This window comes from Armigeres subalbatus, chromosome 3, assembly GCF_024139115.2.
Source record: "Armigeres subalbatus isolate Guangzhou_Male chromosome 3, GZ_Asu_2, whole genome shotgun sequence".
NCBI classification, from domain to species: Eukaryota; Metazoa; Arthropoda; class Insecta; order Diptera; family Culicidae; genus Armigeres; species Armigeres subalbatus.
This window is the reverse complement of record NC_085141.1, coordinates 229,961,057-230,033,145: the sequence shown is the minus strand read 5'-3', so window position 1 is coordinate 230,033,145 and position 72,089 is coordinate 229,961,057. Positions and strand designations below refer to the sequence as shown.

Sequence of the window (72,089 nt, the reverse complement as noted above, 5' to 3'; positions counted from 1 at the left end):
ATACCAAGTTGAATCATTGATATTAAAATATGAAATGCCCAAAATACTGATTCTGAGGTTAGGTTAACAAATTGAATTGATTTTTCCTTGAAATGTGGGTCCAATGTATCAGCTGTATTCAGAAAATGTTCAGAATAATATACTCTACAAATTTGCTAAAGACTCTGAAAAAATCCTAGAATTTCTTTTTACTCTCGTAAAAATATGAGAGAATATGAGATCACCCTAGGACGACACATTGGCGAAAAAATGCCAACTAAGGGGGTCAAATGATTTTCGATCGTCTATTTTCAGGATGATCCCATTCATTGTGTGTCCGTTTCTCCCCACCATGATCCAATTTGTTAAAAGATTTTTAAAAAATCGAGTTTCGAGAGATTTCATCAATTCAACCCGTACACAATCTGAGGACAGACTAAGTTTGAGATCCTCGAGGATTATGCGGATTAGTTTTGCCGATTTCCGCTTTAAAAGCTAAAATACTGCACATCAAAAATTACATCATCATGGTATTCCAGCCATAGCATTCACATTTAATCATTAATAAACAGAATAGTTTTCATTATTTAAGTGTAATAAAACATGTTGTTCTTATAATTTGAAACAAGCAAGAAGATCCACTGGATAAAGTGCCACATTTGTAACGATTCACGATTCAAAAAATACAATAGAGTTGCAATAAAATATCATAAAAATACAATACATTTTATTTATGAACATTAAATTCTATTGTTTTTATATCATACCAATCAAAGTGACATATTGTTGTTCCAATAGACGAACAATACATTCTATTGCCAGTAAAATATTGGCAATAGATTTACAATAAATTCAATTGTAATGGCAAAAATTTGTTCAAGAAAAAATCGATTTGTTTATTGTAAAGATACATAACAACCCCCATTTTCTATTGTAAAACTGCCATTTACAATAGGCTTTATGGTGGAAAACAATAGTCTTTAATGTTATTTTATTGTGAGCCACAATAAAGTTTACCGTAATTACTATTAATTCCATCGAACTGTTACAATAATTTCTATTGTAATTCTTTTGGGATTTTTTATAAGGGCCAACCTGTCCGCTTTACCCCCACCTCGCTTACATATTGTATGGTTGACATAACCGTTATCCTACTTCATTTGCGGTGATATTTTTTTCTTCAACTGAAGTGATTTCAAGCTAGTTAATAATTCCGAAATTTAGTCGACATTCGGAGAATGGCGCAATAACATCACCTAAATGGTCAATTTCCAAATTGTCCGCATTACACTTCGGAACATTTTCATTCACGATATGAAGAAGAACGGTTAACGTTTTCTACAAGCCAGAACATTTAATGGATTCCAGCCCGTACTGAGGTGTAATCGACAGGCACGCCAAATTAGGCTTTCCATGGGCGTAGCCAAGGGGGGCAGGAGGGTGCCGTCGCCCCCCCTAAATTGTGGAAAGATTGAACGGGTACTGAAATGAATTCCCTCAAACATGTGCACTTTACAATCCAATCATATACAGAAATAGGTGGTTGAAATTCAAAAAATTCCCAAAACTTATTAGGACATTCAGTATCTATAATATATGAAAGTTCAAAACAACTCGAAACATTTCGGGCTCAAAAATTCTCCTTTAAATCCTTCTAGAAGCTTCCATGGGAACTTCTAAATTCCGCCGGAAAGTTATCCACAAATACCTCTGAAAATCGTTCGAAAATTCTTCTCATGTAATTGTAATTCCTCCTTATCCAGAAACCCCCCACTAATTGTTTTTAGGAAATTCACGAGGAAATTCCGTGAAGATATCTTTTCTTCTCCCCAAGATTTACTTCTAGATATTTCTTCGGCTATTCTATCTTCAGGAAGAATCCGGCATTTGATTCAGGCATGCATCCGCAGAGATTTTCTTCAGCAATTAATCTGGGAATACTTTCAGGATTTCATTTGGGAATTTCTGCATTAATTCCTCCTGGTATTTTTCTGGGAATTCCTTCAGATATTTTTTCGGAAATTCCTTTAGGAACTTCTCTAAGAATTATTTCAGGACTTCCATGTGGGAATTCCTCCGGAAGTGCTTATGGGAGTTCCTCCGGGAGTTCTTTCAGGAGTTTTTCCAAGAAATTCTCCGGTAATACATCCAGGAACTTTACAGGGAATTCCTGGACGATATTTGGCAGGAATTGCACGGGAAATGGAATTTTGGAAGTTCCTTCAGAAATATTTTTTCTCTTCCTCTAGGGTATTCCACCGGATGTTCCTCTGAAGTTCCACCAGTAGTTCCTTCCGGAATTTAATCAGGCTTTCTTCCCGGAATTCATTTAGCATTTCTTTAGGCATTTATCTACCAATTCCTCCAGAAGTTTTTCGGCGAATTTCTTTGGGAGTTTTTACGGGAATTCCTCCGGGAGATTCTTTTAAGAATTCTTAAGGAAGTTCCTTTGGGAATTCATCCTAGAATTCTTACGAGAGTTCCTCCAGGATTTCCTCCGGAAATTCTTCCTGTAGTTCTTCAATGAATTCCTCAAAAAGTTCCACCGGCAGTTCCTCCGAGAATTCCTCTGATAATTTCTCCGGAAATTCCTATAGAAAATCCCCCGGGAGTTCCTCCGGAAATTACTCTGGGAGTTCCTCCGGGAGTTCCTTTTCAGAGAAACACCCGGAGAAACTGTAGGTGAAACTCCCGGAGGGATTCTCGTAGAAACTGCTGGTGGATCCCCGGAGGAATTCCCGAAGGAACTGCCGGAGGAGCTCCCGTAAGATCTCCTGTAAGAGCTCCCGGAGGAATTTCAGGAGGAACTCCTAGAATAATTCCTAGAGGACCTCCCGGATGAGCTCCCAAAGAAACTATCGGAAGAACTTCGGGAGGAATTTCCAGCTTAATTTCTGAAGAAAGTCTAAATGATTTCCTGAAAAAAGCCTGAATAATTTCCTGGAGTAGCTTCTGGTGGAACTCCCGGAGAAATTTCCGGAGAAACTCCCGGATGAATTGCTGGTGGAATTCCGGAGGAACTCTCGAAGAAATTTTCTGGAAGAATTTCTGAAGAATCTCCCGGGAGAATTTTCAAACGAACCCCGGGAAACTACCAGAAGCATTCTCGGAAACAAGAGAATTCATCTTATAGACAAATCTAGTCTAGCTGAAACCTTTGTTGGGGTTTGTAGCTGGACCATCATCATCATCAGAGGACCTCCCGGAGAATTCCCTGAGGAGCTCGCAGAGAAATTGTCGGAGGAGCTTCTGGTGGAAAATCTATATAAATTCCTGAAGAAGCCTAAATAAATTCCCATTCCGCCGAAATTCCCGGAAGAATTTTCAGAGGAACTGCCGATAGAACTACCGGAATAATTCTCGAAAGAAATCCTAGAGAAATTCTTGGTGGAAATGGCGGTGGAACTCCTGGAAGAATTCCAGGAGGAATTTTTGGAGAAACTCCTGGAGGATCTCCCAGTGGAAATCTTGAAGTTTCCACCGGAATTCTTTCAGGATTTCCTTGCGAATTAATCTAGGAACTCCTCCGAAGATTCCATTTTTGATTTGATTTTCGGTATAATTTCTGTATAAATTTCCGGTGGAATTCCTGGAGAAATTCTTTGAAATTTTCACAAGAAATTATTCGAAACAATTCGCGGAAAATTTTATGGAATTTACACAAGAAATTCGAAGATTTTTCGTGAATTTCTTAGGAATGGTTTCTGCGGAATTTCCACGCAATAATCTTATTCTTAAAAATTATGGGAAACAGCACTAAATTATTTGAATTATTGCAGGGAATTCTGCAGAACTTATAAAGAAGCTTGGGAAGATTTTCTTAAAGTAAATAATGGTGGAATGTTCGGATCAATTCCCGGCAAAATTTATGGTGGAATTCCTGAAGACACTGCCGAAGAAGTTGCTGGAGGCATTCCTAAAGAATCCCTGATAGAATTTCGGATAGAATGCCAGGAGCAATTGTCGAAGGAATTCCTGAATAAAGCTAGCATATTGATTTTTCTGCCTATTTTATAATAAATATTATTTCAGAGAGGATTTCTCGCTTAACTTTTCAAAAGGACCTAAGTAACATTTTTTTCATGAATTATTTTGAATAGCGCAATCAACAGAACAAAATGAAAGCTATTGATTGCGCTATTCAAATTAATTCATGAAAAAAATGTTACTTAAGTCCTTTTGAAAAGTTAAGCGAGATTTGTTTAGAAATTCAGATGTATGGTTCTAGTTTTCTTAAGCTTATGGAAGAATGCAGGATTTTTATAATAATTGTTATAGCCAATTTAATATTCTTTCTGAATACTAAGTTCGTTAATATTTTTCTCACTTTATTTTAAAATATCTTATGAGCAATAAATCACGCATTTTCAAATCCATTATTGTTTCAATCATTATTGTTTCGATTTGGTTTGGATTTGGTTTCATGTGTTAATATTCATGTGTTTTTATAAAACTACTATAAAATTACGATTTGGAAGACCAAAAAAGTTGGCCCCCCCCTTCTCGAAATCCTGGCTACGCCCATGAGGCTTTCAATATCATCTTTTCCGTTTTGATGACCGATCATGTTGCTTCTCTGTGGAAGACTCGAAAGCAGAATCTGCGCCCATCCGTGATGGTGTAGGTTTGCGAACAATAAAATTGCCAATCAACACGAGCCAAACAGTAACATCAGCGCAAACCGTTGTACCCAGCCCGTTGAAATGTGCGCGGGTTCAATTCGGCTCCAAAACAGGAACACAGATCCAGCAGATATCAAACGATAGACAGCTCCATAAATGACTTAATCAAGATCATCTCTCGCGCACAGGAAGTTGCTTTTAATGATGTTTTTGAACGAGCAACAATGGCAGCACAAGCAGTATCTCGTGGTTGGCAGCATAATCTCTCTCAGGAGGTGCGGAATCATCACGTTGGGTATGGTTTCATCATTTCCAGCGGCAGAACTCTTGCTGCTGATGGCAGATTTAATATTTCAAGTACCTAGCGGAAGGGCAAGTTTATCATTGCTGGTTTAGATTGAGCATAAGTGATTTTTTTGTTTCATAACCTGAGAGAACTTCAGTTTCCATAGCAAGCAAGGATAGAAAACTTACGCATATTAGATTATGTTCGATTGATCATTCGGCAAAATATATATTTGAATACCTCAATATTATCTTTGTACTTGCTAACTAGACTGTAAATCCATGCAATTCATAACTAGTTTACAGTTAACCATAAACTAATATGGGAGAACTTCGCAGTATGATGTCGTTGAAATAAATAAAAGAAATGCTATGATTCAACGCAGCACAACATCGGTTGCCATAATAACTCTCAACAAGTTCAAAAACAAACAAACTTCTTTGATTGCACTAAATTAAAATTCATCACACGTAAACCCAAAACTGGAGCTCCAAACCTCTCGGTATTTAACTCGGCAGCTCGGAGGATATCAACGCTCAGTCTTCCACTAATTGAGTAATTGTTGCCTTCTTGACCACGCAGTCTTTAGCAAACCGTACCGCGATTTCGCTGGGTATGGTTTTACGACCAATTGCAGCTGTTGATAGCGCGCGAACCGAATGCAGTCTCAAGTCCCCCGTTCCGACCAACAACGACGAAAATTAACTCACGCGAGAAAAGTCTGCGCTGTCGTCATAATAGGCGAGTTTTCCGGGGTTTTACGGGAGCCGGATTCAACACCGGGGAACAGCGCGAGCGGAAACTTCTCAAAACACGTAATAACAATAAACTGCTTAATCGCCGTTCTCCGACGGATAATTAGCCAGGTTCCCTTTGAATGTTCGCTCGTGAATGGATTTACTGCCACATAATCTGTCATTTTACGGGTGGCAAAGTTGTCATTTCCTCGAGCCGAATGAGCCACGATGCGACAACCACTTGATTTAGTGTGCTCATGTATCCATCTGACGGCATCTTGTTGCAGACACCCGCGCACTTGACAGAAGAGTTGAGCAGCTGTCGAATTTTCCTCAAACTTTAATTAAATTCGAGTGTCTAAGCCATGGGTCTTGCCACCTTTCCGTCGCCTGGTTTCATTTGGATTGAATGCCGGGGGATATGGTTCAAAGTGCTTTGAATTCAAGAATGATTAAAAAGGAAACTTGAAAAATGGAATAGACCCGACTTGTGCTAACATTTTCGAATAAAAAATGTTAATTTCGAATAAAAAAAGGAGTCAAAGAAGTCAAAGGAATCAAAGAAATTTAGAAGTCGTGAGACGTGGGAGAAATACTTCGATGGCGCATTTGGCACCGTTTCCACCAACAGTAGCAATTTCGTTCTCGCTCTCCTCTTCCTATACTAAAAAGACAACTACGACGACGACGACTGCTCGATGTGTGATCTATCAGCTGCAAGCCCTGGAAGGTGTTGGATTTATTGACACGATAACAGGTGCATCAAACTGGCATATTGAGCTAGATATTGCTACTGGAATGCTTTTCGAAGCAAGCTGTAGATACTTTTGGAGATTTATTTGAAACATGAACTTAGATATTGGAATTTTGAGGCTACATTCATCCAAATATACATAAACTTCAACCATACGTTATCCAGTCCTAAATTTCAAATTATTTGAGATTTTTTCATGAAAATAATTTCAATATCACCTGGAATATGAACACATCCTTTTTTCTCAATATCATGCAGTCGCCATTCGTTGGACAACATCATCCAAATATAGGTATTTTTACGGGTTAGTTGGGCTCGCGTGATGGCCCAACACAAAATGGGGCTGCCTGATGATTTCAAATTCTACATAGGGTAAAATGACCAATAGTGGACCTCCTAGTAGCAGAATTTTGCACTTCCAGTCATAAGAAGTAGCTATTTTCAATATATTAATTCTGTTTGGTATTAAATAACAAGTTCTGCATCTCCTCTTCACGATACATGCATAAAACACTCAAATACACGACGTTATTCGTTGAAATTAACATTTTAATGTCATACTGAATTCGCCCTATAGTAGACCCTCTGGGGGTCCATAATAGGAATTTGCTGCCCTATAGTCGACACTTGATTTGATTTTCATGTTTCGTTTCGGGACGTTCTTCTTCCCTATTATGGACCCCCCAAAATATTCCTTTAATGGGCCCTCTCGTGTTTATTTTTTTTTAGAATTGTAAAAAATCATCTTATTGTAATTTCCATAGCATTTACAATGCATGTGATCAAATCATAGGACTGTAAGGTAGGTTCTCCCGATGGAATTTCATAGCAAAATGTTTACATTGTACTGTAATAATGCAAAAATGGCTGGAGGCTGGGGGTCCACTATTGGACACTTTACCCTACCACGTCTAGAGTTGCCGCAAATCTTAGAACTCACTTGGAAATATTTTTTTAATATTACAATTACAACCCTGATGAAATAAGAGAAAGCTGTTTACTTCGAGTACGAGACTTATACTGCCGTTCTACGCATAATTGTCCCATCTTATCTTTGATGAAAAATCCCAAACTCGAGTTAAATTGTCGCACTAGTTTCAGAACCGATTTGATCTTAAAATTTAACAAATATTTTTGGGGTGTAATGAGCATAGGCAACACTTTGCCACGACATAAAACGAATCAATACTTATTTAAACAGTTTACAGTCTCTATTATCATCAAACAACAACTTCATTTTTCCAGTGGGACAAATTGATTCGAGTTTGAGATTTTTCATCAAAAGTAACATGGGACAATTATGCGTAGAACGGCAGTATAGAACATGGAAAGCCCCTGATGGCAGCTTTCCATGTTCTATACTGCCGATATGAGGCCTTCCCATCTTTGAGGAAGGAGATGAGGGCTTTAAAACTGATGCCGGCCTCCGCGACGCTCGTAGGAATCCTGTGAGCTTCCCTTGGGTAGAGGTGTACGCCGATGCGAGAACGACCTGCGGTGGCGTTTATAATAATTTCGATAGACGGCGGCATTTTTGGCGCCACGCTAAAAGTAATTTCAGCCGGTGGCGGCGTAAATCGGCATCTCAATGTCTCAATGCGCAGTTTCTTTAAGATTTTTTAAGGAAAAAAAAAAGAAATCCGGAAAGCACCTCCACCTTAGTTATTCGTTGTTCGGGGAACAAACTGCTGGTCCGTCAAATTTAGAGGGTCCATCAATGAAGCGGATCAGTCGCGCGGTCGCGCTGCAGCAAGGTACCCGGCAGAACGTGGAACGTTATAGACGGAAGCGGAGACAGCAGACCCGCCTTTTTCAGGAGAAGAAACGCCGCCTGGAAGAAGCGGAGTGCGAGGAGATGGAACAGCTGTGCCGTTCTCAAGATACACGCAAGTTCTATCAGAAGCTCAACGCATCCCGCAATGGCTTCGTGCCGCGAGCCGAAATATGCCGGGATAAGGATGGGAGCATCTTGACGGACCAACGTGTGGTGATCGAAAGGTGGAAGCAGCACTACGAGGAACATCTGAATGGCGCTGAGAGTACAGGCAGTGAAAGTCAAGGCAGCGGAGGAGATAACCACGTCAGTTAAGCAGACGATGGAAGCCAACCAGCCCCCACCTTGAGGGAAGTTAAGGATGCTATCTAACAGCTAAAGACCAATAAAGCAGCTGGTAAGGATGGTATCGGAGCTAAGCTTATCAAGATGGGCCCGGAAAAGCTACCCACTTTGCTGCACAAACTGATAGTAAGAATCTGGGAAACTGGACAGCTACCGGAGGAGTGGAAGGAACGGGTCCCATCTACAAGAAAGGCGACAAGCTGGAGTGTGAGAACTTTCAAGCGATCACCATCCTTAATGCCGCCTACAAAGTGATATCCCAGATCATTTTCCGTCGTCCATCACCATTAGTGATTGAGTTATCAAGCCGGCTTCGTTGACGACCGCTCGACAAAAGACCAGATCTTTACTGTACGGCAAATCCTTCAAAATGCCGCGCATACCAGGTCCCAACGCACCATCTGTTCATTGATTTCAAGGCGGCATACGAGAGTATAGACCGCGTAGAGCTATGAAAAATTATGGACGAGAACAGTTTCCCTGGGAAGCTTACCAGACTGATCAAAGCAACGGTGGATGGTGTGCAAAACTTTCTCCAGTTCGGTTGAATTGCGCCGGGAACTAAGACAAGGTGATGGACTTTCGTGCCTGTTGTTCATCATTGCGCTAGAAGGTGTCTTGCGAAGAGCCGGGTGTAACAGCCGGGGTACGATTTTCAACAGATCCAGTCAATTTATTTGCTTCGCGGATGACATGGACATCGTCGTCCGAACATTTGCAAAGGTGGTAAAACTGTACACCCGCCTGAAACGTGAAGCAACAAAAGTTGGATTGTTGGTGAATGCGTCAAAGACAAAGTGCATGCTTGTGGGCGGAACCGAGCACGACAGGGCTGGCCTGGGAAGCAGTGTTACGATAGACGGGGATACCTTCGAGGTGGTCGAGGAATTCATCTACCTCGGATCCTTGCTAACGGCTGACAACAACGTTAGTCGTGAAATACGAAGGCGCATCATCTGTGGAAGTCGGGCCTACTACGGGCTCCAGAAGAAACTGCGGTCGAAAAAGATTCGCCACCGCACCAAATGTGTCATGTACAAGACGATTATAAGACCGGTTGTCCTCTACGGACATGAAACATGGACAATGCTCGAAGAGGACTTGCAAGCACTCGGAGTATTCGAGAGAAGAGTGCTTAGGACCATCTTAGGCGGTGTGCAAGAAGACGGTGTGTGGCGGCGAAGAATGAACCATGAGCTCACCCAACTCTGCGGCGAACCCAGTATCCAGAAGGTAGCGAAAGCCGGAAGGGTACGATGGGCAGGGCATGTTGCAAGAATGCCGGACAGCAACCCTGCAAAAATGGTGTTCGCTTCCGATCCGGCAGGTACGAGACGGCGTGGAGCGCAGCGAGCGAGATGGGCAGACCAGGTGCAAAACGACTTGGCGAGCGTGGGGCGTATCCGAGGATGGAGAGATGCGGCCTCGAACCGTGTATTGTGGCGTCAAATTTGTTGATTCAGTGTTATCTGTTTAGATGTAAACTAAATAAATGAATGAATCAATTATGCGGTAGTCCCCATTATTCTTCCAAAACTGGGTGGAGTTGGATGCTCTTCACTTTTTGTTCCAATCCCCTTCTGTTGTTTCCTAATCCAGATCTTGATATCGGCAAACGAGAGACGGATTATGCAAAACGCCGGCCTTGGTAGCCGACTCCTGTAAGGAGATCGGCAGTGACGTTACTCTGCAGTACACCGGGATCCAAACGAAAGACGCGTTCTGATCCTTTTTCGATTTTGAAAAAAAAAATCCAAGGCACATGTCAAGAAAACAATGTTTTTTTTTGAAAAAAATAATTCCAAGGCACTTGTCAAGAAAACAATGTTTTTTGGAATTACTCTGGAACACAATAGACGATCGAATCAATTTTCAATAGGAAACAACTAGACCGCAATCCACAATTGCAACTTATTGCGAGCGAATTGGATAATGCTAAGTACCAAAAAGTGTACATACATACACACATACAGACATCACCTCAATTCGTCGAACTGAGTCGATTGGTATACAGCACTATGGGTCTCCGAGCCTTTCATCAAAAGTTCGGTTTTGAAGTGATCCTATAGCCTTCACGTATACTTTGTATACGAAAAAGCCAAAAAAAAGAGGTCCGAAACCGTCAATCTTTGGCCAGTGACACCGACCTTAACTCCTCTGTTTGAAACAGACCCAATCGTAAGCCTGTGTTCATAGTCCCCGTTTCCAGCATTTAATAAGTCTGCTACCGATCGTCTGAGTGCATCCAAATTATCGCTCCTATAATGTAGAGCTAGGAATTTGTTGGTAGTGGCTGTAGAAGATTACCAGCTCCTCGCTCTGTTTCAGTGAACTATGGTCCAGGATGCATATTTATGCGGAAAGATGCATTTTACGCCAAAACTATATTTTTAAGAAAAACAATGTTTTTCTACAAAGTTTTTCGGTCATCATTACGGTACACTTGAAAAAATTGGGTTGTATAAAATTTTTATTTTTTATTTTACGATGTACTGACATGTTTTTAAAAGTTGTAGTGCAGTTTATTCTAATAATTTTAGCAAAAAAAAACCTTTTTCTGTAGCTCTTAACCTTCCATTTAAAAAAAGTTACACATTGTTACAAAAATGACTTCAACTAGAATTCGCTCCCAAAAGTTCATTGTCGAACGGATTCTCAATCTTTTGGAACCAAATTGAAGGTATGGATTCCGCAGATGTCGTTACGGACAGATGATGAAGAAGGAAAATAGATTCTTAGACTAATTTTTGGCGTGATTTCTTGTCTTTCGAAAGGTGATTTTGGAAATGCTCATAAATTTGCGTAGCAATAATTCTAATAGAATGTCGCCATTGTCCATTTCCATGGATCAACATAATTCCTGGTTATTTCACGGTCCGGTGTCTTTCCTGAAGACCCGGAACATTCGTAGAAGTGGTACATTCATGGAACTCATCCTAGAAGAGTGCAGTTTTCACAAAGCTTTTGATTATCGTAATTTGAGTAACAAATGATTGTAGTGACCCATTTTGGTGAAACTGGGTGGCCTCCGGAGATCCTCCAGAAGATCCGGAACGTCCTAAAAAATTGTCAATTCATGAAACTTATCACAGGAGAGGGCGGTTTTTTCCAAAGCTTTTCATTATCGTACTACGAATAACAATTGATTGTGGTGACCCATTTTGATGGACCTGGGTGACCACCGAATGTCCTCCAGAAGATCCGGAACGTCCTAAAAAATTGTCCGGATCTTCTGGAGGACCTTCGGTGGTCACCCAGGTCCATCAAAATGGGTCACCACAATCAATTGTTATTCGAAGTACGATAATGAAAAGCTTTGGGGAAAAAAACCGCGCTCTTCTAGAATGATTTCAATGAATTGACCACTTCTACGGATGTGCCGGGTCTTCTGGAGGGACACCGGACCGTGAAATAACCAGGAATTGTGTTGGACAATGACGAAATTCTATTGGGATTATTGCTACGCAAATTTATGAGCATTTCCAAAATCACCCTTCGAAAGGCAAGAAATCATGCCAAAATTGGCATCAGAATCTATGTTCCTTCAAAATCGTTTCCTGGGAACCAGAATGGCCAAATTGCAAAAATCTATCGGTAACGCCATCCGCGTATTCCATACCTTCAATTTGGTTTCAAAAGATTGAGAATCGGTTCGAAAATAAACTTTTGGGAGCGAATTCAAGTTGGGGTCATTTTTGAGCCGCTAATGCACAATGTGTAACGTGTAACGTGTTGTGGCGTTCCTAGAGGTCGCTGAAAGCTGTGATAACCAGCCAAACCCAAAATTTTCGTTCCCAAAAGTTAGGAAAAGTCAGAAAATGTTAACACCCTATCTCATTTGATTCCAAAGCTACAACGTTTTTAAATCGTCTTTGGGCTAAAATAGGCCCTAATGCACTAGGAAGGTTAAGTTAGCTGATGCATAGAAATTATGGGTGTCCCTTAAAAACAGTATTTTTGATCGAAAAAAAAAATGTTCTTCAAATCTTTTCTGGAGACTTGGGCCTTTGTTATAGAGTTATCGAAAAACATGATGACCCATCTTATAAAAACGTGATGTTTTTTTACTTTTTGGAGAATAATGACATAAAATGTTCTTCAAAAATGTAGTACAGCTTATTCTAAAAATATTTGCCATATGAACTTCTTCTGTAGCTCTTAAGCTCACTGATTAAGAGTAATTTCACTTACTAAGATTAGGGTGTCCCTCAAAAAACAATATTTTTATGGCCTTATTTTTTTATATTTTTTTCAAATGTCACCTTCTAAAGATTTTTGTGGATTTTCAAGACGAGTGTTTTCTATAAGAACATCGTCTACATTTGTACATCGCCTTTATTTGAAAAAAAAAAAAAATGATATTTTGACTAATTGGTAATTGGTAAAACTTGAGATAAAAAATAACACATATCCAATTTCCAAGATATGTAAAATTGCTCTGACTCTGACTTTTGTCCCACAGAAAAAGTTTTCTTAGCAGAATTTATTGAAATAAGCTGCGTTACAACTTTGTAGAACATAACATGTCAGTATATCGTTATTTTTTTCATATTGTGGGTCACGCTATGTTTAAAGGCAACTATTATGCTAAGTGAATGCACCTCGGATGTTAAGCCGTTAAATCATAGTTTTTGACCTCTAGTTTAAGGATCTGTGTCGATTAAAATATGTCATCGGTGAAATTTTGACTTTTTTACTATTTAAGCTAATATTTTTACCCTAAAAACCTTATCTGATTTTTTAAAATTTCTTGAAACAAGTTATATAAAATCCAACAACTAATTTTTTTTCCTGATGCTTTAAGAAACATTTTCATATAAAAACATTTCCAATATGATGAAAATAGTAGAAGTTATATTAAAATTACTGAAGGTTTTAAATGAACTAAAGGTTTATTATGAATAGATCTGGAGCCTTCCTTAGCCGTGCGGTAAGATGCACTGCTACACTGCAAGACCATGCTAAAAGTGGCTAGGTTCGATTCCCGCTCTTGTCTAGGAAATCTCTCGCCTTCCCTGGGCATAAAGTATCATCGTAGTCTCATGATATACGAATGCGAAAATGGTAACTTGGGCTAGAAACCTCGCAGTTAATAACTGTGGAAGTGCTAAATGAACACTAAATTCCGAGGCAGCATATGCCAAAGTGGTTGATGTAATGCCAATAAGAAGAAGTGTTATTGAATTTAAGAACATAATATCACTTTTTAACATTTCAAATCAACAAAAATCAAAGCTACGAACTAGTTCAAAGTAGTATTTATGTTCTGTATTTCAAACTTGATTTAGCCTCAATGGACGTCTGCATTATGTGACCACTTGTATATGCTACCATCGTGGATAACAGTTTACTTGCATTCTTTTCGTGGTTATCTGGCATTTTGTAGTTTTGCTAGATAGTATGAATTTTTTTGTGGATGGCTTCCGTTGTTTGCTAAGTGTACTTTGTAAGGCCTCTCTGTGATGCGCTCACAAATGTGGGTGCTTGGTGGCCTTGTGTCACTGCTTCTGCCTCATAAGCAGGAGATTAAGGGTTTGATCCCTGGCCCTTTCCAATTTCCTATTAGATAATTTCGTTAATCATATAAATCAATCTCTTTGCAAATCAAATTCTCATTGCTAGCAAGTATGATTCTAAATATAGAATTGTTATAAAAAGCTGCCTGTTACTTAGTAGCAGTAAATAAAATGTAAAAATAGATTGGTATTCATTTGTACCCGCATACGAATGCTATATACGGTCGCTATGCTCGTGCAGGCCTCATACAAGTAAGAATGTGTGAGGTTAATGTGCGGGTAGCGATGGTGTGGTGTAGACGTGTGCGTGATATTAGAATCCAATAGCATTCAAATTCTAATTGTAAAAAATGAATCCCATTAGAATTCACTTTAATACTTTCTCATTACTCTAGTACTTCTAATTCTCATTCATATATTCCTATCCCATAGATCGCATCACTTACCAAAGTGAATCCAGATAATATATCCCTTCATACTAACACAATATCCTATCCTAATACTATCGTGGAGATGCAGAGGTATACTCGGTCTCTAGTAACAACGAGAGTTGAACTAATAATCCTTCCTTCCCTTGATGACCGTAAGGACGTGGCCGGCGCCGTAATTGACTTAGTAAAATGCATTGAATTTCCGAAATTTGCACATTGAGAATGATAGCTAAAACCCAAGCTCCATTCAATTGGTTCCCTGTGCAATTTCGCAAGTTCTAGTCAATCACGGAGTAGCAACTACGAATTGTACGGTTATCCTGCTCATGCTCATGCTCATGCTCTCTGTGATGCGCTCACAAAATTCAAGAACATGGAATTTCAAAATATGAAATTTTTCGGTGATTGGTAGCCCGGCTGCTATCCAACTGTCACAAAAAGCTCGTATGGCGTCTGAATAGAAGTCCAAAAATGTTACACTAAAACAGCAATCAACTACCTGTGGTAGACTCTCCAATACTATATAATAACTATTGTATTATTTTCTTTTCAAAATACCCCGTTTAACTAAAAGACTTCGGCAGTAACGCCCAGTGAAACCAAGTTGAGCGTGATGGATTGAGTTACCCTCTGATGTCCAGACTGTAGATTTGTCTGGATGTTTTTTTTTTGTTCCAGGCCACAGAGCCAAAACTTTTTAGACTAATAATCCCACCAGCGCCGGAGGAGGGGTTTTGTCTAAAATTGTGGCATAGTCTCCTCCTTCCAGAAGATGATTATAAACACAATTGAAATATAATCGAGCATCTTTCTTGATCTGTCCAGCGTTGAACTCTGTTTCTATGGTAATAAGTGGACGCTGCAGGGTTGCTGGTTTTTTAATAGACACGTATGAGATATGCAGTTACACAAGTATTCGCTATCGAAAAATGAAATATATTTTCGATGTCAACAGTATTTCTAGTATAACTTCTGCTACTTTCATCATATGAAACATGTTTTTATATGAAAATGTTTCTTAAAGCATCAGGAAAAAAATTAAGTGGTTGGATTTTATATAACTTGTTTCAAAAAAAAATTTAAAAATCAAATAAGGTTTTAGGGTAAAAATATAAGCTTAAATAGTAAAAAAGTCAAATTTTCACCGATGAAATATTTTAATCGACACAGATCCTTAAACTAGAGGTCTAAAACTATGATCTAACGGCTTAACATCCGAGGTGCATTCACATTGCATAATAGTTGCCCTTAAACATAGCGTGTGGGTCACCCTATTCTTTGATAGCATCATGATGATGGCCTTACTATTCCGAACAACTTTGTAGAAGAATGATTTTTCTAAACATATGGTTTTGGCGTACAATGCATCTTGCGGCATGGAATTGTATCCTGGACCATAGTGCAAGTGGACCCGTGCTACTGGCGGGAGGCAACGCCATCCATCATGTGCAGGATCCAATCCCCTTAGATAAGAATATAGGAATCCGGATGTTTGCGCGGCAAAAGGGGCCGATTTTCCAGGCAGAAGCCATGAGCAGAATAACAAAACATGATATGGACTTGATTGATATAAGAGATAAAAGCACAAGCAACAATATCAAAAATTTGCTACGAAATATCATTTAAATATCAATATTTGCTATGCATAAAAACAAACTAATGGAACATGATATTCATTCCTTATTACAAATAGCATAACTTGATTTCTTATGATATTTTAGTGCAAAATATTGATATTATCGTCTGATCTTTTATCTCTTATATCAATCATGTCAATATCTGATTTTGCTATCTTTTCAACATTTGATATTATTGAGCTATTTTCGTCTACTCGGGTTGCGGAGATGTCCACCAACACACGATAGCGGAATTGCATATGCCGAATATGCTGGTGTAGGTAAGAGTAAAGAGCTCTGACGTATTGCCTGGGCAGCACACATGTTGTAAACACGTTTCTGTTACATGAATACGATCAAAATCAGTCATGAATGCTGTATGAGCTATTGTAACCAAATCGGTCCGAAATGTGCCACTAGCAGGGACAGAAAAAGTCACTTCAACTACGCTCAAACAGGTGACAACCAGCATATAATCAAGTCCTTTGCAATTTTAGCCCTCTAAAACTCATTTTTTACGCTCAAAATTAATGTTTTGCTTTCTAAAATTGATCTAAACACATTATAGGAAATTTAAATACCTATTTAATTAGCAATTTCATCAATTTCACATTTTGAATTTTGGTTTTCAAGTTTTTATCCAATTAAATAACTTCTAGAATCTATTCATCTTTTCAGGTTTTTTTTTAACATATTCAGAGCTTAAGAATTCTCATTGAATGCTTACTTATTGCATTTTTTAAAATTTTGAGGTTTTTTTTATTTTCCGTGTAAGAAAATGAATATATTTTAGAGTGTATAATTCACCACTACAGCCTTCTATTAAATAATGTTATTTAACTTTAAATATTTCGCTCTTTAAAGTAATACGATCAAAAACAAGGAAGAGCAAAAAAAAAATATTGTTCAATATATTTTTTTTATGCTTAGGATTTAAAAAAAAACTTCAAACCACATTGAAACATACATTGATCGACATAAAAAACATTTCGAAATCTGAAAAATGTAAAATTACAAAAAATAATCAAAGTATCTCGTCTAAAGATGGTTTTGGGAGTTAAAGGTTTCCTGTGCGAATAAAAAGGTCTGCATGTATACAGAGCAGCCAGCGTCGACTCTCGGTATCAGCATTGTTGCGTGCGGTGTCAAAATTGAACTTCAGCTTGGCACATTGATACTCAATTTGAAATCTCAAAATATGAATATCATTTCATATTGTAATACATGGATTTAACATTTTGAAGTCACATTTCAAACAGATGTGCATCTGTTCAGTATGTAAGTGGTAGTAAAATGGATATGTCAGTCCTTGGCTACCAGGGTAGTTGAAGGTTGGTGATAGAATGTTGGATCAGGTTCCGGTGGACCAAGCAGGGTTTTTAACCGTAGAGCAGTTTGACGTCGATAATAGGCCACTCGGCTCGCGACGGAGCGCTCGTTTTTCGGTCCTGTAAAGGTTTTGAATCAGGTTTACCCTCGTCTTACAACTCACATTAACTGCGGGCAAGTAGAGCAGGAAGGCTAGTTCCCGGTCGATGGATGTCCGTCCACAGAGCCTTAGCTATTTACTGATTTGGCCGGGATAGCTGGTTGGATGATCACATTTGCTAGCTGTCATTGAAAATCCTACCAAGACTAATTGACAGAGGACAGCGTTAACGGCGGATCCTTAATCCCTAGCAGTCGGACTGATTTGATTGCTGAAACTCAAGTGTGACCAAATTCAGTTATATATAGGATGCAGAAACCTTTATGCCACAAGTGTGCTGCTCGGAATGCGTGTGCATCTTAATTTATCTTTGACACCGACCAGTTAGAACCTCTCCAAACTTCTTCTTCTTCAATGGCTCTTCATTCAAACTGGAACTTGGTCTTATTTTACCCGAAAACACCCTAGGCCGAACCGAGAATCGAACTCGCCATCTCCGGATTGGCAATCCTATCCCATACTCAGGGCAAAATGCGTACTATCGGAAGCCCAGTATTTCATCTGCTTCCAGCTTCTCACAAAATCAGCGGTTGATCAACCTCTCCAAGACCTTAGAGATCCAAAAAGTCAGCTAGATTGGACTGTACTTGGGAGCGTTACGGGTAGGGACATTGTTCTTCAGGATCGGGATCACAAAACCTTGTCACAAAACCTTGCCACCACACGTCCTGTCTGGTTGTTCAATTCCAGAAACAGTAACTTGACAGAAGAGGGATATCTTCAATCATGTAGTAAGACTGGTTGATTTTAGAGGCGATTTAGGTGGCGTATCAGCTAAACTGGAATAAGGCAATGCATTGCAATGTGATTGCATTGTTGCCAAAATATCATCTTTAAGATGATTTTTTTTTCTCCCAATTTACCAGCGTGGCCCACCGTGCAATCGTGGATATTATACCTCCTAGAAAAGTAGGCGTTTTACCTGAATAAGCTAAGGTGATTGTGATCCCTTCTTTAAAAGTAGGTGTTTTAAGATTATGGCAATTGTAGATGTGATCCCTTATTTAAACGAGGGCGTTTGTCCGAATTAAGGCAATGGAGGATGTAATCCCTAGTTCAAAGTGAGGCATTTGCCGGAATAAAGCAATTGTAGACCCCTTATTTGAATATTGCCCAGATTAAGGTAATAATATATGTGATCCATTCTTCAATAGTAGTATTCCGGAAGGCGATAGTGGATGGGGTAGATTCTGTGGGCGTTTTCCCTAAATAAGGTGAATGTGATTCCTTCTTCAAAAGTAGGCGTTTGCCCGGAGTAAGGCAATGGTGGATGAAATCCCTTCTTAGAAAGTAGGCGCTTGTCCGGATAAAAGCAATGGTGCATGTGATCCCTTCTTTAAAAATAGTTTTCGGGAATAAGGCAATTGTTGATGTGCTAACTTCTTCAAAAGCGGGCGTTTCCCCAGAAAATAGCTAAGGTGAATGTGATTCCTACTCTAAAAGAATGTAATCCCTTATTTAAACGAGCGCGTTTGCTTGGAATAAGGCAATGGTAGATGTGATCCCTTCTTTAAAAGATGGCGCTTGTCAGGATAAAGGCAATTGTTTTTCCATGAAAAGTATGATATTGCATACCCTTACAATAAACATATTTTATGCCAATATCCAAGTAGAAAAACGCAAATATTTTTTTAAGAGCGCGCAGTCGTATTTTTTTTAATATTTAACTCTTCAGTATATAATTTTGTTGACAACACGGATTTTAACGAGATTGTAAAAACATGCAAATATGGAATACAGCGGACCTAGGCTAGATGTATCAGTTGTGGCTAAAGCACCAGTTTTTGCACTAGTGCTTTATATGCGAAATGGCCAATCAAGTCACCACCATACAAGTTTAGATCGATAAAGCGTATTCATATGATACGATAACACTTTTGATCTTCTCCTAATTGATTTTGTCTATTTTTTGACGTCCTTTGCACCAGTTGTCGCACTAGTGGTCCCAATTTCGCCAATCTCATAAGAAAACAATGAGATTTGCCAAATCAGAAACCAAAATTAGGAATAGTGCCACAACTGGTGCATGCGTTCCTATTATGGATTAATCAATGCCTTTTACTTATTTTTTTATAATACAGTTGTTCTTATGTATGGCGACAATTGGTACACCCACCCTATAGCGGATAAATCTGAGTAGTGTTTTCGTACATCTTCTTCATCTTCTTATTGGCATTACATCCCCACTCTGGAACAGAGCCGCCTCGCAGCTTAGTGTTCATTAAGCACTTCCACAGTTATTAACTGCGAGGTTTCTAAGCCAGGTTACCATTTTTGCATTTGTATATCATAAGGCTAGCACGATGATACTTTTATGCCCAGGGAAGTCGAGACAATTTCCAATCCGAAAATTGCCTAGACTGGCACCGGGATTCGATCCCAGCCACCCTTGCGCGTCTTACCGCAGTGTTTTCGTACATAGTAATGTAATAAAAAATTAACTACCTGAAACACGGCAGGTATTTTCGTCTGTTCGTCATAGTCTCGAAAACTAATAAAAGAGACGCTTTTTTGTAAAACTCATACGTACCAAATCGTAAGCCCAGGAGAAACATTCTGCTGTAGTGGAGTTCTAACAAATATACGTTGCTTTCGTTGGTTTTAGCCCCTACGACGATGGACGGAAATACCTGCCGTGTCCCTATCAAACAAAGTTCTATAATGTAAAGCACACTGAACCATGGTTCTAGCACCATAGCACCAATTGTGAGCTGAAGAAATTTGAAAAAAGTTCATCACTATTTTTAAAAATATGCTAGTCATCGATGTTATTTTTGATGATATTAAAGCTTTCCTATTAAAAATGGAAAGAAAAACGACTGCATTTGAGTAGCAAATCTCGATGCATCAGTTTAGCACTTCTCAGTGTAGACAATCAAAATAAAGCTTTCAATTTCGGAAGGATAAGTTATGATGATTTTTCGTCTATTCATTAGAATAGCATAATGCACATAATCCCATCCCACGAGCATATCAATGAATTCAAATGCACTTATACTCATCGGTGAGACTTAGCTATTTTACATTTAAATTCGACGATAGTTAGGATTACGCTGCCGTAAAACCTCCATCCCGTAACAGTGCGATCCGTGCGAGAAAGAACTTCGACAAGAACGACGTTCAGCATGCCAATCACCGAATGCTTTTAAATTGATTCTTTCTCACCATTTCACGACGTACTGAGCTCCAAAAAAAAAAAAAGAATATGCATATGTAAGAAAAGCCACACCGAAGTCATGAAGCGCGGGCGGTCGGTGTGGTGCGGTTGGTAAATCCCGTCGTGATGCACACCAGCAGGCAGCAAAACATCACATCGCTTTTTGCCAGCTCTACATTTGCACAATCGGAGCGCGGTTTGGGTGAACTGTTTTATATGCAAATATCAAATCATGTTATCGTTTCAACTCACTGGAGTGAATCTGAAATTTCGATTTCGCTCGTAGGTTACTTACGGATGTCTTGGAAGTATGCACCAGTCAGTCAGTGGAGTGCGCGTTGATGAGTTCCGCTCGCCCACCGCTGGCTGCTACTTTGACGGCTCGTAGCCCACTCCGCCGAAGTCGTTTCATGCGATCTGTCACTGATGTCCGTTGGGGTCCTGGGGTTTAACCGTGTTTCACAACTAAATATGATAATAACCTTTCATGATGAATGAGGAATCGCGAACGCAGACAAACCCAGCGAAATAAATAACTTTGCATAAAGAGTCGCTGAAAGAGAGGAACGAATCTCCGGTGGGTAAGAGGGCTTTTGATAAAATATGCAATTACAGATGAAATAAACGTTCTGTCCTAAACTCTTTACTGCTGGATGCGCACTTCGTAAGGGGTGCTTCTGAATGGGATTCGACTCGCACCGTCCAATGGCGATAGTTTGGTTGCTTTTTTGATAATTTGCGGTGTTTTAAGAAGAAGTAGCTGAGCATTGTTTGCGAATTTAAAGGTTGATTTATATTTGTATTTTTTTGTTTGCCTAGATTTTTCAAACGCAATCTTAATGACTAAAAAACCCAACTTAATTCACCGAGTAAGGCCTTCCTCACATTTAGCCAAGACACCAGCTTTATAAAGCGCTTTTATGTTTCGATGTACCACTTACTTGCAATAGAACGAAATAATCCGCTGCTCACTCATTACCGCCAAAACTAGGGTGGTTCATCTGAAAATTTAGACTAAGGCCAGTGATATTCTTCTTCTTATTGGCATTACATCCCCACACTGGGACAGAGCCGCCTCGCAGCTTAGTGTTCATTAAGCACTTCCACAGTTATTAACTGTGAGGTTTCTAAGCCAAGTTACCATTTTTGCATTTGTATATCATAAGGCTAACACGATGATACTTTTATGCCCAGGGAAGTCGAGACAATTACCAATCCGAAAATTGTCTAGACCGGCACCGGGGATCGAACCCAACGACCCTCAGCATGGTCTTGCTTTGTAGCCGCGCGTCTTACCCCACGGCTGAGGAGGGCCAGTGCTATTCGCAGTACAAAAAAGTCGACGGAGGGCCCTCAAATCGTCTTTCACCGGATCGATTCATTTCCTCGCTGCGCCTTCTTATGCCCGTCGGATCTTTGTCAAGAACCATTTTCACTGGATTACTGTCTGACATTCTGATTACTTACTCGTCGTCAGTCGTTAGATTTTCGCGAAGGTAATGATGGGTGGTTCTCCCAACAGCTGATGCAACTCGTGATTCATTCGCTTCCTCTATGTACACGGAAGAAGTAAACTACCCAATAGTGAGTTTAATTCACCCAACCTCGAACATCCGTACGGGAAGCCAAAATTGAGTAAGTAGGGTCGAAGTAGTTTGCCTTTACTCCCATGTTAAAAAAGTACCCAACGGAAAATGTACTTACCCAAATGTAAGTTTAATTCACTAAATTTCGACCTCAGGTAATAAAACTCAAAATTGGCTTCCCGTATTGAACTGGCGTCGTTGGATTGTTTGGCTCTTTTGTATTTGACAACAAAAGAAAGAGTGGATGAAAGAGAAGAGAAAAAATAACTCAAAAGTAAGTTTAAAAATACTCAATTTTGGGTACTTTTTTTCTTCTGTGTACCGTCCGCATTCTGCACCCCACCATAGATGGTACGAAATCGTCGATTCATCAGCATTGCACAAGCCTGATGTCAGTTGAGGACTACTCGTCCAATGAGCGTTTTGTAGATAGTCAGTTTGGTACGGCGGCGAACTCTATTCGATCGGAATGACAAACAAATAACATAATAATATCAAATTTTGCTCTGATATCAGGTTTTGTTATTCCTATGTTATTCATGAATAACAGAAAATAACATCCATAGAGCAAATTTTGTTAACATAGTGAAATTTGTTATTATTATGTTATTGTATGGAAGAACAGAACAACAAAAACGAATACATTTTGCAATCATAACAAAGTTCATTTATCATTTGCATTTTCAACTTATCAATAATAACTAATTTTGATATTTCCCTTTCTGCAAATATTTTGCTATTGGTTTGCTCTTATAATGGCAAAATGAGTTATTCTTAAGCTAATTGCTCGAACAATTTCTGCTATTATTTTAGTTATTTTGGCAACTAAACTAGTGTCTGTTTTACACGATTTACATTTTTTCAATTTTGTACTCATCCTGAATGTTTAACGCATATTAATTATCATGTGATTTTTCTTTGATTTATTCTGGATTTTTTGAAACATGTTGCGAAGATTTTGGTGGTAAGTTGAAGTCACACGATCAAAAATACGAGCGAAAAAAATCGTGTAAAAACAAAATCCTGTGTATATCAAACGAATCAATATCAGATTTAGCTATTCTGTTATTCATATATTAATGATAAAATTTGTTATTCTTTTGCTATTTTCTTTTACCCGGTATGACAGAATATTAGCGGAAAAGCGGATATGATTTGGAAGATCCATCAGGAAGGTGGGGCAAATGAAAGGGAGCCAGCCTCGAAGATGGAAAAGAAGGAAACTTGAAAGGACTGTGATATCAGCCACCAAAAACGGTTTTGACTGTTATAAATATACAAATCTTTGGGACATAAGAAAAGTGAATCCAGAACAAAATATGATCAGGACACATCGAGATGTAGGGAGGTTATCGACATGTAGGTAGAATGCCCAAATGTTTGAAGATTGAAAATACTGAGGAAACCATCGACAACTCCCTATGTCATCGAGGTACAGAACATCGAAATGTAGAGAGTCGACTATACATCAAATCAAATCAACTAGTGGGCAATATTTAGAAGTAGGTATTGCGGATCTTTTAAAAAAATTCCATTTTGCGGATTCCGCAAAGTTCTACCGCAGCTGTCAAAGTTCTACCGCCAGCCTGCAAATCTTCAATACACTGAAACAAAAACCTGGTAATTGGCGTTGTCATCGTAGGATGCAATGCCAAATAGCAGAGAAAAAGTATGAAGTGACAACTGCGGTAGTTTGAAAATTGAACCGGAAAAAGGAAAGTTTCCTCTGGAACAGCAATAAAAGAACAAGAATGATTTACAAACACAGAAGTGAGGTTAACTTTGAAACATTTATGCCATTTTGTAGGATTTAGAATACCCTTTCCAGCGAACCAAATTTGTGTAAATCGGATGAATATTGATTCATGTTACAAATGTGACTTTAAGGCAGCTCTTGCTTTGTTCCGTTAAATGTGCAAAAACGTGTCGCGTCGTAGGACTACGTAGCTATTCGAAAGTGATGCTATTTACCATCACATTTTGTGTCTCTTTATTAACATTGAGCAAACTGTTCGGAGGTTAACTGAATCAAGAAGTCGAACAGTTGCTCCCAGTTGGATGTACTTTGAGTCTTGAACCGTGGAATTAATATGACTCATCGTCCGCATCGCCGCTGAAGCCACTCGATTTTCATTTGAGGACAATTCTAAAAGACATCACCCTAAAAAATGTCCGAAATAAAGGAGAAATAAGCTGAATCACAAGTGGCGTGAAATCAAACGCAACGTTTGGTTTTCGCCCGCGATGGAAGCGTACGTGGCAAAGTAAGGAAAACTTCAGGAATTAATTACACACAGTCCTTTTCAGGACTATTTATCCAATAAGAGGTATTGGCGTCTTCATCGATTTTGCTGTCATCGGCGGAAAGTGAAATTTTCTGGCAAAATTATTTGGTTTTGTTTCTGTTAGTCTATGGAAATGAAATCGAATTTTTCCGGTCCACCATTTTATACAAAAGAAGGTCAATCCGGGATAAATTTTCTTGAAAGTGCAAAACTTAATCGTTTGGTCAAAATGGCTCGCACTCGCCAGATGTCAGCTTTCTTGCATCCAATTAATTAAGCCCGTTAGCCCCGCCCTTTTGTAATCTGATATAAGTGTAAATATAAATACAAAAAAAAAATCAAATACAGAAAAGCTGTTTTCCGGCGGGCGCGGGCCATTTTGATCGGGATTCCGTAGAGAGCAGACCAATTCTGAATTTGATTATGAGCTGTTAATTAGGGTCTATTCAAATTTTACGTAACGCAGTAGGGTGTGGGGGACTTTTGAGATATTATTCTTAAATTTGTTACAGATTATTACGAGGGATGGGAAGTTCGTAAAATCAACGTTTTTCGCGTTACGTTATTTTTTAACAAACCCATATGAGTATTATTGAGAAGAGAAACAACAAAAAGTTGAACCAAGACGAAGTTTCTTCAATTACAAAATATTATCGCTTGGCATCTGGAGACTTTATCGATTTGGCAGTCGTCGGTGGAAAGTTAGATCCTTTGGAAGTGTTTCTATTAGTCATTGTAAATGAAATCTATTCATTCCACTATTTTAAATACACTAAATAAACAAAAAAAGTTGATCCGAGACTAACTTCCTTCAAAGTGCTAAACTTAATCATTTGGCGACGACTAAAAGTTGCCTTCGGTAGCAAAATCGCAGGCGCGCGTCGGAGAGTGATGATGCAATAAATTTGAATGGATAGAACACTTACAGAAACCAAGCTACCACGCCAAACGTTGATGCCACCGAAACAGTCCATTTTCGCAATCAACTTTTTTTTCCAGAAAATGCTGGTCCTGAGTAGAACCAATTTTCTTGCCCCAGTAATAAATTTTCAGCACCGCCACTGAAGGCGCGGGATCGCAACAGTGTTATTTTTATAGTCAACCTTTTCTTCATATAAAATGCTGGTTCGTTGAGGTTGATCTGCAGCAACACGCCATCGACCACCACCAATGCGATGGGTTTCCATTGAAAATGTTTGTGATGCATGTACGTGATGTGTTGGTTTACCTTTTTCTTAACTTTTTATAAATTATCGATAATAAAGAGTTCAAAAGTATTTTCATATAAATACAAAAAAGCGTTGACTCATCCTTGATCGAATGGTCCAAAAAATTGGAAATCCATCGAGAAACTGCTGAGTTATTAAAGTCTATTATATTTTTTTTAGTCAATAGGAATTAAATTGCGAGTAGTGAGAATTATATGAAGCGCAAAGCGAGAAGTGAGGGATGAGACATTTCTTACATCTCATAAGAAATAAGACGCGAGAAGTAGGAAGTGAATTGAGAATGGCAAAGTAAAAAGTGAGATGTGATAAGTGATAAGTGAAAAGTGAGAAGTGAGAAGAGAAAATCCTAGCAGCACAGTTGTAACCGATTTGGTTGCAGCTACTGCTATTAGACTCGATTCAGTTATTTTTGAGTCACAGGAACAAAGTGTAAAACAATCGATTTTTTTGGTGAAGACCACCTTTCTTTACTTGTCAGCTCACTTCCAGGCACATTCATTTTCGGCTCTGGACTGTCAATATTCAGTTGAATATTAGTCATTGAATATTAATGCACATTCTACAAATCGATAAATTATCTGAAATAGTAAAGTAATTTATCACACAGAACTGAATCCGATTTGCATTCGCGAGGCCCTTTCAATGGTAAACATCAATATAAACAATGCTAATTTTATTTTTTTTGCACATAGTAAGAAGCACACTCAGTGACAGTCGAATGAATGAGTTGGTGAAATTCGGACTGAAGTTGCTTCATGAAGATGAATATTTTATGCTCTTTACAGGAAGTCGTTAGTGTGCTGCTCGGGAAGTGGGAAGTGAGAAGTAAGATGTGAAATTTGAAGTGAGAAGTGAGAAGTGAAAAGTAAAAAGTGAAAAGTGAGAAGTGAAAAGTCAGAAGTGAAAAGTGAGATGTGAGAAATGATAAGTGAGAAGTGATAAGTGAGAAGTGGAAAGTGTTAAGTAAGAAGTAAGTGAGAAGTGATAAGTGAAAAGTGAGAATTTAGAAGTGAGAAGTGAAAGTGAAAAGTAAGAAGTTAGAAATGAGAAGTGAAAGTACTGAAAAGTGAGAAGTGAGAAATGAAAGGCGAGAAGTGAGATGGAAAAAGGGCGAAGTGAGAAATGAGAAGTGAGTAGTGAAAAGTGACAAGTAAGAAATGAGAAATAATAAGTGAGAAGTAAGGAGAGACCACTACCCACTTCTAACTTGTTACTGCACATATCTAACTATCCAGTACTCACTTCCATTTTCCTGTACTCACTTCTAACTACTATACTCATAACTAACATCTTATTTTTCACTTTTCAGTATGCACTTCGAACATCCCTCTTTTCAATTCATTTAATAAGGAAACAAATGTAAACTTTTCGGTCAATCGCCAATCGGCCAAATGACCGTTTCGGCCAAATGGCATTCGGACAAATGATTCTAAACCAAACTTCTACATGCTTTTCTATGTGTGAATTTTGATCGATATTGAAGGGTCCATTGACTCATGGAAATATCGAGAAGTGGAAGAGAAAATCCTTGGAAAGCTGTTTGAAGGGACCATCATAGTAACCGAGAAAATGTTTTTTGTATGGAATAATTTGCTTCTATGAGTCATTATCGAGTCATGGAGGTTTAAATGTAATTGTTACATAAACTTTTTAAAATCCATGGATCGTATGGTTATTATGTATGAAATTATGGATCATCATCACGATAAAAATTGCGCAAATTTGTTCATGGGAAAATAGCAGGAATGTTATTGGTTTTTCTTTATCATGTCCAACGGAACATATTTTCCTATCAATTGCTAAATTTCAGCTTAGTTATGGATCTTAAAATTGGAGGAGGAGGATGTTGTAACTTCTTCTCTCCTGTGACTTCTGCACAGTTTCCGTCTTGTCCAGCAAATTTCCTACCACGTCATGACCTCGAAGTTTTACAGGCGGCTTATTAAGCATGCGCCAACCTCTTGCAGTCCTGCCGCAATGGGGGGAGGGAATGAGTCGTGTCAGTTCTGTTTACACCTAGCACCGGGACTTGGGCTAGTGCATTTTGGGTAGCAGATGATCGCTTTGGTGGAGCCTGCTTGCAAATACATCCTAGGCAACATCAATCCCCACCACATCCTAGGCAATTCCCACAGTGTACAGTAGTGGGGAGGGGTCGTCAAACCCCTGTACTAGTCCCTGTTGGCTCCTGTGATGCTGACATCTGTTCAAATAATTTAATTACAGGCAAGACTATCGGAGACAGTGTTCGATTCTCCATTCTTTCGGAACATTAAAATGTTCTACTGGTCTGATTCTAAAGAAGTTTTATGCTAAATCAACTTGTACCATCGATGCTACAGCCAGTTTGTCAGATTCGACCAAGTTGAGTCAAGTACGAGACACTGAAGACGGTCTTACTGTTGAGGTCGAAGTACGAATCTGTAAAGTTACAATCAATCAAACTAATCTTACGAATTATATTTTAAAGCACATTAAGGAATGCATATACAAAAATCTCGCAAGTTGGTAAAAAATACCAAAATAAAGAAAAAATCGTCGTTTCCGGTGAACGCCTCAGCAGTCAATCTTCACCTTGAGCCATCAAGCAGGTTTCGAAGAGTTAAACGGAGGTGAAGAAATTGGCCTCTACGCCCTTTTACTTAGATGAGGACATTCACATATCCGTCATTACCACTGTTTGTAGATTATCCAGCATAAGCGTGACTCGCTTTTCTCCAATGCCAATTAAACTATTATAAAGTTATCAATCATTGAATTGACCGCTCCTCAACCCTCAACTTCCCCAACCCTGCCTTGGAAAAATATAATAAGCTCGAATAGGTCATCGATGGGAACAATGTTCAAAAAAGTTCACATCATTCTAGCATTGCCGATTACAACAAAGTTGCACCACCGTAAGGTAACCTCCGGCAGCGCGTGGAATTCATGACCGCTTTTAAAAACGGTGCTTCTTCTGTGCTGACTGACATTCGCGGCTGGATACCTTTAAAGAATGTCGAGATGCAACTTCGGCATCAACGGCGAAACACTGGACCCTACAGCATAATGGCATAATATGCATCAAAACTCATAAATTTGCACACATTCAACCGGTCTTGGGTCGGAAGGAGCACTCACTCCCTCGAATCATCTCGCACTTCGGCTGCTTGGCGGCGGCCGACTATCTGGGCTGCTGTCACGTGAGGCAGGGGGAGTTCCCTTTCATATTCATATAATATTTTGTTGCAGTGGCTCCCGAATGCCTGGGACCTGAATGAGCTTACTGTTGAGGTTTCAATACGAGTATCTGCAGAAATATGAAATTTCGGCTTTCCAAACTTGTAAAATCATTCTTTCAAATAAAAACTACACGCACTTTTTAGATTTATCATCATCTAGTTTGCACGTTGGTCACAAAAGCAAAGTGATATGGATAACAATCGCATAATTTGCCAAAATTGAGAACACCTGCGCGGTCTTACAATCGTGATATGCTGCACCCGCGAACAAAGATGCTGATGCCCAACAACGATCGGGACGGCCGGTGCAGCAACTTGAAAACACAACGAATTGTTGGCATTATAACTCAACGTCAACCATCCGTCGGCTCCGATGATAATTCAAAACTGCGAGAAATCAGATTATTTAATACGATTTGATAGTGACGGCGATGAGGAAGAAGAGATTGATAATGATGCTAAATTGGATAAAGCCTGATTACCCGGTGCCTTCTTCCAGGGACTGCGAACGGGCGGCGACGCGACGCACCGAGCTCCGGAGATATGGGCAGCAGAAGCTTTAGTCCTCCGGCGTGAAATGAAATACCTCCCATCGCTGTATGACGGCGGATGGCATGCCTTGGCATTCGTGTGAGAAGCGTGGAGGGCTCTGTCAATCCGGGATCAGATGATTGCTTATAACTGGAATTGATTGAACGGAGCGAAATTTGTCATGTGGGGTCTTATGAGCCGTGGACAGGAATCGAGCAGCGCCAATCATGGGACAGCAGCAAAGTGCATGCAGCTCTAATTGCAGTTTTGCTAAGATCGTTATCCAATCAGTGCTCCGTTATGAGCGGGTCTAGTTGGGGCTCGATATTCTTCATGGCGAGAATTCTATTCGAAGACCCATTTGGAAACCAGATTGTACAGCTTAAATATTTATGATCATATCCGAAATGCAATCAGTTCTCCCACACAGGAAGTTTCGCAATGGCTATCGATTTTACTGCCGACCGTCAGAAAACCACTAGGGGCGTTGACTTTGCTTCAACATGACAGAGTTAACTGGGTAGCGGTAGGGTAAGTTAACAAACATTTGTCTTGATTTTCAATTTTAAGTTCTAGTAACAGTGATCTTCTACACTACGGGTGAAGTGTGTAAAATATTATTTGTTATTACTATTATGTTGTTGAAGCTTGCGCTTATGATTACACTGAGTTATTAATAATATTTGCTTAAAAATTTGTTTCGGAAAGCCCATTTAATTTCTATAATATAAATAATCGAATATTCGCTGAACATACGCAGATTTCGATTAGTGCGGACTTAGTTCACAGAGTGCAAACAAATTAGTAACTGATCGAAATCATTGTTTTGTCAAGCGATAACTTTCCCGTCGATATACATTTTTTGGGATAATATTGGTTTCGGTATCTTGTTACAGCTTTCGGATGCCTTCCGGAAAGTGATCAGTTTAGGAACCGACCAAAACTGAACGTATAATGATGTGATTTTAAGAGTCGATGACTATTCATGCGTTTTCTGCACCGTTCTGTTCTTTATTTTTGTTGGCGTTCATAACATAGCTGACTCATTTCAACCACGCTTGGACTCTTTTTAGTACCACTACCCATGTGTTTGAAATCTGTGAGGATGGAAAATAAGTTTCTTGCCCGGAATAGGAAAGATATCTAGGAAGGTAAATGGGAAACAAAAGTCATGCAAATTAAAAAGACATACGACTCCTTATAAATTTGAGAACTTATCATGGTTGTCTGATATACTTATTACAAATTTTACAAAACATCATATGTGATTGGAAAAACATGGAAATCAACCACGATTCAAGTAATTCAGCTATTCAAATCCGTTTTCATGTGAACATTACAATAAAACTCGAACAAAATCCAACAAGACAAAAATCAATTTGAAAGGAAATCAAATTTAATTCTCTGTCCATAGCTCCTGAAATCGAATCTCAAAGCAAAGTAATTTTTTATTTCTGTTGCATTTGATTCCTCCTTGAGGTGTGTGCCACCATCGCCGACACTTTTGCATAGGGGCGCCACTGCTTAAAATCTGTCACGCATCTTTCCTATAATTCTGAACGCCGGTTCAAATTTGTGAAAACCGAAGAATTTTCAGAATTTCGAGAAATTTCGAGTTGAAATTCCGAGAATGTCATATCTACATTCCAATAAGTTTTGCGTGGAAATTTTGTCAAAATTTCCTGTTTGATAACCTTGAAAGTTTCCCGGTAATACTCCAAATAACTCTCAGTGATAATTCCGATGCTTTTCTTGAAAATTTCATGCAATAACCCGCTGAATAATCATCTGTTGAAATCCCAAGAATATTCTTCTAAATTCCAAAAAAACGTTTAAAAGAACCCGAGTATTTCTCCGCTAAAATGTAAAATTATTTCCCGAGGTAATTTTAAGTTTAAACGGACATTCCGATATATTTCCCGTGGAAATTTAGAATGGTTTCCTATTATATTTTTTAAATTTCCCTCGCAATTTTTTTCTTTCAATGAATTTTTTGAATAATATTCGGTGGAAATTATGAAGAATTTTCAGTTATTTTTTTTTGCAAATTTCTTGTAAAAAAATCGAATAAATTTTCATGAAACTTCATTTCAAATTTTTTTTTGTTGAGGAAACTCAAACAGTTTTTGGTGGGGAATTCAAATAATTTCTCGTGGAAGTTTTCAACAATTTATTTAGAAATTCCAGAGATTTTCCATCGATAATTCCAAAGAACTTGCATTAGAACTGCCGAAGAAATTTAAGAATTATTATCCACGGGAATTTCGAAGAATTTTGCTTATGTGTCCAAAGAATTCTTCGCAATAATTCCGAAGAATTTCCAAGATTAGGAAAAAAAATTCCGGGGACTTCCCAGAAAATCTCCAGTGGGTTACTCACGAAAATTTTGGTGAATTCCATTTACAAGTTCCAAAGAATATCATTTGGGCATTTCAAAGACTTTTTTTGTAAATTTCAAAAAAAAATCCGTTGACGTACGACATAATTTAATTTCCATAGTTTCCAAACAACTTCCTGACGAAAATTAAAAAAAAAAATAAGTAGAATCTACAATAAAATCCAAGTGAAGATTTTGATACTTTGAATACTTTGGAGGATTTTCCTGCTCAACACAGAAGAATTTTCTGCTGAAATCCATGACTTTTACTTCAGTGGGATCATAACATTTTTATGGAGAAATGCAAGAGATTATTTCGGTAAAGTCATGCAAAAAAAAAACGGAAAATCCTTGTTCGGTTCCGAACGTGTAATTTTTGTTTATACTTTTGTGTGTTATCTATATGTATGAAATTTGCAATAATTGATTCGAATCTATGATTAGTTTAGTCTATAGATGTACATTAAAATAGTGCCTTTCCCTTAAACCGTAAACAAAAAATAAATTTGAATGCAATCTTGCTTCTTATTTGTAGGCAATTAACAAAGCAACCACTGCCCACCAGGAATAGTTAGGTTTTGTTTTGTTACATTGGCGTTGCCATAGTAATGGGTGGAGCTTGGAGATTAGTTCAATGTCCATCTGACACACACACATTCAACCATAAATAAACTATAAATAAACAGGCACTTTCGTGCAGAATTTGAATTTTGTATTTGACTGTCAACGAATAAACATCGAGAGGACGTGCGAACCCGGAGTTTTATTCTGCTACCAGACCACCATCCCGATCCAGTTTCCACTGCGCCGCTGCTAGAGAGTCGATCGCTGCTGCTGATCCACTACCATATAGTCCACCCGTTCTACCGCTCATCGGAGCATCGTCGGAGGAAGCAAACAGTCAAGAATTGTCCCTTCGATACGATCCACATTAGACCCCACCAGTGGTAATCTAATGTGGACACCGTTTCGACTGCATACGTACAATATGTTGCTTTCCTCAGTCAAGATCCCCGCTGCTGGAGCCTCAACAAGAAACAACATTGTATCCCAGCGAGCCATTATTAGACCCTTACGGTAATCTTTTGTGAATATCGGTTCGCCTTGCACATGGATTACATGTTGTTCTCTGGCCTGTTGAGTGTTAGCCAGTAGCAAAATTCTAACTGCACTCCCGGAAGGAAGAGTCTGTTTCCCGTTTTTGACGCTGTGCACCGCACATTGTTGGGTCCGTTTCTGTCCCATTCGTGACATTGTGCACCGCACAATCCTAAAAAAAAATAAAACGAGTGAGCTTCGCACAAAGCTGCTGTATAAATCGTTTATAAAAAATAAAAAATAAAAGGTCTACGTATACTTTTGGTATACCCCCCCGTCCCCCTTCGTAAGCTACCGTATAGCTGTCTATAGCGCGTAGGCTATCTATAGACTTTTTCGAACCCCCCCCTCCTCAAGAGTCTACGTGGTTTATGGACAGTCCCTTAACAAAAGGGAAAAGAGCGTGATCTCCTGCTTACTGGTTAGCTGCGATAACACAAAGTCACTAAAAATAGTAAATCGTGAAAAACTAAAATTAGGATTCCCTTGAAAAAAATCGTGTGGGTAGTCCAAAACGCGCATTTACACCTACTATGCATAACAAAGTCTGTCGGGTCGACTAGTTAAACAATATTTCCTGGGTAACTGTGATGGTCCGTTCAAACCTTCCAAAGGATTTTCTATTTCACATCTCGATATTTCCATGAGTCGACCGTCCTTTTCACATCGACTCATGGAAGTTTTACTGCAGGTGATCCTTCCCGGGTTTGTATTTGCGTTCAAACGTAGGTTTAAACTGTAAATAGTTGAGCACATCGCAAGATCAACTAAAGTACGAACATGATTGCTTTCTCAACAACACACCAGATCGTTGCAATTTCTTGATTATCCGACATTTTTAGTTAAATTTTTGGCTTCCATATATATAAACACTGGGCATCCTAAGATTCATGCTCTTGTATCATATGTTCCGGTCGCTGCAAGGCCTTTTAAGTTCTTATTAAACTACAACGCTTGGTTCTCAGATACATATTTCATTATTCTACGACACTTGAAATGAAAGTAAAGTTAATAAGCATAGTATAAAACAGACAGAGAAATTAACAAATCAATAGATGTCGTTGGTAACAAGGAAAATCACCGTCTGCTTAGACGAAAATTTCAGTTCAGTGTTTTGAAACACTTCTTTTCACATTATTTATAGCACGGGCCGGGTACATTAAGCAGAAGTTAAAATATTTGAAAGAATAGCATGCTTAGCATGACATCTAAACGACGCGAAATTTAAATAAAAATACCAAATTTATATTGATAATAGGATTTATTTTTATTCAGTTATCTGTTAATCACATTATTGATAACTACATATATCAAAACGATAATAAGTATAATTTAGCGTTTTATCAGTTTGATAAGTAGAAGCATTGGCGCCATCCTAGGCCGTGCGGTAAGATGCGTGGCTACAAAGCAAGACCATGCTGGGTTCGATTCCCGGTCTGGTCTAGGAAATTTTCGGATTGACAGATTTTCTCGACTTCCCTGGGCATAAATGTATCATCGTGTTATGGCCTCATGATATACGAATGCAAAAATGGTAATTCGGCTTAAAAACTTCGCAGTCAACAACTATGGAAGTGCTTGAGGAACGCTGCGAGTAGGCAATGTACCAGTTGGGTAATGGCAATAAGAAGAGAAGAAGAAGTAAAAGCATAAGCTCCAGAATGCTAGTGGCGCTGTAGCAATTAGTTGTATTTTTCCGGAATGTAGAAATGGAGGAAATGTATAGACCGGTCATCGGACCGGATAGTCTGCATACCGTATCGGACGACAACGGCCAACGATGCATAAACTTTGCAGCCTCCCGTGGAATGGTAGTCCGAAGCACTTTCTACCCCCGCAAGAATATCCACAAGGCCCCATGGAAATCACCTAATCAAGTAACGGAAAAACAAATCGGCCACGTTCTAATTGACGGTAAATTCTTCTCCAACATCACGAACGTACGCACTTACCGCAGTGCGAATATTGAATCCGACCACTCCCCCTTGCAGTTAGAGGTGTGCGCCGGTCCGATATTCGTCGGCGGCGGCGTTTGTCAACATTTTGGTCGGCGGCGGCGGCGTTTTCGGCGTCACGCCGAAAGCCATTTTAGCCGGCGGCGGCGGCGGCGTGAATCGGCGTGGCGATTTTTCCATTACGTTTTTCTAAGATTTTTTTTTCCGGGATATTTTCAAGACATTAAAGGAAAAATCTTTTGAATTCCGCATGAAAAATCTAATGAACTTCTCCAGAAAAATCTATAAGGTTTTCCATAATTTGGAAAATATTTTCGAGCAATCTTTGGAAATACCAAGAGAAGGTCTTTGTAATTCCCAAATAAAATTGATTGGAATTTCAGCAGAAAAATCGTCGCAATTTGCATGAGAAACTTCAGAATTTTCACAAAAAAAATGTCTTAACTTCTACAGGGAAAACTTCAGAAATTTACGAAAAGTTCCTGTTGAATTTCTGTTAAGTATTCTTCGAAATTTTCACAGAAAATTCTTGATAATTGTAGGAGAGTGCGGTTAGTAGAATAGGTATTTAACCGTTCTCAGTCTAGAATAATAAAGACGGCTAGCTTGGCATGGCCAACAATAAAACAGTAAATTCTTGAAAATTTCCGCAGGAGACTTTCAAGAAAAATATCTGGAATGTTCACGAGAAATTGTCCGTAAGTTTAACGGAAACTTTTCTAGAATTTACGCGGAGGATTGTTCAAAATGTCTTCAAAATTCTAAAATTATTGGGTTTCTATGGGAAATTCTTTGTACATTAGACGTTCGATAACTGAAAGTAATTTAACTGCAATGCTTTTAAGAGCATTTCGATAGTTACATCAGGTTTTGCAGTTATCGGACAGCTGCATTCAAATTTACCGTTCTTCGTACAGTTACAAATATATCATGGACATAGTTGATATCGTTACCCATTACCATTAAGCTCTTCGAACAATACATATTTATGGTAAAACAATTATCTCAACCTTAATAAATGAAGTTTACGGTCTAAGAACCATAATCAATATAGTACTGATACAATATTTCCTCCAAAAATGTATGAAGAAAATCGTTTTCTCTTACGGTTAACATTCTTAACAACCCGTTGCTCATACAGTCCGGTCTACGAAAACCATAGTCACTATGGTCAAAACGTTATCAGACTACAGTACGGTTATGGTTAAGTACCATTATCATTATGGTTCAACCTGGAACGTATACAGTTCCAATAATGGTTTGGATTTATGCGGGTGAGCTTCAAAACGATGTCAATGTCGATGATAGCTGCATCCAGCTTTCTATGCTTTTTCCCTTTCCCTCACCCAGGAACGCCAGTAGGCTTTCCTCCAGCTAGTGTCAAACAGTACAGTGACCAATTGATTTTTACACATTGATAGCGCTGATCAATCAGGTGCACTTCTATTCTGACGCCGTCTGACAATTGTTTGCCGTCTTGAATGCGTCGCAGTTATCGAACGCCATTAGCTAGTTAACGACTAATGTATTGTCCATAAGAAATTGTTGGAAAATCCCATTGGCCGTAAGCAACACACTGCCGAACTGGTAATTTGGCCGTAACAGGTCGTTTGGCCGAATAGGTCATCAGCCCAAAAATGCTATTTGGCCGAAATGGTCGTTTGGCAGAATGGAATATTTGTCCGAAATTTAATCCAAAATATCCATCCATTTGGCCTAATAACATTTACGTTGAAAAGGCTAATTGTCAAAAGACCCTTGAATGAAATTTCGAAACCTCTCTACTTTTTAAGTTGATACTGGCCTTTAAGCCAAAAGCCATCTAAACAAATCCCATTAAGCCGAATTGATATTCGGATAAACACCTTTTTGGCAAAATGATCAATTCAGCCGAACAACACTTTTCAAAGAAGGTTGCAGAAAGTACATTTTTGGGCCAAATGGCACTTTCTACAGAATGACATTTTTTACCAAACGGCATTTTTGGTCAAATGATCTATATTTGGTCAAACGACTTTTTCATCCAAACGGCAAATTCAGCCAAATAGTTATGGTAAACAACTTTTTTAAACAACAACAAGTCTGCAAAATTTTCCTTTTGCCATTGCCACAGCCAATGCTTTCGGCCAAACTACATTTTCGGTCAAACCAGTTTTGACCTGATAACAGTTTCCGTGAAACGTTTAGTTTTGCTAAATGGTACCTGGTTAGATGTCTTTTGGCCTAAAGGCCAGTGTCGACTTAAAAATAGAGAGGCAACGGAATTTTGTTCAATGGTCAATAGACAAAAAGACCATTTCACCAAACAAATGGCCATTTCTGACCATATTACCCGTTCAGTACGAGGATCAGTCATTGAAATTTGGCTGTATTACCCGTTGGACCAGTTGACTTTTTCGGCCAAATGGCCTTTTCTGTCGAGAAACTATTTCTGCAAAATGGAATTTTTGGCCAACGATCGTTTCGGCCGTACAACCTGTTGGGCCAAACGGGCCAAATTTCCAGTTCGGCCGTCTGTCGCTTTCGGTCAATGGAACTTACAAAGAATTTCTAATCGAAAATAGAAAGAATTTTCTGAAGAAATGCAAAAAAATCCTCAAAAATTCCGAGCATTTTTTCGATTTTTTAAAGTTGGCTATGCCAAACTAGCCGTTTAGTGATGAACTTCTCCCTGCGAAAAAATCACTCTAATAAAGGATAAAAAAACTAACCGCCTTATATAATCTAGATTGGGGAAGTCAACGTAAAGCAGTACCAGTCACAATTTTCTGTGTGAATTTCAAAGAATACTCAACAGAAACTCAATAGGAACATTCTGTGGATATTCCGAACACTTTCCTAAAAATTTGGAACAACTCTTGAAAAATCTGAAGAGATTATCACGTGAATCCCAAACAACTTTCCATGGTAAATCCAAAGAGCTCCTCTTGGTAATTCCAAAGATTTCTCGATACTTGAAAGTAGTTTCCGTGGAAAATCTGAAAATAATTTTCGAATAATTATTCTGGAAAAACTAGAAATCTTTCGTTAAAATTTTGTGGAGAAAATTAAAAGATTTTCCCGTTATTGTCTTGAAAATATTCAAAATGACCAATTCAGCCGAACCACACTTTCGACCGAAAGTCATTTTCGACCAAACGATTATTTCGGTCGAAGGACATACTCACGATTTTTTAGCCAAAGGAACTGTTCGACCAAATGACATTCTCGACCAAATAACTTTAGGCTAGATCCTAGCGATGTCTGAAAACATAATGAGATCATATAGAAAACATATTTTGATTTTAACATCAAATTGAGTCATAATTCATTTTCAAATATGTATAAATCATTATGATTGAATACATATTTTGATCTCATTTTGCTGTAAAGCCTGTCCAAGTTAAATTTCGGACACCCATCTTTTAAAGCGATTTTTGAAAATTTCCACAAACTACTGAGACGAAGAATTTACATGACAGATGAATCTTTCTGCTTTATGTGTTGCTTTCAGCATGTTTTAAACACGCTGAAATTGATAAAATGACTACAAATCAATTGGACATTACCTAAGTGTCCGAAATTTAACGTGGACAGGCTTTAGATTACTAAATTGAATGATATGACATCAAACTGTGTATTTATTTTGTTATCGGAAACCAATATCAAAATTTGTTTTCGATTTTCTCTCAGGAATAGTTAATGATTGAATGTCACAGTAAGATATTTCTGCTATTACGTTTTGTTATTTTACCCGTAAAACGATCAAAAAGATATCAAATTAAGTAAACATAATCGAAGATTTCACAACATTAAAAAAAAAGTTATCGGTTTGCTCGGGAAGGCTTCTACCAAATAGTCTTTTCGGTTAAACGACGACAAAACAAAACGGTAACAACTTTCAGCCTTGTTGCTTTCTGCCGAACGACTCTTTTCAATTCAAAAATTCAATTTCAATTAGATTTTTTTAAATTTCAACGGGAACTCCTTCGCAATTTTAACGCTTAGTTTTTACGGATAGCTTTTCAAAATTTCAACAAGTATGGAATTCTCATGGATATAATTGGTATCTTCACGAAAAATTCTCTGGAGTTTCAATGTTATGTTGTAGAGATCTATCAGGAAATTAAATGGAAATTGCACTGAATCTTTGGAGTTTCCACTGAAAATTTGAATCGACGTGGAAAATTATAGATCAGCGGCGTGACAAATTTGACACGGCGGCGCGCCGATGCAAAAATGTCGGCGGCGGCGTCGTGCCAAAAACTGTCGGCGGCGGCGGCGTGGCGCGGCGGCGCACACCTCTACTTGCAGTATGTCTGCGCTCAAACTCTCGACGGTGTACAACACGCGTCGAAGTCGTCCGCCGCGGTTAAACATTGGGCGGTTACAAGACGGTAAACTAGCCCAAGACTACGCGCAGCAGCGAGAGTGGTACGCCCAACTGAAAAGCAGCTAGGCACAGCATCTCTTGAAGATGACTGGAGAGATATGGAGAGATGAAGAGATATGAAGAGACTGGAGCAACACTACACGAGGGCGAACGAGGCACTATACAAACGGATGCGGAACAGAGAAAACTCGATTTTTGGAGAAAAAAGCGCCAGTAAGAAGATCGAGACCGTGAAGAGACGGAGGAACTGTACCGCGCTAATAACGCACGAAAGTTCTATGAGGAGTTGAACCGTTCACGTAAGGGCCACGTGCCACAATCCGATATGTGTAAGGAAATAAACGGGAACCTTCTTACAAACCAAGCGAGAGGGAATCCAAAGGTGGCATCAGCACTACGAAGAGCACCTGAATGGCGATTTGGCAGACAACGGTGGCATTATGGTAATGAACCTTCCGGCTACGAATCTCCAGGAAATCCAGGAGGAGATCAGCCGGCTTATAAACAAAAAAGCCCTTGGAGTTGACCAACTACCAGGAGATCTGTTTGGTTTGGGAGGATGAGGTTCTGCCGCAGGAGTGGATGGAAGGAGTCGTGTGTCCCATCTACAAAAAGGCCGATAAGCTGGATTGTAGCAACTACCGCGCAATCACATGGCTGAACGCCGCCTACAAGGTACTCTCCCAAATTTTATGCCGCCGACTAACACGAATTGCAAGAGAGTTCGTGGGGCAGTACCAGGCGGGATTTATGGGTGAACGCTCTACCACAGACCAGGTGTTCGCCATACGTCAGGTATTGCAGAAATGCCACGAATACAACGTGCCCACACATCATCTATTTATCGACTTCAAAGCCGCATATAATACAATCGATCGGGACCAGCTATGGCAGCTAATGCACGAAAACGGATTTCCGGATAAACTGATACGGTTGATCTAGTTTCAGGGGCATTCTCGAGTCCCTTTAAAAAGCGCAGAGGGTTAGGGCAGGGTGATGGTCTTTCGTGTCTGCTATTCAACATCGCTTTGAACGGAATAATACGAAGGGCGGGGATTGACACGAGTGGTACGATTTTCACGAAGTCCGTCCAGTTATTTGGTTTCGCCTACGACATTGACATCATGGCACGTAACTTTGAGAGGATGGAGGAAGCCTACATCAGACTGAAAACGGATTGAACTAGTCATCAACACGTCGAAGACTAAGTGCATGATAGGAAGAGCCACAAGAGAGGTAAATGTAAGCCACCCATACGAATTTCTATCGGTGGTGACGAAATCGAGGTGGTTGGAGCATGCATGTCCTTGGGCTCACTGGTGACCGCCGATAATGATACCAGCAGAGAAATTCGGAGACACATCATGGCAGGAAATCGTACGTACTTTGGACACCGCAAAACGCTCCGATCGAATAGAGTTTGCCACCGTACCAAATTGACAGTTTACAAAACGCTTACGGACTGGCAGTTTTCGAAAGGAAAGTGCTGCGTACCACCTATGGCGGTGTGCAGATGGCGGACGGTACGTGGAGGAGGCGAATGAACCACGAGTTGCATCAGCTGTTGGGAGAACCATCCATCGTTCACGTCGCGAAAATCGGAAGACTGCGGTGGGCCGGGCACGTAGCCAGAATGTCGGACAGTAATCCGGTGAAAATGGTTCTCGACAACGATCCGACGGGAACAAGAAGGCGAGGTGCACAGCGGGCAAGGTGGATCGAACAGGTGGAGGACGATTTGCGAACCCTCCGCAGACTGCGTGGTTGGCGAAGTGCAGCCATGAGCCTAGCTGAATGGAGAAGACTTTTATGTATTGCACAGGCCCTCCGGCCTTAGATCTGACCAGAACAATAGCAAATTGATTTGCTCTCCAACCTCAATGTGTACAGTCCGAGAGCCACCGAGCTTTTTCGCTCATTTCATATTCTAACTGTAGCCTGCTAGAACTAATCATGTTGTAGATATAGGGATAGAAGATGGAAGCCCATTACCAGTTGTAGCGATTGCTAGAACATGACAAATAATTGAAAGATACAAGGTAGGAGGAATGGAACGGGCCTGGGATTGAACCCACGACCTTCTGCGTATGAGGCAGAAGCGGTAGCCATATGTCCACCAGGCCCGTTTTTGATTTTAGTGGTCAACAATCCGTTTGAATGAAAACTGACCTGTTTGGCCAAACTATACTCGTTCTACCAATTAATCTGTTCAGCAAAACGAATTGATCGGCTAAATGACCCGTTCTGTTAAATGACTCGTTCAGCGAAACAATCTGTTCGGCCAAATGACCCTTCGGCCAAATTAATTGTAAGGTTAATTTATTTCTTCGGATAAACGTTATGTTCGATCTAATTATTTGTTTGGCCAAAAGAGATGTTCGATTTAATGTCACTCAGCTATGTGGACCTTACGGCAGTCCTACTAATTCAGCCAAAAAGCGGTCGTCCAAACATATTTCAGCCAAAGAGAATTAGGAAGAATTACTTTAAACATAATGGGTTTTAACGCAAATAGCATTCGAATAACTGATAGGATTTTATTATTAGAGTGATTTTTCAGTAAATTAAAAAGTTCATCACTATAGAATAAAGAAGGTGAGGTTTGAATGAAACCCCCCTTTGCACCCAACCAAGGGGTCGCAGCAAGGACATTAGACGAACCTAGTGTTTTACAATTTAAGATATTTATTGGTTCCGGTCCATAGTTTTGCTTATACTAACAGAGGTCCTGTGATCGTCTGTTTAGTTCTTGATTATCTATCTAAGGACCAAAGATAATTTATTGACCTACAGAAAGGGATTTCTATGTCTGCTGTTCGAGTTTTGGTAACTTAGCTTCAGTTAAAAAGGGATTAATAATAATAGAGATTGTATCTTAAGAGAAACTTTGATACTAACCATAATCGGCAGTTTTGGTAGAGAGGTACAATATTTTTCCCTAACACTGTTAAAACCCGCGTCTCTGACTTATGCATGTCTGTTGTCTTGCTGATGCAGATGGGTGAGATAATTAATTTGTCTAGATGAAGGGCCTTTCGGTTTCATTCGTTCTTTATAGTTCAAAAATACGTATTCCAGCAAGAAATATGTTTTGTTCGGAAATGTGCTCAAAATATCTCGTTTGCATTGGAAACTACATGTTCATTGTCCAAAGCACTTCAAAACACAATTATAGAACATTTAGTTTCAGTACCCGAGCTATGAATGGCCCACAAACATTGCGTTCTGCTTATAACTTTCAATCTGTGTCAAAAAAATGCAAAATTTTGATTTGTCATAAGACGAGTTAATACAATCCCATTGAATTCCACCACTTAATTGTATCTTGACAGATACGTATTTCGACCTCAACAGTAAGGCCGTCTTCAGTGTCTCGTACTTGACTCGAGTCAAGGCAAGGCAATTATGACAAGTGAAGACATTCCACTAAAAAGCTCAAAACAATTTTCTTATCAAAATTTTGATGCTAATTCGCTTTTTCAAACGTTTGAAAACGTTTCTATATAAATTTGACTAAGGGGCTTTTTACTGTAAATTTATTGCTGTTTCGCTATCGTTTGTCTTACAGATTTCAGTGTCACACAGATTTTTACAGTACGAGAAAGGTTTAGCTTTTCTTGCTCCTATATTTCCTCATAATCAACAGATTTTTTTTAGAAACTATTATATGCTACTTATGTGCTTTTATGCAATTTTTCATTACTACACAGCATAAACATAGATTTTAAAAAATAACTGCTGATATCAACTTTAAAGTTTGGCAACCATCAGTAGTGAGGCATAAAGCTTTACAAAAGGCGAAACTTGTAATACCTCTCACACAAATTTCGAAAGTATCTCAAAAATCCGTAATCATGTAATTTTTTAAGATCATAATCTACAACTCATTAAGTTTTCTGTGAAGTTTGAACATCACAAAGTCCAAAACTAGTGGTAACCTCCTCATTCATATCAAAAGTTCTGAGTTCAGTCGCGAGTTGAATAATCTACCAGATGACTTACTAATAATCTAAAGAATTCTTCAAACATTTGTTCTGATTCGCCCCAAAATCTGTTCTATTTCGAGAATTCGTGCAAAAACATTCATTTCGTTTCGAGAATGTAGGCTTCATGGCTGTGCAGATAGTGGCGACTGTCGTCTATGCGTACTTTTAGGAGTGGATTCGATTCCCGCTCTAGTAAGACTTTACATAAACCGAAAAACTCTCCATTCGCGTGTAAAAAAATCGCGCATTAAAATCGGGTACACAAAAACAGAGCCAGGAAATCGTTGAGTTCCTATTCCTAAACCGCGCGGCCTGCGTGCTTGCGGTAAAGAATAACTTGCAAAATTGACAGGTCTTATTCAATATTTGTATGATGGTCTAGCAATTTTGCATCTTCCTTTTACTTCCATCCCTGTTAATAGTAAATGAAAGTAAATATAAGAAGAAATTGTGATCTCATAATTGTGTAAAAATCTTGATTAACTTTTTAAAAGGCCCTTTTAGGAACATTATGCAGTATACGTCTGATTACATTTGTTCGTGTCCGGCCCCTACACCCTAAACAAACTAATTCTGCTGTCCAAACAACCGGGCCGGAGTGAAACTCCTACTCCCCAAACACATCCATCCGGCATCAATATTTAATTTCGTTCCTGTTTAATCCCGGGGGCAAACAAGTTGCCAAAAATCGAACGTAATCGAACTTTGTAGTGCTGCGGATCTGGCTCGGTTAAGTAGACTGCCGGTCCCAGTGTGCGAAATGGGACCTCGAAGTCTCCGACCTGTAAAAGTGCAACGTCAATTTCCTATACCCATGGAGCAGCAGCAGCAGCAGCCCACCTCAACGTGCTCGAGACAAAAAGGACTCGAGACGGGAGGAGCTTCTGTGGTTGAAGTAGCATGAAAAATGGCCAACAAATAGCGTCGGCAGTGGCGATTTCTTTTCAATTTTCTTTTCGAACCCTCTTCCGGTCAGCCATCGGTGAGAAAAATCCTATTTTCCCGCAAAGGTCTAGTCCCGGTTGCACCAAGTGAAAGAGCTCATTCGTTTCCATCTACAATGATCCCCACGGATGGTGAGCAATGGGTTGTGTACTCTGTCTTGCCTTTTAGCGTACCGTAGAATGGGGAAGGATTGATCACTCTTGGGGGGATTTCGATTGAATTATTTAGTGGTAATATCAAAATTGATAAAAACAATTGTCATGTATTCAGTCATTTACCGACCTCTATCGATTTGCCTGATAAGAAATGGAAATGAAAATATATTAAACTCATTAAATGTGACGTTTCATAATGATTAACTTTACATGACTGATCCAGTTGCCCCTGTATTACGGTGCCTTTTTTGTGTACCTTAGAGCCCGTGGTCGTCTGTTGCTGCCTGGCTCCCCTTTTCATGCGAGAAACTTTTATTTTATTTACGATTTACTCGTGCCTATTCAAGTTTAGTTCCACTACTGTGACTGCCTTTCGATGGACTCATCCCGGCCGATCCCGACCGTCCTCGAGGGTTGTTCATGTTGGTCGAAGAAATCGAAAATTAAATGTTTGTTTTGCTGTTTTGCTGATACTGCCGCTGTTGTTGGCCTTTGTCAGCTTTGGGACGAGGATGGACGTTCAATTTAACGTTCAACCTATGGAGGATTGTTTCTTTTTGCCTACAAAGATCTACGAAGGATAACGGTCCTACGTATGTAAACGATCTGATCCATTTGTTACGGTAAGGTAAGGTCATATATGTTAGTTCCGTGGTTGAAAAATTGATGTCTGACGGAAATATTGATGAAATCCGTACAAATATAGCAATGGATGGATTGTTTCCAATGTAGTATTTAATGGTTGAGAAATAATTCTATCTACCGTCTTGATGGTTTTTCACTCCTGAGCAAGCTAAAGTACTGCTATGTTGCCCAATGCCCACACAAAAAGTAAAGCTTTGATTTTATCAATATAAAAATGTTATACCTTAATCTTATCTCTTATCCCGACTATCGAGATTATCACAACGACACAAATGGTATTGAAAAAAATGTTTGCCTTGCTCGTATACTAAGCATATGTTATGGCTTTATGGTCACTTTAAACTCGAACTATTGATAGATGGCTCTGAGAGCTGGTTGACAAAACAGGACAAAGGAAGCAATCACGGTAGGGGAAAGTTGGCCACCCAACTGTACGGCTGTACGGAAATCCAGGAATCCAATGGTTGAGCCGCGCTGTTCTCCGGAGTTCAATTGCAAGCAGATAGGAAACACAAATTTAGCGCATAACATCGATCCATAAAACCGACCGGAAAAAGAAACTTTTCAGAGCGAAGGACATCCGTAAAAAACTATTCGGAGCGGTGGATTTCCGCAATAAACTGATAAGAACCTCAGTTAAAGAACGACAATATTCAAATGTCAATTAAACAAAGGGGTCTAGTTCTGGAATTATTTATTTATTTATTTCGTCAAACATAATGTAGACTACATTAAAAAACTTATAACTATGTTCTATTGTAACTAATGTTCCTAAAATATTTTCTTAGGCTCATACGAGGCATGGCTAAATCAATTGCTTCACAATACTGATTGTAAACAGACATCATTTGATTCATTGGACTAAATTTTGCATAATTTGTTCGATGATGACAGGTGGCAAACAAGTTTCGATTTCTCAATTGCCGAGTAGGAGTGTAAAAATTTAAACAAGACAATAGTTTGGTGGAATCAATGCGGTGCGAAACAATATCATTCACAAATGAGATCATGGCAAACTCACGACGCTTTTTCAATGATTGGATATCTATAAGCATACATCGCGCCTCGTACGACGGAAGTGGGAATGTTGTCCACCCTAATTTGCGTAAGGCATATAAAAGGAATTGCTTTTGAATTGATTCTATTCGATCATCATGCGATTTCATATACGGAGACCATACAATACTACAATATTCTATAATTGATCTGACATACGCAACGTACAAAGTTTTAATTGTATAAGGATCTTGAAAGTTATAACTAAATCTTTTAATAAAACTAAGCATATTTGTTGCTCTATGGAAAGTGGTGTTGTAGTGGTCAGTAAAGGTTAGTTTAGTATCTATAAGATTACACCCAAATGTATAAACCTTCCACATTTTTACCTGGTTTATTTCCTTATAGCTATCAATGGTGTGCTTCGTTTTATACTGAAAGTAATCAAATTACATTTCTTGACAACACATTGTAGTAAGCTTTTGTTACACCAGTTATCAAATATGCGTATTTCGTTCAAGTAGATGTCATTGTCAACAGTATTTTCCATAAATAGTTTCATATCGTCCGCATAAATAAGGATTTTAAGATGCTTAAGAATGAGTGATATATCGTTTACAAACAATATGAATAGAAGAGGTCCTATATGCGAGCCTTGGGGAACTCCAGATGTTACATTGACTGGAAGCGACTGTTTCCCTTCAAATCGTACTATTTGTTGGCGGTCAGTTAAATACGATTTAATCCATTTAAGGAGTCTCATCTCAATTCCCAATTTCTCAAGCTTGAAAATCATCATAGGAATATCGAGTCTATCAAATGCTTTGCTAAAGTCTGTGTAAAGCGCCTCAACATGACTACCTTTGTCCATAGCATTCAATGAGTAATTTACAAATTCTAAAAGATTGGTAGTAGTCGAACGTCCTTTAAAGAACCCGTGTTGTGCATCTGTCATTCAATGATTTATTTGGTTGAACATTCTTCTATTGCTGATTAATTCATAACGTTTAGGAATACATGAAATAATGGCCACTCCACGATAATTTCTAATATCAGATTTTTTCCCTGATTTAAAAATGGGTATTAGAAAAGACTTCTTCCATTCTTTTGGAAAGCTACTAGTTTCTAAAGATAACTTGAATAACCAAAATAAAGGTGTCGTAAATTCGCTTGCCAACTTTTTCAAAAACATAGGTGGAATTCCATCTGGTCCGGATCCTTTTGAGGCATCCAAATTCTGTAGAGCTGCCAAAATCTCCGTTGCATTAATTTGGTTTACACCAACACTGCTTAAATAGTCAGGAAAATGTGAAAAATATTCATAATCACGATCACTTTCGGAAAATTCGGTATATGTCTCTTGAAAAAAGGTTGCAAAAAGAGTACAAATTTCATCAGCATTATCTCCTAATTTTTCATCTAAAGTCATTTTCGATGGAAAATTGCTGGATTTTAGCTTGGTTTTGGCATACTTGAAAAAGTTTTTTGGACATGATTTGATTTCATTTTCGGTTTTAGCATTATACTCCGTAAGAGCCGAAGACATGGCTAAACTAAGTTGATCGCAAATATTCAAATAGTTTTCTAAATTTTCTTGACTTGTGTATTGTTTATAAAGTTTATGAGCCTTTTGCTTTCGGTTGTTCAAATTTTTGATTTGTTTGTTGAACCATATTGGGTTTTTGAGTTATAATTGCGACGTTTCCTCACGAGTGGTACTTCATTCCGAACAATGTCTAATAAAATTGCATAAAAGTCTGTAACAGCACATTCAATGTCAGTTTGATTTTGTAAAATTTGTTGCCAATTAGCTCTGTTCAATTTTTGTTTAATGTTGTCAAAATTTGCATTTTTATAATCGAGAATATTTTCGAAATCATAGCCATAAGGATCATGGTTCCGATGCACAAATACAGAATTGCTATGTGAAATGCTTCATTTTTTCATGAAGGCAATAGAGACCCATTTACACAGAAATTATCGAGAGTGTTTGTGAATTAAAAGTCCAAATAACAATTTTGTCGATTTTTCACATGATTAATTTGATTCAGACCTAAACATGCAGTGTTTTCAAAAATAGATTGTAAAGTCTCATTTTCACCAACAACCGGCAGCAAAATACTTTCATTTCCAAAATCTGGAACGAAGTCTGCATTAAGCTGGTTGAAATCGTCGTAAATGTGAACTTAGAATTCAGGAGGAAAATGTGAAATAATTTCATCGGCATTATGGAAGAACTTTTCATATGAGGATTTACAAGCTTGATCTGGAGGAAAGTACACTGTTGCAAAATGTGAGTTTCACCATCAATATGCGTTTTACCCACATGCTCAAATTCATTAAATTTGGTAGAATCAATGAGCTCGAATTATGTTTTGAGGAAATTGCGATGAGAACACCTCCGCCAGACATTCTTTGCGCTAAGACGAGATCTCGGTCATCTCTAAAACATTATAATCACTACCAAAACTTCCTCGCTTTTAACGCTTTCTGACCAACTTGTTTCAGTTCCTAAAATAACCTAGAAAGAGTATCTCAAAATTTGTTTATGTATTTCGTTCGTTTTTATAGCACTTGTCATACGATGGAAGTTCTGCCAGTATACAAGTAGTTCTGTTGCCTGTGCGTTTGATGACGTGTTTGGTAGTTCGTCAATACCATTACTATTTTCTACGTCTTCCTCCAATGAGTGCGTAAAGTTCATCGGAAGTACTATTTGTTGGTCACATTCTGCATCTCCCGACTGCGTCAATTCCTTTAAAAACCCGTCTGTTGGCAGGAGCACGAAGAACAGTGATTTGTGAATGAGCTCCTTAGCGCCGGTCCAAATGCCCAATTGGGAGATGATGAACTGTCATGACTAGGGTTCAGTGTTTCTCCTCGTTGAAAATTTATGCCGCGGTTTTAACTGGTCCCGAAAACATGGCTTTTGCTGCTGTAAGCAAATCCTTATCCGGGGGGAGAAATCCATTACGATTGTGATTATGGTTGTGCGCGTTATGGTTGAAATTCTTGTTGCTATTATTTCCGCATTTATTCCGGTTCATAAAGCTGTTCCGATCATTGTGGTTTATGCGATTATGGTTGTGATTATTGTCGTTGTTTCCATTGAAATTGTTGTTTCTGCTTCTGTTGACCATTTTTCTGCTTATGTCGTTGTTGTTGTGTCTTTTGTTGATGAAGTTATTGTTGCTGGTATTATTGTTTTTGTTGTTGAAATTATTGTTGTTGTATCTTCTGTTGATATTGAAGTTGCTATTTTTGTTTTGGTTGTTGAAATTATTGTTGTTTTTGTTTTTGTATTTGTTATTGTTATTGTTTGTATTGTTGCTATTCTTATTTTTACGCCACATCGCTTTTTGCTCCTGTGCTCTTTTGAGTTCTACGTATTCAGACTCAGAGCACAACACTTTGTTTGGCCCCATTACACGCCAGGTTGTTGTGTCGTTTTCAGCTGAAGCTTCATCTAGATCATTGCGAGTCAGCTCCGGATGTATCACTGGCTCTGAACTCAGTTCGTCCATTAAATTTGGAGTTGATACCGTAGGAGTCAAGTCACTTTTCAGAGCGTTGACTGTGCTGGATAGCAACTTCAATTCATTCATGATGGCGTCGGTTGAGGTAGATTCACTCTGGCTTGAATTGTGTTCCTCGCAATGGTTGGCCATTCCAATTGTTAGCGAACTCACTTTATCGAATTCATTACATATTCGGTTCAATTCTTTGGTGAAGTCGGTTGACAGTGTTTTTGCATAGTCGGCCATATTTTCCTTCGTCGACTGCAATGACGAATCGAACAGTGACGTGATGTGATTTTTTAGCTCATCAACATCAGGAGTTTTTTTTGCCCATATTGCTTTGATATTGAGTAGAAGATTGTATTTCCTTCTTTAACTCATTAATGTCCATTTCAATGTTCTCAAAGCATCCAGTAATGTTTAGCATTACAGTCCTCCATCTTTGAGGAAGCAGATGAGGGTAGATAGCTACTTTGTAGATTCAATTTTTTACATCAGTTCACATGTTCCCCTTGGTTTTGTACTTCGCAGATGTCTTAAACGATCCGGATCGGCCGTCCGCCGAAATTATGTGAGAATCGGTTGTGGCGGGTGCGGATGTAGGAGATGACTTGCTGATCGTTGAAACTGAGCATGTCCTTCCTGGGTGCCATGGATCCTTTGACTATCTGCAGTTGCGTGGTCCTGGAAGCAGCCCGTTGGTTTTCCCAATCTTGGCTGACGATCCATGCTTCATCGTCAGCCAAGGGAACCGATGTTGAGAAACGCCGGCCTTGGTGACCGACTCCAATCAGAATTTCCGCAGTGTCGTTCCCTGTTCCCTGTCGACTGTTGTCGGTGTTTAGCAACTTGGCAACCGATCTTTGAAGAGCTTCCGTGTTGTCCCCTCTTTTAAAGCGCCTCGCAATGGAGCTGTTTATGTTGGCCTTGCCGGAGTGCCAGCTCCTCGCTCCAAGCCAGTGGAACCTAGCCACCGGGGGAGAAAGAAAAAATAAAACACGATGGTGAGCACACAGGCTACGGCGTAGGCATCCTCAATGGATGCTGAAGGAAGAAGTCAGGAAGCTATGTGGAGATACTGGTTGAAGACTGGGGAGAATACGTTGACAAGTTTATGACGTGCTACACAACCCAGTCAACACAAGTACGTATACGGTGTTAAATAAGACGCGAAAGTGGAGGCGATATAGGTACTTCTCCATACAATATGTACGCATATCACCACCACTTTAGCATCTTATGTCGCATCATATACGATTTTGTGTTGGCTGGGAAGTCAGTTTCAGTCCGTATAGCAGCTTGCTGTAAATCAGTGCTTGGCTGAGACTGCGAAGACCTTGACGAGTTCCCGGTTTGGGAATAGCTGCCCATTAAACTTGAGATTAGGGCCGGAGATACGATGTCGCACATGGTACACATGCTCACGGGCGCTTTTTCCAGCCGACCGACGAGACCCACCGATGAACTCCACTAATCGTTTAGATACGCGTTCACGTCGGAGTGTCGCCGACTACCACAAGCAGGATGTCGTCCACGTAGACGAAGATGTAGGTGTTCGCTGGGAGGTCATTGAAGACCTCATTCATGGCACCCAGAAAGAGAGCTACCGCCAGAACAGACCCCATTTGTCAAGTCAAAACTTCCACATGTGTTTAGTACACATCCACATTAGAGGGGCTTGTGTATTCAGAATGTCTAGTGACTTAAAAATCTCGAAAACACTATAGCAAAGAAAAACAACGACACAAATTATCGGTTTTCAAGGCAAACATAAGGTGATCATCTATGTCATGTTGATATGGGTTCTTCAAATTCAAGTAGCCTAAAATCGCTTGGTGCTTCGATCCATCCATCGACCACTTTATTCAGAGTGATCTCGACATTGGAGAAAAAGAAAATCCACAAAAAAAAAATCATGTGCATCTTTGTAAAAAATACCGACTACGTACCACGTAATTACAACACCACCGCCGGGTTTATATACAAAATGGTTATGTTTGAGGATCAATATCTTGAAAACGAGCGATTAGATTAAGGGCATATTTTGCATCCCAGCTTAAAATGACTCGAATTTCAATTAATGATTGTTATTTGTATGCATGTTTACTGAAAAAGCATATTTTTGTTGGAAATAATTATAAACGCATCATAGTTAAGTGGCTTTATAATTATTTCAAACTAAAACATGGCTTTTCAATAAACATGTATACAAATAACAATCATTAATTGGGAATTCAGGTCATGTAAGGCTGGGATGCAATCGCTAGAAATTGATATTGATCCTGAAACATGACCATTTTGGATGTAAGACAAGCGATCCATGGGTGTATGTCACAAGAGGTGAAGTCATTTCATAAAAAAAATATTGAAAATCTGGTTTATTCAATGAAGAGGTAGGTTCATTTACCATCGGTTGCCAAACCTTTTTACGAAGCATTTCATAAAAAACCCAGATTAATCCACCTAGCGGCGATGATGCCTTTCTCGTGCATCGTAAAAAGTACTGAAAAAATCACATAGGAAAGGTCAAAAAAGCACTTTAGGGGGATAGATCGCATATTTTCTATCATTTTGCATGTTTTTGCATTAATTCCCTCCATTCTTGAAAAAAATTTTTTTTTTTCGATTTTGAAATTTTTTTTCCAAGGGGGGACCCTTGGAAAAAAACAATGATTTTTCAATAATTCCGAAATTCAATGTCCGATCAGGCCAATTTTCAATAGCAAACAATGGGATCGCATTCCCCGTCGAATGCAACTTGTTGCGAGTGAATCGGGTAATGCAAAGTTCTAAAAAGTGTGTCTACAAAATTTGTACACATACACACATACACACACACACATACATACATACACACAAACAGACATCACCTCAATTCGTCGAGCTGAGTCGATTGGTATATAACACTATGGGTCTCCGAGCCTTCTATCAAAAATTTGGTTTTGGAGTGAAATTATAGCCTTTACGTATACTTAGTATACGAGAAAGGCAAAAAAAACTCCAAAATCATATTCTGAAACATTTACGAGATAAACCGGCCAAGGGCCGAATATCTCGTTAATGAAGATTATTAAAAATATATATATTCTGACACATCTGTATTTCAGAATTGATCTTAACCCAAAAATAAATGAAATTTTAACGCCGGCGGCGTGAAAGATCATTTTTAGCAGTGGCGGCGGCGTGGTGGTGTCACGGCGGCGTGAACTAATTCCAAGCGTCAACAATTCTCCGGAATTTCTTCGGAAGTTCTTCAACGAATTCCCAAGGAAGTCCACGAGGTCGTTAAGAAGTTTATCAAAAAAATCCTGTGGACTTTCTTCCAGATATTCCTACAGAAACTCTTCCGGAAGCTCCTGCAGGAATTCCTATGGAAGTTACTTTAGGAATTTCTCCCCCGGGAGATCCTTTAGGAATTCCTCCTCCAGAAGTTCCTCCAGGAGTTTTCTGCTCCGGTAGTTCCTCCAGGGATTCCTCCTGCCGAAATTCCTGCAGGAATTTCTCCTGCGGAAATTTCGCCTGCGGAAGTTCCTGCAAGAATTCCTCCTGCGAAAGCTGCTCCAGGAATTCCTCCGGCGGAAGTTCCTCCAAGAATTCTTCGTGCGGAAGTTCCTCCAGGAATTACTCCGGAGGTTCCTCGAGGAATTCCTCCTGCGAAAGTTCCTCCAGGAATTCCTTCAGCAATTTCTAAAGGATTTCCTCTTCAACATACTCCAGGGATTCCTCAGAAAGTTGCTTCAGGAATTTCTTCGGCAGTTCCACCAGAAAATAGCTGGGAAGTTGCTTCAGAAATTCTTCGGAAAGCTTCTCCAGGAGTTCCTCAGAATGTTCCTCCAAGAATTCTTCCCGGAATTCCTATAAAAGTTCCATTAAAATGCGTTCAAATACTCCTCACGAAGTTACTTCAACAATTTCTTCAGAAGTTTATCCAGCATAGTTCTTCAGGAAGTTCGTCCAGACGTCCCTCGGGTAATTCCTTCGGAGACTCCTGCAAGAATTCTTCGAGAAGTTCCTAAAGCAATTCTTTTGTGTGTGCTTCATCCTCTATCCCTCACCCAGCCGGGGGTGTTGATCAAGTAGTACTACGAATAATTTGATCAGATCTCATGCTCCGTTATGGTGCCCTTTTTGTTAAGAAGACTAGTACTACAAAAAGGATTCACTTCTGAAGCAAGAAATGTTGCTTCAGAAAGTGTAGGGGATGGTATGTACTAGTTAATCATAACAGGTTCAGCAAAACTTCACAAGAACGCCCTTATTCGTACTAACTACTCAGGGAGTAGAAGGTCGAGAAGAGCCACCGTTGCAAACTAAAGCTTGAAGCAGCAAACGATGCCCTGTACGTATGTAGTGTTTATTTATTTATTTATTTATTTATTTATATTTCATCTGATTGTATGGTCTACATGAAAACTTAATTACTATTTGGAACATTGTCAGTCATTAAAATATCTTGTCAAACAATACCGAAATCTAGATGCGTTGATGTTGAAGTCGAAATAAATGGCTCCTTCGTTGAAGCGACGAATCATAGCGACGAAGCAGCTGTTGGCGGCATAGTTCGTGCTTTGAACTGCTTCATACAATAAATCTCTAGGCCGGAGTGTACGAGAGGGTGCGTAAAGTTGTATCTTTGTCAACAAATCTGGCACATCGTATTCAGAGAGCAATAATTTAGCGATAAAAACTGCTTGAGCCACATTCCTCCGCTTGCCAAGAGTATCCAGTCCTAGTAAGCGACAACGATCAGCGTATGGTGGAAGATTGAGCGAGTCCCTCCAAGGGAGATGGCGTAGTGCGTAGCGGACGAACTTATGCTGGACAGCTTCCAAACGAGCCAGTCCGCCAGGTTTCGAACAACGAGGTAAATTTTAAGATCGTCCGCAAACAACAGCAGTCCTCCACGCTGCAGGATGAAGGTAACATCATTCACGAAGAGCGAAAACAGCAATGGACCAAACGTGCTTCCTTGGGGGACTCCGGAGCCATTCGAAAAACAACGAGATGAGTGGTTTCCTATGTTTACGGTTACTTGGCGTTGCACTAGGTAGGAACGTAGCCAGTTGCAGAATGTTGCAGAGCATCCAAGTTTTTCTAATTTTGCTAGCAGTATGTCGTGATTGACTTTATCAAACGCTGATTTGAGATCTGTATACACGGCATCAACTTGAAACTTTTTGCACATGTTGTCCATGCAAAACGAAGTGAAGCTTACAAGATTCGTTTCCACAGATCGACCAGGAAAGAAGCCGTGTTGGCATGGGCTGATATAATTCTTGCATGCAGCGAACAATTTCTCATAGATCAGCGACTCAAACAGTTTCGATTCAACTCCGAGTGATGTAATGCCCCGATAGTTTCTTACGTCACTTTTGTCTCCTTTTTTAAATACGGGAAACATGAAAGAGCATTTCCATTCAGTAGGAAATTTTTGCTGACGAAGTGATAGGTTGAATAGTATGCGCAGAGGGGTGGCCAAAATCAAAATTGCTATTTGGACCTCTTGCTGACAAATATCTATGAAGATTTCTGTGTAACAGAATCTATAAATCCATTGTGGAAAAATGAAGCGTTCCACACTGCAATCGAATACTCGTTATTCATTCATGAACAACAAAGACCCAACGATTGTGAGTATGAGGATGTCTTTGAATACAATTTAGCGAACTATGAAAATATTCGAGGTAGGTTAAGTAGTGTAAACTGGCAAATAGTTTTAAGAAATGAAGAAAATGTCGAAGCATCTGTTAACACTTTTTACAGATTATTATCTGACATAATCTCGCAAGAAACTCCACTAAAACGAAAACGACGTCATAACAATAATAAAGACCCAATTTGGTATAACCGGCAAATCAAGAATTTAAGAAATCGCAAGCAAAAAGCACACAAAATTTACAAAAGTCATTACAGTAATGAAAATTTAGTATATTACTTGGACGTATGCGATCAATTGAATTACGCTATCAGTAACGCATTGGAAGATTACAATTCAAAAACTTAGAGCGAAATAAAGTCCTGTCTAAAGAACTTCTTTAATTACGTAAAAACAAAACTGAACTCTAATAACTTTCCATCAATTATGCACCTTGACGAAAACGCGGGGGATAGCTCGGAAAAGAACTGTAATCTTTTTGCAGATTTTTTCCAGGAAACCTATTCTACATTTTCTGAAAATGATCGTGACCGCGACTATTTTGCATTTTTTCCAGAGTTTTCAAATGATATTGGAGTGAATCAACTTCATGTCCATGACATTTTGCAGGCCCTACGTAATTTAGATGCTTCAAAAGGTCCTGGTCCTGATGGAATCCCTCCTATATTTATGAAAACCCTAGCAGTGGAACTAACCACTCCATTATTTTGGCTATTTAATATGTCACTAGAATCAGGAAAATTCCCAAATATATGGAAAAACTAATTTTTGATACCCATTTTCAAATCTGGAAAAAAATAATTATCGTGGAATAGCCATTATCTCTTGCATTCCAAAACTTTTTGAGGCCATAGTAAACGAAAAATTATTCAAACAATTAAAAAACCGAATAACAGACGCACAGCATGGCTTCTGTAAAGGGCGTTCAAGTTCAACTAATCTTCTTGAATTTGTTGACTATACCCTGAATGCAATGGATAAAGGAAACCATGTAGAAGCTCTTTATACTGACTTCAGTAAAGCATTTGATCGCATAGATATACCCATGCTTCTATTCAAATTGAAAAAAACTGGAATTGAGCCGGGACTACTCAAATGGCTTGAATCCTACTTAACTGATCGCCAATTGATTATAAAATTTAACAACAATAGATCAAAACCCATTCAAGCCACTTCCGGTGTCCCCAGGGCTCTCATTTGGGGCCTCTATTATTCATAATATATGTAAACGACATTTCCTTCATTCTTGACAAACTTAAAGTGTTAATCTATGCAGATGACATGAAGCTCTTTTTGGAAATAGGGAATAAAAATGACCTCAACATATTCCAGAACGAAATATGCACATTCTACGAATGGTGCAATAAAAAGCCTATTGCAACTGAATGTAAAAAATGTAACCTTATATCATTCAGCAGAAAAAGAACAGCATCAAATCTCTCAATTACATTAGGAAACCAGGTTGTAGAGAAATGCGATAGAGTTAGGGATTTAGGAATTATCTTAGACTCCAAACTAACATTCATCGACCATTACAACACCATTATTCATAAAGCAAATAATATGATGGGTTTTATAAAACGTTTCTGCTATAACTTTCATGACCCATACACAATTAAAACATTATATATTGCTTATGTAAGGTCGATACTGGAATATTGCAGCATTGTATGGTCTCCATTTTCAATAGCACACGAAGAAAGATTAGAATCAGTACAAAACAATTCCTATTATTTGCTCTTCGTAAATTAGGTTGGACAACATTCCCACTTCCATCATATGAGGCACGCTGCAAGCTTATAAACATTCAATCTTTGAAAGAGCGTCGTGAAACTGCAATGGTTTCATTTATTAACGATATAGTTTCGCAGCGTATTGATTCAACAAACATTTTATCGAAATTAAATTTCTACATACCATCTCGACAACTGCGTCATCGACATACATTTTTAATTAATCACTGCCGTACAAATTATGCAAAATTCGGACCTCTCAATCAGATGATGGCTATCTATAATCAACACTGCGAAACTATTGACTTTACAATGTCTCGGCAGAACCTAAAAAAATATTTTGTCACAATTCGAAACCTACACATCTAAATTTACATTAAATCGCAAAATTAAACACTACTTAACCAAACTATTTTTATTTTTATACACTATAATACCGTATTTATAGTATTAAGAAAATAAAGAAAAACATGTATATTGTATATGTACTAGTCTACGTCGGTTGACGAAATAAATAAATAAATAAATAAATAAATAAATAAATATCGGAGCATTTTTTTAACACTGCCGAAGGAATTACGCTAGGACCAGCAGAGAATAATGATTTAATTCATTTTTTTAAATTCATATATTGGTGAAACAATGAGAGAAGAAAAAGTGAAGAATTGAAATGTGCTCACCAATTTAGTTCATTTAGAGTTTGCACCTATGATCCCCCTTTGCTTCCATTTAGTTTTTGGCCCAACTGTGGCTGACTTGGCTGCTGCGAATTTTCTCGTTGGGTTAGTACCTTTTGAAGTTCTGGTTGCTGTTACTGTAATGGCCGCATTAAAAAGTTACGAATTCACATTTTCTAATATTCATAAAATACGTGACAACAGAATAAAACTGTCATCGACAACACGGCTTTGCCTACTCAATTTCCTAAAACAATTCTTTTGAATCCATTCTAAAAGTTGCTCTTGAGTCCATAACTTACCCGGGGATTATTAGAATGTGCACCCATTTTTCCTCAAAAAAAAATCTACTGGAATTCTCCCTGGAGTTCTTCCAGGTATTCCTCCAAATACAATTCATTAATTACTTTGAAAACTCTCCATAAATTTTCACTGAACTCTTTTCGAATATTCAGCATTTTCGGCATTCAGTCGCATGAAAATGCTGATAGTTTTAAATCATTGCCAACGTTTTGATACGGGAATTTGAATCCACCAAAATCCACCCAAATTTTATCCCTGGAGATTCTTTCCTAAGTGCCTTCATTTACTCAAGTTTCTCCAGGATTTTCCGCGGAAAATAATTCAAGAATACTTCTATCAATCCCCAAAACTCCTTAAAATATACTCCAAAAAACTCTCCGGGAACTGCTCCGTTATATTCCTCCAGACGATGTTTACGATGTTGTTTTTGTGGGAATATTTGAAAAAGTTCTTGAAGGATTTTTGAAAGAAATTTATTTAAAAAAAATCCTGGTTTAAATCACTGCAGAAATCTTTCGAATGAATTCTTGAAATAATTTTGAGTGGATTTCCCGATGGGCTTCCAGATAATATTATCGAAGGAATTACTAAAATAATTTCTAAAAAAAACAGTATTTGGGTTTCCAAATTGAATAAATTTAATTGTAAAATGAAATTCCAAAATTAGGCCGATACAAATATTTAAAATCTATTTTGTTTCCCCCCCCCCCCTCGGATTTTTTTTTGTCAAAAAATAATATTTTGAGGGGGCAACAAAATAAATTTTTCAAAACATTCTTTAAAAAATCCGAGGAGTTTTTTGATTTTTTTCATTTTAATAAGTTTTTTATTATCCCCCCCCCCCCTTGTCTTTTCGGAGACCAGTAGGACAAAAAGTTAATTAAATATTTGTAACGGCCTTATTAGACCTTAAACCGGCCTTAGACTAAAAAATCAAATAAATTCTAATACAATGATGTTTTTAAAGTTTTTTAAATTCAGGAAAAACAATATATCTTAGGCTGCGTCTAATCTCCTGATTTAAAATCAAATTAAACTATTGTCGTTTTCGGTTTTAAGCCTGGGTCAGGTCCGACCCCGACTCTGAATAACCGAACGAAAACCGAATCGGGGTCGAGTCAGAATGATAGTGTTAGTGAGAACCAACCACCCAACATCTGTTTTGTTTTCAGCTCGTATTTTTATCAGCTGGCAGAAACAGATATATTTTATCTATCGAATTTTGTTATTAGTGTTATTTTTTTCTTGTTTTATTAATTATGGGAAAAATCAGATCTTTCTTCTGTTGATTGTTTAATTGAGCTTGTGATGAATGACGACGGCAATGTGGATTGCCGTGAAAGAATGCTGGCGCTCCAGAACATTGCCGGTAATTATGCCAACCCGTGTTTCCCGTTAAACTATTATGCTTATTCTTTATGGCTTTTTTTTGGGTAACAGTGATTATGTTACAGTAGATTTGAATTGTCAATTGAAAATATGGAAAGATTTTGTAAAAAAATCCAATACAAAATTACCGTGATTTCGTCAGAACTGCAAAAACCAAATATACAAGAGAGGCAAATAACTTTTCACTAGATAACCTAAACAGGAGATTCAACGTAATAAATATCAATGGGATAAAAAAGTAAGTCTTGGTTGTTTTTTTTACGAATTGCAACTTGCAATTGCAAATTTCTTCCACTGAAAAATTATGCTCAATTCGTATAAAAACTGTTTTTAAATAGACATTTAAATTTATTTATAAATAATCAGAAAAACGTATCATTTATAAATAAATACAATAAATTTGTTATTGGCAATATAGCTGCCAATGCCTTATAAAGGGTAAATGCCAGGGTTAATACATTATGTTATTATTCTTCAAATTGGTAACCTTAAACAAATTAGTTACAGAACTGCAAATATGAATAAAATAATGGTATGAACATTTTGGTAATAACTTCATGGCGCAGATACTCCGGTACGCTATTTTCCCATTGAGAAAACAATTATACCTAAAGTATATCTTCGAATACACAACGTAATAGTGAATAAATAGCAGCTACCTTCTCTTCACTGCATTTAATAAATCATATTTTCAAAATTTTTAACCCTCATTTTGTTTATAATGGAGCTACCATCTGAGGTAATCAGCGAATTTTTTTTCGATATCTGAATCCAATCCACTATCAGAGAAACTTGTAGACAGCACACAATTGGAATAATCCATTTTTGCGTGGAAGACAGCAACAAAATTGATAAATTTAACAAATGAAACAAATAAAATCAAATACCCATCCGTGTCTTTTACGTTTTCATTTTCCTTTAGCGTAAACATAAACACCAGTTTGACAGTTTGTGCTCGAATATATTGGTGAACCTACAGCTACACAGAAAAAATCCATGATAAAAACTACTATTTTGTAGACTACGCTCTGTTTTTAAAACTACCATGAAATTTGAGTAAATTTTACCATGGTTTCAGAGAAATTCACCACTGTTTCAGTTCATGTGACAACATTCCGCAAGGGCCACAGTTGATTTTTACTGCGCGCATGGTAAAATCAAACGGGTTTGTTATCTGCTGAAAATCGTCGGTGCATATTTTCTAAAATAACCCTCGGAATGATTGTTTTGAGTGCAACATTTTTTTTCCGTGTAGGTTGGATCTCGATAAATCGGCAGAGCGAACCTCATTCATTTTGGGTCGGATCTGGTGCGGATCGCGATCCAACCTGAACGAATAACCGAACGTTTTGACAGCTGTTAGATCGGATCCGGGGCAGCACTAGGTTCGACCCAGCTATAACCGAAAATGACATAGGGTAACCGTACCCTTAGTGGAGGTAGCACCAGTAGTGGAGGTAGTGAGGTTTTAATGTGATTTATCATATGCTGAGACGAGACCTGCAAAGACGCTGCTTCTTTTCTCTTGTTTTGACACTTATTCTTCTTTTCATCACAGTTGACCATCGAGCTTCAACTGTTTACTTGACTGTTTCACCTAAGCCCCAGGTGGACCCTTCTGAGCACAATAAAAGTGTATCCAATTCACGAATTAGTAAATTCATTTTCATAAGGATTTTTATACCGGGAACAAAACACAGGTTTATTACTGATTATTAACAAGCTAAACGGATGGTTTGGAATACTCGTTAAAGTAAAAAAGTCTTCGTAAAACAAAAATGATGCGGAATATTTTATTTGGGATACCAATACTTTCACTCAGAAAGGTGCTGGCTGCACCTGACAGTTCGTGACAGCAGTTGACTGGCAGCAGCTGAAGTTACATTTTTTCCTCTTTGCAAGTCCCGTCCCAGATCATATGTATACCCTTTACGATGGTTTCAGTTGATGCGTCGTGCTTCAAATATCCTGTTAAATGCAACTTATCTAAAGATTTCACTTGAAAACTATTGAAAACAATGATTTTCATTAACAAAATTGACTCCCTTGCACCTATAGTGGTGCAACGGTAGCAATAGTGGCGAGTCTCATAAGAAACCAATGGATAGCACCACAATGGGCACCAAAATTATTTTTTAACGCCACTAAAGGAACAGTGTACCCATAGTGGTGCAAGCAATATTTGGGGATTGTTGATGCTCAATGACATCTATCTCTATTTGTTAGCAAATTTATTAGTTTTTCTATTGACTAAGATATTAAAGCTGTGAATTTCCCATAATTATCAATTAAAAAAAAAAATTCTTTTGTGGATCTACTAATACCTCCACTATTGGTACCGTTACCCTATAGTTCGCAGATCATAAATCACCCGATCATAAGAATCGCAGGTGCGTTCCAATAAAAGGTCTTTCACATATTACGTAATGCTTATTTTAGCGCACGACTTACTTGACCTTTTGCAAAATATAGATCTCTGACTCTTACCAGTTTTGTGAAAAAAAAAATCAGAGCGAAACCCACCAACTGGTTTAATAGTCCTTCAATAGCTATCGGCGTGGTAAACAATATTTGGCGGCGTGGAAAATTTTCATTCGGTGGCGTGCCGATTCATTTTTGATAGGTCTAAAACTGACTTCATTTAAAGTAGTAACAAATCAATATTGCTGTTTGCATTGAAACTTTTCGTTTCGTCGTTGAAGACAATGACATTTTTCTCCAGCGACTGCGTCCCCGATAGACCTTTTATACATGTTTTTCACTCATACACTCAGCGAACTGAACTAACGAAATTCATAACTGGCGCCTTATGAATCTTCGACTAATTATTCCACCAACAGTGCTTCTTATACGCAGTTACCTTCCCGAATACCCAAGCGTCCATGGGCGTGTGGTCTACATACGGCCTCCCGACCCCGACGTCCATGGTTCGAACCCAGTCTGCCGCGCTTTACTTTTTTTTAAATGAAAATCATCATTCATAAGGCAACATATTGAAATTCATACCGATTCCTTGTGGCAAATTTTCATAAGGCGTTTGATTGAAAATCATACGTTCATTTTCCTCAGTGTACATGAATAATACTGTCAAAACTTGCATTTGACAATGAAAAATCAAGCCAAAAGCTCTATTTTTTGACATCGGTGCACTCACACAAACAATCGACATTAATTGTCAAAAATCAACTTTACCGACTTTATAACTTTCCCCTTGTCGCCGAGTCTTGCGCTGAGTGCTCGGCGCGGAAACCCAAAGGTGGGAATAAAATTTTGGGATTTGTGCGCAATACTTTATCCTTCTCATAATTCAATATTGGATAAACTAAACAAAATATATTTCTTTTTGACTTTGACCGCCTAACAAACAGCTCCAAAAAGGTAACAAAAACATATAGGGTAAGACGGTATAATATGCCCCCCCTAAGGCAACTCCTTGATAACTTTTTACTTTTCAACGCTATTTATGCAAACTTTGTGTTACCGTTTCGACTCGAAGTCCGGACACCTAAGCACTGCTAAATTTTCAGTTCAATATTACAAACGGAATTAAGTACTTGACACTGAGTGATAACACACACTCTCAAGATTAACTTATCAAATTTGCTGTAGTGTACTGAAAATGACATTTTGTATGCACGAAATAGCTAATATAATCGAAAACATTGAACATCGCTTGCTTCGAAATCCGGACACAGTATAAGGAATGCTTCAAATTCCGGACACTTTTGTTTCGAATTTCCGGACACTTCGAGTTTGGCTATATTGATCTTTAAATAGCCAATTCAATCCGTTCAAAGACAACTAGGATACAGCATTTATATTTCTCGATTAATATAAATCCGTAAGGTAAGGTTTCTATACAAATTTATGGAAATCTGGCATCTGGCGGTTGTGTGTACCATCCGAAGTTTCTGCTCCGAGATTGACCAGGACTACCAAAAACAGCATTTGAAACCAAGCGGGAGCATTTAACTGCAAATAAATACAACATTGGGAATCTAATAATTTCATACAATTTACTCCCTCTTCCCTTTCAAGGTAGAATGCTTTTTTGAAATTTGACGTGTCTGTGAGTAATGAAATATTTTCTTCAATACTACCTCTCAAATTCAACGTGGGTAAGCTGCAATTAGTGGTATTTATGTGTCTTTTGAAATCCGTTTCAGTTTGCTTTTAGAAATCAAGGATTGAAAGGAGCGATTGGAATAATGAATTCATGCGGATTGATAAATCCGGGCGTGTCCGAGAAATGTCGAGTTTTTTTTTATTTGACGGGAGTCGTACACAACGTGTCATTTTATACAATTCTGTTAAAAAAGCTAGTTTTATGAACTTGTTTCTACAAAAATGTGAATGATTAAAAAAATACATTTGAAGACAACCTTAACTAGAAACTGTATGCAAGTTTTGCAACTTGTGTACAATTAATAAAGTGATACCATTTACAATATGTGTATAAGTATATATCGATAAGCTGAGAGCAAGCAATGTTCCTTTTGGGGTGCAGCAACTCAAATCTAATGAGATTGTAACTATGATTGCTCATTACGAATCATTTGATTCCAATTATCTTAAATGATGAACAGTTATTTAACATCATTTCAGCATGTCCGGAAATCGAAGCAATTGTAAAAACTTGCCTCGAAGTCCGGACACAAAGAAAATGTAATAAAAATTAAAAAGCTATGAATTCCCAAGCAATGTCTCTAATTAATGACAAAGAGTGCTGCTATACTATGTTAATAAATTACTAATACCCCTTGCAAATGATAGAATATAGAAAATATGAGCTTAGTTTTTCTAATGTTGAGTCTTAAGCTGCATTCTAAGAAAAACGAAATTCACCGTTGATTATGACATGCTTTCAACTTTAACCTCTAATTTTCAAGTTTTTACCACAGATCACGGATTACTTACATTTGTTAAAATGGTTTCAAGTCCAAGAATCGTTCCCTGCATTGATAACCCAAGAAATACTTGTTGAGATGGTAAATAAAGTCAAATAAAATTGAAGTGTCCGGCTTTCGAAGCGTCCGGCAATTCGAAGCAAAACGGTATTTGGTAGTGCAAGAAGTCACAAATGTATTGCCCGTGAGTAGTCACATAAAAATATTACAGATAACACGTAATAAAGCTTTTTTGAAAAGTCGTGAAAAAATGAAATTTAAAAAGTGCCTGGGCAATACGCCCCACCTCAACCAAAATCATTTAATAGCCCCTAATTAGTATTTTATCAATCCCATAATAAAAAGGCTACAAATCCTTATGCGCTTGACATTAAAAAACCAACATAGGTCCATCCAAGCAGGTATGAACTACATTTCAATATTTTCCATACAATTTGGAAGCAACTGCTGCAGGCTCGCTGAGCTTGTGTCCAGTTGGTAAGGGCATATCGTCCTGCCTACACTGGGGCGTTTTGGCCAGTGAAACATGTTTTCGAAAATCGTTACATTTTTGAAGATGGAAGCAATTTTATATCATACTAGCGAAAGAGACCCAGCTTTGCCCGGGTGTTGCAAATGTCACAATGAACTATTTGCAGCATCGCATGCTAGATCAATTTCCGCGCGTTTGTTTTGTTTTTTTCAACAGCTGACCCAAAATTGTATTCAAATGATTTTTTACATTTCCCCGTTAAATTCACCAACTTTTTGTAGATACAAACCTTGCGTATCCCAAAACGAATCGATTAGGGAAAAAATCTTGCAAATCGGTCAACCCGTTCGCGAGTTAAATCGTCAGGAAGGAAATCTCAACTCATTTTTATTATATAGATTAACCACTGAGAAAAGTTATTTTGTTGCCCAACTGAGTGTTCCAGTGCAAGTTTTGCGGACAGTATGCTAGCGTCGCTCCAGAATGTTCAGCAAACAAACATTAAAAGTTACATTAAAACTGTGACTTTTTGTATTTTGCAAATATTTTCATTAAGTAATACAAAAATATACCCATATTCACATAGGATGATGGTTTTACAAATATTTATAGGTACCAACTGAATTTGACCCTTAGTTAGTTATAGTTTTCTAGAAATCAAAGGGGGGCGTTTTGGCCAGGTGGGGCGCATTATACCGTCTTACCCTAAATTAACAATATAAATTATAATCCACACGATGATCTTAATCAGCGACATGGCCTCAGACGTTGTTTCCTCTTTAAAAGAGACAATTCAACCAATTTGTTGAGCCATTTTCCATTAACTTATAATTTACACATTGCATAAATGGATTACTTTTATTAAAGAGGTAGGTTTTAAAACAAAAAATCAAAAATTTTGTAAGCTGAGAATTGTCGTTAAGCTTCTGCCCTCTGATAAACCCGTAAATAAAACAAAACATGGACATTATCAGGTTGCAGATCGCACCATTCCCAACCGCATTAGTTACTGATCGTGACATTCAACCACCGACTAGAGGAAATAGGCTGTGCCACTGCAAGGAGCTAGACTTTACTAAGGTGGCGCAGATCAGCGTTGCGTGCCACTAGTTATCTCTTACTCTCCCGCTAATCTTATGCAACGCAAATAGTGACGTCACTATTTGCGTTGCATAAGATCAGCGGGAGAATAAAAGAGACAACCAGTGGCACTCAACGCTGATCTGCGCCACCTTAGTAAAGTCTAGCTCATTGGTGTCACTGCACTGCGTTGTTATCAAGCACCATCCCTCAAACAAATGCACCACCCCACGCAAGCATGACCCACCCCGAAGCGAAAGCAAATCGGAAAGCAATTATGCTAACCCATGGACGACAATGAATTCGCCCGAATATAGCACACATTTTATTAGTCTCATGTGTGCATGTTCGGTCGTAAAATAAAAGTCGATGGCTGGCTTGCATTTATAAACGATCAATTGGTTACGAGCCGAATTCGATAAGAACGGGAACCGAACAGCAGGGGAAAGGATTTTTCCGATAGATACAGTCGCTTCCGTATGCTTGGTGCCCTCTGCCGTATGCGGCTCCCGGTCGGTGCCAGCGGCTTCCGTTCCGAGTTCGTGTCGATGGTCTCATATGGCGCGAAAATTAGATTTAGGCCCGGCAGTCAGTGCTTCCGATTCGAATGCCAATAACGGGGCCGCCATAATGCAATCACCAATGACGCCGGCTGCGGTGAGTTTGCGTTTGTAGACCATAAAATACATCGATTCGATCGAATTTGGCTATATGGATTTGATTTTGAGCCCGCCGAGGGAAAGGATTTGCGAGGGATGTATAAATACTTTCACTGATTGTCTTGCGTGGGTGGTTATTGTGCGGCTCGCGGCCATGGATATTTGCTGGATTTAGATAAAGCAGGGACGATGAAATGTTAATGCCCGAATGGTACGAGATTGAAAGTTGGGTATTCAATTTCAAAATTGAAATAGACAGTTGTAAATTCGACTATAAAATGCTTTTCATTTTCTTTCACTGAAGTTGATTGTTTCTTTTGATATCTTAATACTAATTTTATAAATTCACCTTACCTCAGTATTCTCCGATACTGTATGAAAAGGTTTAAATTTAATACCTTCGAATCCAAATTCTAATTAATAATTAATAATTATAATTACATTAGAATAGCAACTGTTTGCTATTGTTTGTCGTTTTGCCAAAGGCGCTAATAAACTTTACAAAAATCAAATTTTCGTCTACGATTCGATAAATTATATTGAAAAAATAACACAACACATCTGATGTAACTTGATTAACCTCCCGACTTACACTTTATTAGCAAAACGGTAACTCATCCGTATCGGCACGATCCGCGTTCCGCGTTGGCGCAACACAGATTCAAGTGTTCCCTAAGTGGACCGATTTTGGCAGCCGCACCGCAATCACAAGCGTCTGTTTTCTGTAACTTTAATCCCCCGCATCCTCCCTCACCCGAACGGAACGAACTCGGCATCATAGTTGTCAAGAGTCTACGAGGGCGCATTGCACTTGACAGTTGGTGGATTACGGTTTTTATTTGATATTAATTTGATCAAATAGATTCCGGCCTGGCGTTCGGATTGCGAGATTTGATTTATTTGCTGTATCGGGCGAATTTTTCTACCCTCGTGTCAATAGATTTCTTCTAAGCCGTGTGCTATTCCACTCGGGGGAAAAGCCTCGAACTAATGCATGCTGCAAATTGCATTTCTCTGTTACGCGCTGAATGGATGACATTGGTTTGCCGAGGCGATTATTTGGAGTGATTCCTTAGGGAGGGAATCTGATTTTGGCAGCAATTACGGACAGGGAACATGATGGCTCATGATTAATTCACTGTTAGGGATACGTTTGCTGTTTCTGTCCAAATGCTGACGTTTTAGATAAACCTGAGTGAAAAAGTGTCGAGACTTTTTAAAATCCAGGGCAAACTTTTCAGAATAGAGTTCAAATAACATCTTGATGACCATTGAATTTCAAACAAATTCAATCAAGGGTTACCTCTAAAGTTGTTCAAATATTTTTTACGTTTTCCATGTGAAGCGTTCTACAAGTATACCTCGATTATATGGATTATTTTTGCGGCCCAATTTTTTTTTCGTGATTTGGGTTTCTGAAAAGCTATTGAATATTCTATGTCATATTTTACATTGATTTTATATTTATTAGGCATTAGGGTATATTGGGGCGAAAAAAGGCCAGTAAGTAATGTTTTCGAACTTATATATGAAATCCCACATTGAATCATATGTTCGGCTGACTGGATTAATTCACCATTTTCACGTTGGAAATTCCGTTGTACTTGTATATTGCATTAATCAACAGCACCCTCGGCCACGTCCTTACAAATAAGTGGGGAAATATAACGTGTATGTTTAGGTGATCTCTGCTATATGAAAACGAGAAGTGAATTGTCAGTCTGACAGTATGAGAAGCAAGTGATGAGATAAGGTTGCCGTATTTAACTGTTCGATCTTTGCTTTAAACTTTTTCCTGCTTTTGATGCATGGAATTACGTGTAGAAGGGCAGATGACGCATTAACATCCAGCAAATTCGACCCACTTAGACGGATTTTGTTAGCAGTACCAGGAAACTGGAAGAGTTTATTTCAATGTGTGCTAAATATATAAATTTAATAAACAGGAAGGCACTGTAGTTTTTCACTGTAGAATTCGTAGAAACGTATTTTATTGTGTACATTTGTTTTTGTTGCAAACTCTACATCACTAACGTAATCTTATGCAACGTACACACCAGTCAAGCAGTTTGACGAACATTGACTCCGCCCCCAAGAAAACGCTTCGGTTGCTGCTTTGTTTGAACGTGTGTGAAGTTGTTCGAACAACCATTTGACAGTTGGCGGCTCGGTTGGAAAAAATTAAAACAGTTTGATTTTGGTTTGAATTGTCGGGGGTGGAGTCAAGGTTCGCCAAACATGTTTGAGCATTTATAGTGAAGTTGCACACACCTCCACATATTTTTTGATGGTTGGTGCTCAAGTTGGCGCTTCGGTCGTTCGTGTGTGATATTGTTGGTCGAATAAATTGATTGTTCGTGCCGCTGTTGGTAAAACTTGATAGATGTTTGAATAAACGAGAGGTGGAGTCAATGTTAGTCAAACTGCTTGATCGTGTGTACGTTCCATTAGAATGCTGTGCAAATTTGCGACTAGAAAAGGGTTACGATCTTACAAAAGCTTATCATCTGCTGAGTTGTCATAAATAGCCCAAAACATGCAAGGCAATAAATGGATATTTTTTAGTGTATTAAGAATTATTTTCATCGTATAACATAAATTTTGAGAAAAAAAAAATTGCTTCGATTATATGGAAAATTTGATTATATGGACTTTTTTGCATCGAAAAAGTCCATATAATCGAGGTATACCTGTATTTTTATGGCTCATCTCATCCAGTCAGTCATCCCAGTCGACGACGAGACAGCAACACGTACGGACCGGACGTGTTTTTTTGCTCGCGCATTTTTTCAAAGTGTTTTTTCTCGTTCGTTCGCTTTTTATGTTTTCGCTTGTCGCGTTGGCGTTATTTTCTCCCGGACCCGTCATGGGAGACTCGGTGGCCGATTCGGTCGCTGGAAAAGTGCCTAAGCGCACTGCTCTTGGAGGCGCGGGTAACCCCTCCAAGCAGCTTTTGCAGAGCAACGTGTTCTCGCCGTTGCCGCTTGATGACGCCGGCAATCCGCCGAAAAAGAGGAAGAAGCAGCAATCGCAGCTGCTGCAGGTGCAACCGGAGCGGAAGGAGAAGTGCCCGCCTGTGTTTATGAAGGGCGATCCGCCGGATTTACGCCCAAAAATTCGCCAGCTGATCGCTAAGGGGCTGAAATGTACTTTTCGGCTCTGCAGCGAGGGCGTGAAAGTGATGCCGGCCAACAGGGACCATCACCAATCCGTCGTGGAGTTCCTCGAGGTTTACAAGTATGAGTACTACACTCATAACCACCACGGCACGAAGCCGGTCAAGGCTTTGCTGCGAGGACTTTATGACATAAAGGAAGAAGAGCTCCAAGCAGAGCTTGAAAGTTGCGGACTGAAGCCAGTAGCAGTCCACAAGATCGCTCGTCACGACAAGGCGAGGAGATATCGCGACCAGCTTTACCTGATCCATCTGGAGCACGGCTCCACTACCTGGAAGGACCTGAAGCTGGTTGGCGTTATAAATTACACCGTCGTTGACTGGGAGCGATGTCGGCCAGTGCACCGCGATGTCACGCAATGCACCAACTGCTTCAATTTCGGGCACGGCACCAGGAACTGCCGCATGAAGCCGCGCTGCAACAAGTGTGGCGAACCCCATCCGACTGACGAGTGCGACAAAATGGAGGTGGCCGATCCCAAGTGCGCCAACTGTGGCGACAAACATCGGGCCACCACAAAGGGCTGCCTGCCCAAAGCGAGCCGAGTTCCTGGAAATCCGGAAGAAGGCTTCCACCAGGACCATTCCGAAGAAGAACCGTGTTCCTGTAATCAATGAGGTGAACTTTCCAGCCATCCCGGCTTCCCGTCGTGTGATTCCAATACTCCCACCGCTACAACCGCACAAGCGACTGGCAGCGGCAGCTGCATCGGTCCAAGCTCCAACATCGTCGGCACCATCCACCAGCGAATGGCCCCCGCTCCCTCCTCCTGGGTTCCGTCGGCAGTCGGAGAACGAAGCCGTCCCACCGGAGGAATCTGCCCCGCTGTACACTCCGGAGCAACTGATGCCGATCTTCGCGCAGCTCGCCACTCGACTGCGCGGCTGCAAAACCCGATTCGACCAGGTATTCACACTTGGCATGTTCATCATTGAAAATGGCTGCTAGGGTGGGCCTGGTCAACTGGAACGCTTGCTCGCTAAAGAGCAAAACAATCGAGCTGAGGGATTTCCTTGAGGAGAAGGAAATAGACGTGGCGTTCATCACCGAAACGCACCTAAAACCGAAGGTGAACGCCAACACTCCGGACTTTCGAATCCTGCGACTAGACCAGCCGACCAGGGGAGGTGGTGTGGTCTTCGCTCTTCGCTACAACATCAACTGTCGCCTGCTGCCAAACTTCCAGCTCAGTGTCATTGAGGCCATCGGTGTCGAAATCACCACTTCGGTCGGCGCAATCGTGCTCATCGTGGCGTACTGTCCAACTGAAGCCAAAGCCGGCGATGGATCATCGGCTGCCCTTCGGAGGAACATCGTCAAGCTGACGCGGAGGCAAGGTCAGTATATCATTGCCGGCGACCTGAATGCCAAGCATCAAGCCTGGGGCAACAGTCGCGGCAATCAAAACGGCACCATCTGGGGCAACGACATGGAGGAAGGCCACTACACGATCTTGAGCCCGGATTCCCCCACTCGGCTGAGTCGGTCTGGTGTCCACGCAACCCTCGACCTCTACATAACAAACCCGAGTGACCACGTCTTGCAGCCGGTTGTCTACCAGGAGCTCAGTTCGGATCACTATCCGGTGGTGGCGAAACTGGGCTCCTCGGTCAATCGGCACCAGCAGTTACGGCGGAACTATCATCGAGTGAACTGGCAGCGGTTCCAGCAGTGCGTCGATAACACCGTCGACTACGAGGTGCGTCCGGAGACGCCGGAAAGTATCGATCGTCAGCTGTGCGCCATCGAAGAGGCAATCTCGGTGGCCAGAGAGCAGCATGTCCCGACGGCTCGGCAGGTAAGCAACTCCTTAAACATCGATACACTCACCAAAAATTTGATTCGATTGCGGAATGTCACTCGCAGGCAGTTTCAGCGTACTGGACTGCAAGAGCGCAAGGCACGCTGCAATCGAATCACAAAAAATATATCAAGGCCAGAATGGTGGACCTCAAAAATAACGACTTCTCGAAAATAACGCACTCTCCCAGATTATGCTAAGCCGTTCTGGAAAATGACCAAAATACTAAAATCTAAGCCTCGGCCCATTCCACGTTTGATCCCACTAGACGATAATGGCTCTAAGGATCGCTTTATAACTCCTGCAGAGAAGGTCGCTGAAAAAGGTCGTCACTTCGTCAGCTCACACAATCTTGGGCAGAACATCGTCAGTCCACACGAAGCAGCCGTCAACGAGCATGCAAACAACATCCATTTGATTCCCAACGACTTCTCGGAGGAGCTGGAGATCTCAGCTGACGAATTGACGGCCTATATCAAATCGTCTAGGAACATGAAGGCCCCAGGCTTCGACAGCATCCTGAATCTCGAGCTCAAACACATGAGTGCTCTGTTCTTTGAGCATCTCTCGCTGATCTTTAATCAGTGTCCCCGGCTCAGCTACTTCCCATCGTCCTGGAAGTCAGCGAAAG

The 72,089-nt window shown here is 39.2% G+C and overlaps 1 protein-coding gene across 1 annotated transcript; it reads right to left on the bottom strand.

The window, feature by feature from the left end:
• Positions 1–17,362: 17,362 nt before the first annotated feature.
• On the bottom strand, positions 17,363–49,851 carry LOC134222340 (GATA zinc finger domain-containing protein 4-like). The gene is made up of 3 exons (XM_062701501.1): positions 49,520–49,851; positions 49,062–49,342; positions 17,363–17,508 (listed from the first exon to the last, which is right to left on the bottom strand). The coding sequence occupies exons 1-3, from the start codon at positions 49,849–49,851 to the stop codon at positions 17,363–17,365; spliced, it is 759 nt and encodes a 252-aa protein (XP_062557485.1).
• Positions 49,852–72,089: the final 22,238 nt, after the last annotated feature.

Coding starts and splice junctions, on each gene's coding strand:
- LOC134222340 (XM_062701501.1), bottom strand. CDS start 49,851: ATGGCCGACTATGCAAAAACACTGTCAACCGACTTCACCAAAGAATTG. Junction 49,343..49,519: donor GAAAACGACACAACAACCTG/GCGTGTAATGGG, acceptor AAACAAAAATAG/CAACTTCAATATCAACAGAA. Junction 17,509..49,061: donor GCACAACCATAATCACAATC/GTAATGGATTTC, acceptor AAACCTTTACAG/GACCGAAAAACGAGCGCTCC.